This window comes from Cupressus sempervirens, chromosome 11, assembly GCF_028749045.1.
Source record: "Cupressus sempervirens isolate cs-2001-9-10 chromosome 11, ASM2874904v1, whole genome shotgun sequence".
NCBI classification, from domain to species: domain Eukaryota; kingdom Viridiplantae; phylum Streptophyta; class Pinopsida; order Cupressales; family Cupressaceae; genus Cupressus; species Cupressus sempervirens.
In genome coordinates, this window is record NC_143128.1 from 392,904,268 (window position 1) to 392,976,356 (window position 72,089).

The 72,089-nt window shown below is 35.7% G+C and overlaps 1 protein-coding gene and 2 pseudogenes across 3 annotated transcripts; all 3 read right to left on the reverse strand.

Moving 5' to 3' along the window:
* Positions 1-12,390: 12,390 nt before the first annotated feature.
* On the reverse strand, positions 12,391-21,585 carry LOC149529674 (uncharacterized). Of its 2 annotated transcripts, none has more exons than XM_089811924.1 (2): positions 21,496-21,585; positions 12,391-14,587 (listed from the first exon to the last, which is right to left on the reverse strand). In XM_089811924.1, exon 2 carries the CDS (start codon positions 13,646-13,648, stop codon positions 13,289-13,291), a length of 360 nt encoding a protein of 119 aa, XP_089668050.1. In that variant the 5' UTR covers positions 13,649-14,587; positions 21,496-21,585; the 3' UTR covers positions 12,391-13,288. The 2 variants fall into 2 exon arrangements, with proteins under 2 accessions (XP_089668050.1, XP_089668049.1); XM_089811923.1 differs by lacking the exon at positions 21,496-21,585 and adding an exon at positions 14,702-15,416.
* LOC149529675 (pentatricopeptide repeat-containing protein At5g48910-like) lies at positions 15,932-23,063 on the reverse strand (annotated as a pseudogene). Its single transcript, XR_016358359.1, has 5 exons — positions 22,968-23,063; positions 22,632-22,743; positions 22,435-22,593; positions 20,854-22,023; positions 15,932-18,888 (listed from the first exon to the last, which is right to left on the reverse strand). The product of XR_016358359.1 is annotated as a pentatricopeptide repeat-containing protein At5g48910-like (transcript).
* Positions 23,064-29,785: 6,722 nt separating this feature from the next.
* Positions 29,786-42,819, reverse strand: LOC149529676 (uncharacterized; annotated as a pseudogene).
* Between the last annotated feature and the right edge of the window lie 29,270 nt (positions 42,820-72,089).

Genomic DNA, 72,089 nt, shown 5'->3' on the forward strand with positions numbered 1-72,089 from the left:
ATGTAGGAGCAATATATAAAATGCTCCAATTACATTATACATGAAGAGTCTCATAAAATCAAGAGACACACAATTGGAGGGAAAAAATATTATAACTATTGACCTTCACACATCAACAAACTCCCACCTAAAGGACAACCAATGCTACAAGTGATCACCCAATACCCTGCTAATAGTTGCTTTCCCTTTTCTTCACAAGCCCAAGAGAAGTCCTAGTGCATTCAAACTTCTCTTTAGCTACAACCTTTGTGAAAATATCTGTTGGATTGATCTTGGTGTCAATCTTCACAAATTTCAGCTTGCCTTCTTCAACTGCATGATGAACAAAGTAAGCATGCGCGTCAGTGTGCTTAGAGCAATGCTGTGATGAATGATTATGGGCTATGAAAATTGCACTGCAGCTATCACAAAACAAATTATATTCACTTTGTTGAACTTTCAAGTCACCAAGCAATTGTTGAAGCAAAATCATCTCTCTTGCACCTTCGAAAAGAGCCAAATATTCAACCTCAACTAAAGAACGAGCAATGCAATGTTGCAAACTTGAAGCCCAACTAATAGCAGGTCCAACAAACATGAAGGTATAACCAGTGGTAGACCTTCGTTTATCCAAATCTCCAGCAAGATCAGAATCAATGTAACCTTGCAGCTGAACCTTATTACCTCCAAAGCATAACACATAATCTAAAGTCCCTTTTAGATATCTTAGTATCCATTTAACAACTTTCCAATGAGCCTTTCTGGGATTGCTCATGAATCTGCTTACAACTCCCACAACATGAGCAATGTGGGGGCGTGCACAAAACATGACATTCATAATTCTTCCAACTGTAGATTTATAATAAATTTTATCCATGAATTCCTTTTCTTCTTGTGTTTTTGGGCACAATTCAAAAATTAAACAGAAATGACCAGCAAGAGGAAGAGGAGCAACTTTTGCATCAGTCATGCCAAACCAGTCAACAACTTTATTAGTATATTGTTTTTGAGAGAGTGTGATTTCCCTCTTTTTTCTCTCTTGTGATCATCATGCCAAGAATCTTCTTAACTACCCCTAAGCCTTTCATTGCAAACTTTCTTGCCAGTTTCTCCTTTTATCATTAACAATTCTTTTACTTGTGTCAGCTACTAACATGTCGTCAACATAAAGTAGAATGACGAACTCACAATTAAGAAGTTTCTTGAAGTAGACACATGGATCTTATTCGCATCTTGTGAACTTTTGTTTGGCCACGAAGTGATTGAATTTCAAGTACCATTATCTTGGGGCTTGCTTGAGGCCATGCAAGCTCTAATTTAATTTGCAATAAAGATGCCCTTATCCCTTCTTGATGAATCCTTGAGGCTACTCCATATATAATTTCTCTTCCACATCATCATGTAGGAATGTGGTCTTAACATCAAGCTACTCCAATTCAAGATCCCATGTTACTATTAATCCCAAAACAGTTTGGATAGTTGTTATCTTAACAACTGGTGAGAATATCTCATTGAAGTTTATCCCTTTTTCTTGATCAAACCTTGAAATGTTTTTTGCCTTCCTCTTCTTCTTTCAACCGGTATACCCACTTGTTCTTGAGTGGTCTTCGATTTGGCAGAAGAGTAACCAAATCCCAAGTTCGATTCTTGATTAAAGAATATATTTCATTATGCATCATTGCTTGCCATTTATCACTGTTTACATCTTTGAGTGCAGATTTATATGTTGTTGGTTTTGAGAATTTTGAAATCAGAATTGATGGCTTTGCCTCGTCGGCAAACAATAACTCATAATCTGAAAATTTTGTTGGAAGTCGTCTTTCTCTAGTGGACCTCCTCAAACCTTGAGTATTTTCTTCTTGTTACCCTGTTTTGTGAATAGCAGTCCTCTTAGAACTGGTATCAACTTATCATACCCTGATATGGTCATATCACATAACTCATGAGCACTTCCTTTTGTAAAAATGCACCGTGTCATGTGTGTAATGGAACTATGTATTATCACCAATACCATGGCCTGCGTTCTGATTTTGTCTATTGTTAGTTGTTTGTTCAAAAGGACTTGTTTGTGCATACATGCAATCAGGAGAGATTGCAATGTTAACACCAGTATTTGTTGTATGTGTGTGTTGCCATGATGGGGAACTATGAATGCCCTGTCTAATGGAGTCATTTGGAAATTCATGATAATGAGACCCGATCACCATTCTGCCTTGTGCATTTATATTGGAAGTGCCTTGTTTATCCTACGGTGCCCATACATTGATCGCAGGTGTATTGTGTCGGGAATATAATTTGGGCGAGGTAAGACTTTGGCAATTTGTCATGGATTTCTACATTCATCGTTTGCGAAGTCCACATCAGTATGTGGCGGAATGTCTGTAGGTAGATGAATGTCGGCACTATGAAATGGGATAGAAGCAGGGTCCCATGATGTGCCAAGTTTCTCATTGACATCAAAATCCATGTGAACGACTGTGTGAACAGTACATGCCACGCATGCCTTGGTGCTTGCTCACGAGTAGGAAGAGATCGATTGCTTTCGCCACCAATATCTGATGACTGAGATCCAAATGGGATGTGATCTGTCATCTGTGGAATGCAATTTCGATCCAAACACTTTATTGACATGTCTGAAGTATCGTATGCCTTATATTTATTAACAAAAAATTGCATATTGTAATCCTCCAAATCTGTGGGCCGATAAGGTAATGACATACTTTGATCATTTTCATTATGTTTATTGCTTCGTTCTGTCTAATTAAATATGGGGGTATTTACACTGTCATTGCTATCATCAAAGAGTAAAGTGTCTATAGATGAAGAGGAGGCAAGTGCATGTCCTAATACTGACGTAGGTGAAAGATGATTTGTGAATTGAATAGTATACCGCTGGTGTGAGTATTTTCAAATAGTGAAATAGATGCATATTCTTTTACTTCTTCCTGAACTTGAAAAGTTGGACAAACCAGTTCATTAAAGATGGCATCCCTGCTGCAAATAATCTTTTTATCAATTTGATTCTAAAGTCTGAAACCAAATTGATCTTCTCCATATCCGAGAAATATGCAAGACTGAGTTTTGGATCCAACTTCCTTTTCTTTTTAAGAACATGAACGAATGCTTGACATCCAAATACTCGAAGATGAGAGCATAAAACTCTTCTTCCTTGTCATTCCTCTTCCGGAATTCTAAAATTCAGCCCTGAAGAAGGACTTCAATTGATTAAATATACCATTGTATTACAAGCTTCAGCCCAAAACTCTTTTCCCAAACCTGTATTTGAAAGCATACACCGAGGTGATGGATGCTTTTGGAGGCTGGATTTTTTCCCCAGTGAGGGTTTTCCAAGGTATATCTTGTGTCACAATTATTTTGTGAGTATGTTGTCTATTCTCTTGCATATGGATTTAAGACATTAATGAACTTATTTACAACTCTTACCACAACCAAATAGCTCACTAATGTTAACCATTGTCATTTCAAATGACAATCATAAAATTGCAACAACAATTTGTTTCTCAACTGACTATACCCTAATTTTTATGGTAATAACAAATGAATATGGTATTACACCTTGCTTTAGGTCGTCATTCAAATTTTCACAAAGATTTTTAAATAATGCATAAAGCAACTTAAAAATGTTGTGAAAATATTCATCATCACATTTAACTTGAAAAATGTAGTGCTTCCGCCAATGTAAAGAGCGCAGCTTGACATACCACTCACCCTAAATTCTTCCTTTCCATTGAAAAACAAATAAATTGTTTCCAATAATCTCACATTCTATCTCAAAATTGATTGCATGAAGGACTATTTCCATGTCATCTGATTCCATTGTTGCCAATTGTACCATTTTAGAGAAATCTCCTCTACGTTTCTTACAATTGTTTTGTATAATTTATGAATTCTGAGTTTCATTCCAAATTTGTAATGACAATTGGATAAACATTTGATGCAACAACAAGAAGAAATTTCATTTTTTTGGTTGAATTTGAATCATTATGCAATATTGAACTCTACTCTGCCAAAAAAAATTACCAAAAAAAAATGTTTTTAAGACTTAAAAAATAACATTAAAAAATGGTAAGAAATACAATTATGATATAAACACAGAAAAGAAAAAACAGATCAGAAAAGAATAGCTCCAAATGTTATATATCAACATAGAATCTAGGGCAGGGGTCCTAGCTCGGTTGGCTAAATATTCCCTGTTGCAGGGGGTTGGTCACGGGTTCTAGTCTCCCCCGTCCCCGTGGTATCGGTGGGCGTGTCGCGCCAGCGCTACCGGTCACGTTAAAAAGTTTACCTGGTGCACTGCAGTTTATAAGGGCGGTCGTGCTGCACCCGATTCCTGCAGTCTAATTTTATTTTATTTTTTTTTAAAAACATAAAATCATAAATCATAATTAACCAAAAACATAGCCAAAATGAAAGCAAGTTTTTTCGCCTCCCATGCCATTTAAGGTGTGACTTCTTGCCAAATTAGCCATGCTACTTATACTTTGTCAAATTTATATGTATGAACAAGTCTGATCTAAGTCTGATAAGCACTAAAGATAGCTACATAAATAAGGCATCTAACTATACTTCCTGAGATGCTTAATAAAATTGCACATGCCAATTGGCTCCGAAATTATAATAAGGAATTGGACTCTATGTAACTAAGAAGAAAATCATGATTTTGATAAGTAGGAGATAGCAATATCACAACTTATGATTTATCACTGTAGTTCCTATTTGCAAATCAAATTTAATGCTTTTAGAGCTATGACTGTATTGGTTTCGAATTTAATGTTTTTAGAGGTATGACTGTATTGGTTTCAGATTTAATACTTTTAGTGCTATGACTGCACTAGTTTCAGATTTAATGCTTTTAGAGCTATGACTATTTTACAATTCTTGGAATTCCCAACTCCATTCAAGAAAGAATTTAACTAACAATAAAACTTTCTTTGATTTTATTTCAAATGACCAAAGCAAATACACAATAGACCTCTACAATTAAAAAGAAAATTACTTTATTTTCTCAGCATTAAATTTCTCCTCATATATGAACACTTCCATAATTTCATTTACGGGTATAAAAACAATATAAAACATCACTTAATAGAGAAGCTTTCAAAAAGATGATACCAAAGATCCCAATGTAGAAGAGCTACTAGCAGATTGCACTCCACACAAGAACCATGTAAATAGAATGTAAAATTTTGAACTCTATATTCAAATGAAAATCAAGCACAAGTGTTTCATGAAACTAGTGCACAAGACAAGCAAGTGCAATGATTTCAAATGTCAAACAAAATATTATTTAAATGTCATACAAAATTGTAACCTTTATAAGTACTAACATTAAGTTGAATAATTTTTCATTTGAAAATGATTCATAAATCTTAACCATTGTTTGACCTATAGAATTAAGTACAACAACTAGGCTCATCTGCAGATTGAGTTTTTGTTCTTGCAATTTGATCAATTTTTCATCATTTCCTTCTTCCTTACTCAACTGCCTTTCCATCAAAGCATAGCCTTTTTCATGACACCTTTCCATCAAAGCATAGCCTTCTTCATGACATTTCATGCAGCCCTCTTCAGCAAGTTGTAATGTAGAAACAACTAGTTTATTGTTTTCAAGAATTGTATCTTTCATGCCAATTGTTTCTAGAGTTGCCTTTCATTTTTTCCCTATGTATCCCTTTTCACTTTCATTGCCAGTGTGTATTTACCCTTGACATGCTCCATTCATTATATCAAATTCATCCATTAGAGAGTTTTCATTTGGAATAGAGTTTGTCACTGGATGTATTAGTGTACTAAGGAATGTCAATAGTAATATTTCTAGGATCAATAACTCTATCAGTTCCAAAATTTGTCTCAATTGCATCCATAAGCTCCTTTGGGAAGTTTGATGGAAGTATTTTTTTGTTCTTTCTCTGTTTGTCATATTCTAATAACTATCATGGCGAGAGGGAATATGTAACTCATAATCTCTGACTCTCTTGTAGTCTGGCAAAACATGCTCCTAGCGGTCTTGATATTGATTTGTTGTCTGAAAGACTCCATGATGAGAACAATATTCCACTTTTCAATAAATGTTGTAGCTTTCTTCATTGGCCCTCCGTTTGAAAGTGTGTCTTTCTCATTGCGCTTTGCTTCTATGAGGACTATGGTGTCCAAAATGATCCATTGTATCCTTCCTTTTTGTGTAGAAGAAACCATAGGTGTTTTGTCTTGAAATTTTTATTGTTGTTCAAATGGAGTACATGGTATTGTTTATTCATTTTCCCTCTATATTTTGAGAAATATCAAAGCTGAATGTTTTATTCATTGTCTGAGTACTTGGGACAAAACCAATGAACTCTTCATTTATGGAATATATATCATCATCTTGTATGTCATAACTCTTCATTTATGGAATATATATCATCATCTTGTATGTCATTTTGTGACAGCATTAATGTAAACCTCCTAAAACCACTCTTTGTTGGTATTGGATGATGTAGATTTTTATCCATAGCAATTCCAACAAATATATCTTGCTCCACACTGCAAATAAATGATGAAACTTTGAATTTTGTATAACTGGCAAGGTTGTCATCACACTTTATATACAAAAGAAAAAAGCTCAAAGTGACAAACTTTCATTGAATATCCTAGCAGGTTTAAACGTTTAGAGAATGCTAAAGATAAAGAGGACAAAAATAAAACCGCATAAAAGATGCTACAACTGCAAGAAGACAAATGGACTTTTAACTCTACTTCTACTTTGATCGTCACCGATCCCTACTTCATACTAACTTCTAGTGAAAAGTGGCCTTCCAGCACACAAGCATACAAACAAACCTAAGCCATTTCTAATAAATGGTTTACTTCATTTTTTTGCCCTTTGTGGAAGTATCCAATTAATTGTATCCTTTTCTATGTCAGCCTAGTTGATTTTTTTCTATAAATAGCCACTTTGATTTCTTGGATTTTGCTCTTTTGCCATGAAGTAGCTTGGGCATCTATGAATCCTAAAAATAGAAATGGAATAAGAATGAATAAACAAGCCAGTAGGTTTTTCCTTGTGGGCTTTCAAGTTCAAGAAATTTAGTCTTAAGAGTTAAAAATGTAGTCTACATCCGTATAATGTTGATGGCATTGTACAAGTGTTTGTTATTGTTGATGGTTAACTCATTTTTCTTTATTGAAACCCCAAATAAGTGTGAACAGTTGATTTTGGGTTTTACTGTGTTTGTTTTACAATGGAAGGTCCATCATCAAATCAACCTTAAAAAAGAATTGGAGCACAACACCAAAGGTACCCAAACTATGACAACTTCACCACTCTTTGTATCCAAGTTCAAAAGTGCTAACCTTGGTCGAAGGCCCCAAGGTCACTCTTCAATACCGTCCATCAACATTTGAAACTACTCCTCTACAATAATCACCATTTATCATTTGAACTTAATAGGTCCAAATGATTATTATTCTTAACATTTGGAACTACTCCTCTACAATAATCACCATTCATCATTTGAATTTAATAGGTCCAAATGATTATTATTCTTAACATTTGGAACTACTCCTCTACAATAATCATCATTTAGCAGTTATGAGATGATCAAACGACGAATGATGCAGGAACAGCATATATAAAGGCTCCAATTACATCACAAATGAAGAGTCTGGTAAAATCAAGAGAGACACAATTAGAGGGAAAAAATGTTATGACTGTTGGCCTTCACACATTAACACAGATAAGCATTTTATCCAAGCATATACACTAGATTGCAGTTACTCTATAATCCGTAATCCAGATAGAAATTATTGTCATAAAAATGCCCTGCGGATGGTGACCTTCAATTTCCATCCGTACTGGCCAGTAGTGAATAAACTCAAGGCAGAGTTATAGACAACAAAGCACTGAGAAAAGCAAGCGAAGTAGCTATGTACACAAAAAGTATCTGAAAGAATCTGAAGAGAAGCCATGTCACTGTTGCTTGAAAAGAAGCCATTTTTGCAGTGGCTAATGTACACTCGAAAGTGTCCCACTCTAAACCCTTCTATCCAAACGATTCCATGAGATGGGAATGCTTGGATGCCGGCTTAGAGCTCCCTATCCACGGAGTGCAAGAGAGTATATTTCAAGAATAAGAAGGCTCTCAGATGAGCCTTAGAGATACTCTTCTTGCTAGTAAACCATGCAATGGGAGGTTCCAAAGACAAGATGCAAGAATGCAAATGTCCCAAGGAGTTCCTCAAGAACGCAATGCAACTAAAGATTAAATTAGAATGAATATGAAAAATGCAGCTATTCTAAGCATGGATGAGAGTGTTACAATACTATTATTAAGCTATGTGAGATTAAGCTACATGTAAAAATGAAAGCTAAGCTAAGATGCTATGGTATGAGAGAATGTAGACAAGAAATAGAAGTTCTCCACAAAGCTCCAAAGAAACCTGTTAGAAAACCTACAGCATAACAATATTCAAAAGATGGATGGATTGAGGGGGAAAGCTCTCTCCCTTTTAAAGATGTATGGACGGTGGAGATCAAGATGAAGATGGTGGATGATCAACGGTGGAATTCGAAAATAGGAGTGATCCATGTGCACACACAAATCAACCAATAGAATATAAGTTGACTTGTCATATAAGACAAAAGTCACAAAGCCTTTTCTTTTAATTGCAAAATAGAAAAAGGACTTTATGTGTGCACTTTAAGTGGGTTATAAGAATGGGGTCTTTTATTTAATTAAAAGGGGACATGTTCTTTTAATCAAATAATGAACTTAGGATAGCATTGTCAAACTATAGGTTATAATCAAATAAATTGATTATTAGCAATTTGGTCTAGGTAAATGATTAAATTAATTTAGCCAAAATGCTGAGAAGGGGGCTAATAGTCTAGATGACCATTTTTAGATGATTACAGCTAACAGCACACTGTTCACAGCATGCTCCAGAACCTCAACACACCTACTTGCAATCTTGGTCATCAATCTTGGTCATAGAAAGCATGGTCAATATGCGTTTCAGCAACCACTGGAATCTGAAGTAATCAAATAATCAAACGGCGAGGAAAATGCCATTGACTGAGATAGAACATTCAAAATGCCACAACACCTGAGGCACATTCGCTTATAAACTCATCAAGAACACCATTTTGTGCATATCCTGTAATCATAGTCCATGAGACTGCATTTTTTTGGGGTACTTTTTTGAACATTTCATTTATCTTATCTATTCTTCCACATATTGCATGTAGATATGTCAATCCACTTGCAACTATAGCATCTGAGAAAAAGCACTTTTGTTTTACTTCGGTGTAAGTCAACACCCTCATGTAAATCTCTCATGTAGCGCACTAGGGACAGGCTAGAAGAATGCTGGCAAAGTTGTGGAGACTGGCTTTATGCATGTCAAGTACATTTTCTTTAAAGTTTCCAAACCTCTTTTAACAAATCCATTCCATGCAAATCCTATAATCGTTCCATTTCCATGAGACTAACTCGCTGTCATTTTGTGAAACAGTTGATGTGCCTTGTATGCACTTCCACATTTTATATACATTTGTCTGAAGGCACTGGTAACTATAACATCCAACAAAAAGCCCTTTTCCATAATGCTTTCACGAATTCTCATTCTCTATTCAAAAGCTCTTGTTTTGGCACAGAGTTCTGAAGGGTGATAAAAGTGAACTCATTGGATTGAACACTAATTTGTTGCATTTAGTGAAACACTGCAGCGACTGTAAAAAGTTGCAACACTTGCTTCTGACAATTTGTAGACAGGAATGGAACCCCAATCATAGAGCTGAAAAAAATGTTCCATGAAATCCCTGCAGCTTAACCCACTGAACTAATAAGCAGAAAACAAATTTTAGATAAATTGAATTGTAATTGGCTAGAAGAGTATGGATTGTTTAGTGTATAAAAACAACAGCCACTGAACTAATAAGCAGAAAACAAAATTTAGATAAATTGAATTGTAATTGGCTAGAAGAGTATGGATTATTCAGTGTATAAAAACACCATGGCTGTTGTACTTTCATGGCAGGAACTAAAAATTTAGTGACACACTCATGCAAATAGTTGGATGTTTGAATTGTGTCCAGAATTACAAAACTTTGCCCACAAACAATTACCGAAGTCAAGAAATTTGATATATTTTTTGTTCAAGGCTTGTAACAACATTTCATGAAGTATCACGAGGACTTGTTTGTAATGTATTAATGTTTTCTCTCAATGCAATTCAAGAAAAAAGTATGTTCAATTTGGAGTTCGAAACTTGAGATTTTGCATTTACTAATGTAAAATCGGTTATATGCTATCAGGTTTTATTATTTTTTATAAATGCAATTATCTCTCAATATTTAGTACGCTTCATCAAAGTTCAACATGTTTCAGATATGTAATGACCACGGTACTTTCCTTTTCTATTAAATTTACTCTGCAGCTTAATTGCATCAATATTTAGCAACCAGGTAAACCTACAAACCCAAACAAATACCACCGCTCCTTTAAAAATCATAGTTCAATTAAGTTTAAAACTATTTAACTGTCGCCTATCAATTTACTCCTCTCCTTTATACCATTTTACAGGCCTCGTGGTGCGTATTATTCTAATATCAAATATAATATGAAAAACCTGTAACTTTACCCTACATGTTAATTGCTAAAACTTACTTTCATTTTAAAAGTATGTAAACCTTAATGGCTCAAAATAGTTTATTGTAATGAAACTTGAAAACAATAGAATTCTACAAACATATTATCCCTCAAACTATTAATGAAAACAATCAAATTCCACAAACATATGATCCCTCAAATCAACAAGAGATGCAAAGCGTTGAGTTCCTGGCTAAAGCATATTTTCATTTTGTTTGAAGAGGTGTAAGGGTAAGTTGAAAGTTTTGAACATTCTAGTTTAAAGTATCACAAAGTATGATTTATATAATATAGTATAGTTATATGAAATATTAAAATGCATCGAGAAGGAAATAAATGCATCTGGTTAGGAAAGAGAACTGAATATCATGGAAAGCAGGCGAAGCATTGATTTGATGTCCTGAAAAGGCCACTTTTATATTCAAACAGTACACATACAATAGTGTTCAGAATAGTCCATATACAGCATTATATAGAATTGTTTGCAAAGATAAAGAATCTAAGAGCCAAACCAAGCAACAAGTGTAACCGAGATTTGAGCAATTCATTTATATTTATGTTGCAAAGACTTTTTTGTAGATTTCTTAAATGTTGCAGAGCTTAACATCCATTGACAGTGAGAACATAATATGGTGTTTAGCATGTACACGTAGCAAATGGCACGGACATGCATTGTATCAGACTATTACCTTCAATCTTAATCTATTGTCTTACATAATTAACATTTATCTACTTCAATTGCAGCTGAAAAAAAACTCTACAAAATAGTCTGCTTGTGAATCAGTGAACATGTTCTTTTGTATGAACGAATATTTATAATATAATATAAAAATAGTACAAATTTGAAATGGTTGTAAATATGAAGAGTGCTTAAGTTGTCAGGTCATTGCAAAGTTGCCAACACAACAATACTTCTGAGGGAAATTGTGGTTATAGGAGTACATGCAAACCACATATAGCTGGAAATCTGGAACACGTTATACCCAGATTGAGGGAAGTGTCATCAACAATAGTCCTGCCAAAAAAGCATAAGAGATGCTTTTCCAGGCTGGAGGAGAATGAGATGGAGAATGAAATTGGGAATTGGATTGAGAATGAGAATGAAAGTTTGGAGACTGATATTACTGATGAGGAGCACCATCTCTTGACTGCTGAGCCAGAGAAACAGCTGCCCATTAGCTTCCACAAGCGCCCTCTTCCCAATGAAGCAGCAAGAACTCCTTTTCCTGTCACTATTCATAAATCAGTTGCTGTCCCACTGGTAAGAACAAGTTACCTACCAAGGTCCATGAATGCTCAACCTATCACAGAGTTTTTAACACAGGGAAGGCTCTGGGTAGGCATTAGAGATGTCACTAGGGAACTGGTAGGGTCTTGGAGACTAGGTGCTAAACATGGCAATGGAGCTTTAGAAAGTACATGTCAAATTGCAGTGAATCTCCAATAAAATATCATAATGCATAACCTATATAGTTATATCCAATTAGCATCACATTGGCATTTCCAAATTGTAAGTAGAAGAGAAACGCAGATGGTGGAGTGATCCAGTTTCTCCTACATTTGGAGAACCCCTAGTGTGTAAAGTCACATCTAGCTATATACTACTATTGTGTAAGTATGCAGTAGAGGTAGCAAACCAATTGACATGTGAGCTGGAGGAGCTTTCATCGTTGTTCAAGAAATAACCTTGACAAATGTTAGTGATGCAGAGATAAACTCAACGGAAGCAAAAACAAAAGGAACCAGCACCAGAAAGAGATAGATAACAATATTCTTCTAATTGATTTATCAAATGAACAGTATATACACTTGCTCTCCTAAAGATTTCTTCTCTCTGTAACTTTGTATCCAAAAACTTGACCTAAACCTAAACACTTCGTATCCAAAAACTTTTATCTAGAGCAACTTCACTCAAAAAACCTGTCCAACTCTAAACCCAAAGACTCCATTTATACAAGCTAAAACGGTCTAGGGAACATTCTAGATTATTACATAGGAAAACTGACCCTACGAGACCAAAACAGCTTACAGAAAGATCTAGATCCTTATCTCTTGCCAAAATGGCTTATAGACTATTCCAGAACAATATAGAATAGGGTAAACCGACCCCACAAGGACTTGTACAAATCCCAAGATAAACTCTCCTAGTCGGCTCGCGCAAAACTGATGCTTGGTAGTGACTGATTGGCATATGTACATTCTTTATTTGGGTGCTTCTACACCATACTCCTCGGGACAATAGAATCCAAGTCCCTTGGATTGGCCTTCCTTTTTCGTGCCTTCCAATTTTTTGGTATTTGCTGTTTGTACTCTTGACCAGTATCCAAATCAACTGTCATATGTGCGTAAACTTTTGCCATATTCAAATAGAACACCTACAAACCTACAATGAATGGATTAGATGGAACCTCATTAAATATGACTTCACCAATTTGGGTTACTGTAGGAACTGCTGCATCCTTTGCTGTGATGTCTTTATGCTGCAATATCTCCATGCGTGTAGACAAATTCATCACTATTGGAGCCTCCTCTATCCTCTTAGCTTCATCACAAGTCTTTTTCCTTGCTGCTAGTATCCTTTTGATAGGCCAAACCACCTTCTTTCTTAACTTCAAATGCCATTTCTTGGCTGCACTAAGGACCAGTACATCCAGCCCTTAATGAACCGTTTCATCACAATGCTCATCAACCATTTCAACCTCTTTTCTATCTTCAAAAACTTCTATATCATAAGTTTCATCAAAAACATGTCGTTGCTCACCTTGTATATCTGCATCCCTGTGTTCCTTTGGTATGTCAGCATCGATCTGTTCATCTGGTATATCAGCATCAATGTGATCAGGTTGTTCTTTCAACGGACAACTCTTCTCTTCCAATGTCTTAGTACAGGCTTCTATAATTTGAATTGGTTGATGCTCTAGATCTGTATTTTCTTTTTCCATATTTTTCTGCAATTCCTCTTTTAGTTGCACTAAATTTTCTTCATGCTTTCTCAATTCTTGTGTTAGGAATTCCATTCGTTCTTTTATCTCTTATCTATTCTGGCTTCCTCTTCTCTTTTCTTCCTTTTCTCTTCCGCTCTTTTCCTTGCTTCTTCCTTCTTCTTGTTCTGAAAACCCCAATATGAAACCCATGCATCGAATAGTATCTTTTGATCATGAGATAAATCTCCTCTTGTGACCATTGTCTCCTATCTAGGTTCTCTCCACTCAACCTAGTCTTTTGGCCACACTTACAAGTTCTTTCCTCAACCTGTCACAAAATCCAATTTGCCTTAGAAGCTGAAAGCTTTCCCCAAGCTTTTCCCAAGCGCCTTAGGAGCTTTCCCCAAGCTCTGAGACCAAAAATGATGCAGAGATAAACTCAATGAAAGCAAAAACAAAAGGAACCAGCACCAAAAAGAGAAAGATAACAATATTCTTCTAATTGATTTATCAAATGAACAGTATATACACTTGCTCTCCTAAAGATTTCTTCTCCCCGTAACTTCATATCCAAAAACTTGATCTAAACCTAAACACTTCGTATCCAAAAACTTTTATCCAGAGCAACTTCACTTTAAAAAATCTATCCAACTCTAAACCCGAAGATTCCATTTATACAAGCTAAAACGGTCTAGGGAACATTCTAGATTATTACATAGGAAAACTGACCCTACAAGACCAAAATGGCTTACAGAAAGATCTAGATCCTTATCTCTTGCCAAAAAGGCTTATAGACTGTTCCAAAACAATATAGAATAGGGTAAACCAACCCCACAAGGACCTATACAAATCCCAACATAAACTCCCCTAGTCGGCTTTCGCAGAATTGACACTCGGTAGTGACTGATTGGCATATGTACATTCTTTATTTGGGTGCTTTTGCACCAGTTAGAAATTTATTTTCCTCAAAGAGACGATACCTTTTGCCTCAGTCCCGTACAATGAAAATGAAGTCGCCTTGGACTTTTCAGCCTGAAAACAATTCGGAAATCAGGAATAGGCAAAAAATCAGATGTCAAATTGGACTAAACCAAATAAGATGCACTGAAAAATCAAATGAACATAGAAGAAAGCTATGGATTGTACTTGTCAGATAAAAGAACTTAGATCTTTTGCAACTACATCATTAGTGTGAACAAAGTATTGCCTGAAAATGGCAAATTAAAAATCTTACATCAGAATAAGTTTAGACTTAAAAGAAACCCAACTGTGGGTTCTTTCAAACCAAAATTTTCATAGATTTATATAAACTAAAATATATTGCAAAGAAAATCCACAAAGATAATAACGTAAAACTTAAAATGCAAACAAGTTTTTTGTTCAGACTTACATGACATCAGCAAAGCAAGGTTGTCTTGCAAGGGATCTGTTTAAGTCAGCAGTATACATATAATCCATCAAAACCCCCCGAAATCAGTGACAGTTATGGTTAATCTTGTCCATATTGTTAATTCATTGACATTTAACAGCCTCTAGGAATTCATTTACAAAATTAAGATATATTTTGAGTGGGACATTTTGACAACAATAGGAGAGTAGAGTATACAACACCAACAATGCACTGTGCTTTGTAGATAATTGGCTCAGATTCAGAATTACTTGACATCAGCAGAGCATTATGGTCTTGCAAGGGATTTGTTTAAGTCAGCAGCATACATATAATCCATCAAAACCCCCCTAAATCAGTGACGGTTATGGCTAATCTTGTCCATATTGTTAATCCATTGACAGTTAACAGTCTCTGCAAATTCATTTACAAAATTAAGATATATTTTGAGTGGAACATTTTGACGACAAAAAATAGAGCAGACTATACAGGACTAACAATGCACTAACTTCCAATCTCACATTCACTACTAAAGAAACTGTAAAACTAAATTTATTATTTACCCTGATGTGTGCATTCTAGCCGAGATGCTTCACAAGCTCAAAATCATATCAAACATAATCACGTTGCAATTAACACCAGATCTGAGTACTAGATCTGGATCTGCAACTAACTTGTTTTATAATCCTAAATGAAGGGCACTTTAGCAACAAATCAACATCAAGGTCTGCCAGTATCAAAATCAGGAGACATTCAACTTTTTACAATTTAGTTTCTTCAAAGAAATTGCAGTAAGATCTGCCAGGCACTACTATTCTAGCTTATACCTCGTCTAAGTCCCCTTCCTTAACATTCATTGATATTTTCCCAGACCATTTCACTTAACGGAGTTATTAAAAAACATTTACAATAAGAATTTGCAGCAAGCAGACCTAGTGCTAAATTTTAGCCTAGTTTCTCCTGAAGGCAAATCAAAATCAGAGCACATATCCGCTGCAATATTGCTCAATTTAAATTTTATACAGATCCATAAAAATCCACAAAGAAAGACATTTTGACTTGGAATAGTCAAGAGCATTTCTAGACCGAGAAGAGATAGGAGGAGGAGATTCAATTCCATTTTCCATTCGCAATGACATATGCTCATCTCTCATGCAAACTGCTATTTTTTCCAAAAGCTATGCCGAGTTGAAGTGGTGTTTGGACAAGCTTGTTCTTATGTTAGCAGAAATTGATGTCCTGTTTATTTCTGTCCTCTATGAAGTGAAATCTTGGGAGCTTTGGCACATGGAAGGAGGAGTGTATGCAGCAGCATTTTCTGATTATCCTATCTCGACAAGCTTGATGAATGGAAAATGCCCTTGAATTTTCTGCAGTCATATCTGGTTAGGAAATTAGTCAGCATAAAGAGTAAGTCTACCGCTATTTTCTTTTTATTCATTGTGATGCATTATGTTTCCCCTTTTCCTCCATTACATGACCTTCATTTAAATCCTAGTTGAATGACTTTTTAAAGAGATTCTCGGTTTGGCACACAAAATATTATGAAATACCTGTTCCATTAGCTTGAGAACTGACAACCGTACCTTAATGGAGGAGGGATTGAATCGTTGAGTTTGATCATGAGCACCACTACATTCCAGAAACAGTAAAATGCGAATAAAAAACATTGCTGGAGAGAAAGCTCATTTGCATCTTACTACAAAACAAGCACTTCTACCCAAGTTGAGATAGTACATCTGCAAAAGAAATAAATAAGAATGCAATAACACAGTTGTTGATTCTATAATCTATGGAGATCTGAAATGTCCCAAAATCCAGGCTGATGTGAAATTGCAAAATATTAAGGCTCATCCAGAAAAACTGTAAGATCCATCCTCAAATGCTGACAATTGCCCTAAACCTAGAGTGCTACCACTTTAAAGTATCCAAACTCTAATCAAACAGTGGGTGAAACTTGAAAGTACCAATTTGATAAACAAAAAAACGAGAAACTCAAAATGTGAATAGATCTAAGGGTACCAAATTCACTAACTTCAAAGTTCAAACAAATGTCCAACATTTCATCCAGGAGGCACTCAGCTGCAGACTGCGTTCAAGTACAAGAACAAAAAACACTCAAATCTGCTCCAAACCGACACCTAACAAGGGCTATGAATACTCATCTGATACACCCACAAGATAAAAAAGCCACTCACTGAGAAGCTGTAAGCAAATAGAGATCAGATGTAAATCATAACCAGCCCGACTGATACCCTTCAGCTATGCCCTATATTCACCAAATAAGCTACAAAAATTGCATCGACAACTCACCGTCAGAACCTCCTTCATGATGGTGCTAACTGCAGCCATGACTTCTCGAGACAATATAAAGATCCTTTCCTAGATATTTAGCCAGTCACAAAACCCTAATTCTGATCTGTCGAGGGCAATTACAGATTTATGTAGGGAAAACCATCGATTTGCCCCGTCACCCCTCAAATCAGAGAAGACAATTAAGCAACAAACCCCCAAGATATGATGCCTGAGAACCCAAAGCTATGTTCCTGTGATTCACTCTCATGAAATTCACAGGTAGGAAGTACGGCTTTCATTTCGCTACATTGTTGGCTGACAGAGACACCGTGACAATGGTGACGGTGGAGAGAAAATGCAAGAAGCTTCCAGAATTGGCATTAATGAACCTTCTAAATATTTTCATGGTTATGATTTAAGAAATTTTGTATTTTTCCAAAGAAAAAATGGTTTTTCTGCTTGCTCTGACCGATGAGAAATCAGAAAAAACATATTTTCAGATCATTCAAAAATAATATTAAAGATCAATTATAATGTTTTTGTCCTCGAAAGGTCGATTGACTAAGTCGAATAAAAAATTTTGCGGATGCATAAGTATTCTACCATAGGCAGCAACTATAATGAAAACAGTCGAACTCTACTAACATTTTATCCCTCAAAGTAATAACTGGCATGTGAAGCTTCTTCACAGACTTCTAAACCATAAGTCTAGAGGTTATGAGCATCTATCTTTTACAAATATTATGATTTTTATGAAGAGAACTTATCTGTATTATGTGATAGGTGGTGAATCAGATTTATAAGCAAATAAAAAGGTTCTTCAGAGAAATCCCAGAGGCCAATCTTATGATTGTGATGTTTACTCCTCAACTAATGAAATCCAACAATTAGATTTGAAGAATTCAGGGCAACTGACCCTGATTCTTGGTAAACTGTTAATAGCATGTCCTGATCGTAGAGCTGATAAAATGTACCTGGAAACATGTGATTTGGGTTCAAATTGGCAGAACTGACGAAGGTATAACACAATATAATTAATCGAGACAAAAAGACAACAAAAAATGGAGAATGAATGTGAAAACTAGGATGAAGAATGGTCTGTTAATCATATGTACATCCCGGAAAAGAATTGATCATAGCCTTCCACCACGTTTCCTGCTACCACTGCAGCTTTAATTTCCTTCAAGCCTTCACATATTCCACACTTCACACGTTCCCATTCCTCGACCTCGTCCTCCAGCTTTTCAGTCTGAAAACTCATTCAACATCGTGATCCTTAGTGGTAATCTAAAATATAAATTAACAAAAAATCGTCAGTATCTCTAGTAGAGATGCATGGTATACAATTTCATTTCATTAAGTCAAAGGCGATTCTTCCGATATATCATATATTCACTATGTGATGTCAGTGCCACTGCAAGTGTGACCATATATCTTGTTACAGTGCAACTGTAAGTTTATAGCTTGCTACTCTCAGCATCACCAATAATCTCCACAAGAACAATGGTTATGCTTGAAATGATGGAAACGGTTGGAATCTCTAACAATAATTTCTCTTGCAACAATCCTGGAGATAAAACTTGGTTGCAGTGTGGCAGTCGCTGCATACTTGAAGGTTCTTGACAACTCTAATAGTTGTTCCAGCGGATATGTGTGATGTGGAGCACACAGCAGAAGGGAAATGTAAATGATAAAGCTTTCTAATATACTCTATTCATAACAATACAGAGAATTATAACTGTGAAAATGAAGAAACCACAAGATATGAACCGGAAACTTAATTCTTCTTTTCATTATTCCATTTCAGATTACATTCTCCATTCATCGATTCTCATTCATTCCTCTTACTCTGCCCTATTCTACCCTCCTACTGCTTCCTTTCATCGAATGACAGAATATAATAAAGATTTCCCCAAAACTAATTTCCAACTACCCACAACTGACTCACTCTAATTCCTCTAACGGTTCTTCATGACCAAAGAGTAAACATATTACTAATGCATTTATTAAATCAAAATACTAATGTCTCCCCAACCAATTACATCCATATTGACTTTGAAAAAATTATAATGCATGTAATGTCCGGAGTCTATGAATTGTTTTGAATCTTGTGATGCTCCTGCATCATACTCCTAGGGACAGAAAAATTCAAGTCCCGTTGAATTGTTGTGATCTTCTTCCGAGTCTTCCAATTGTATGGTATCACAATGATGACTGAATTAATGCTGCTTGCCATAACATGCTGATTCCAAACTATAGAATGAATACCCTTTATGGTATCTTCGTTGAATTTTGGAAGAAATACCTTAGTCAGCCTCATATCACGTGCATACCAATCAACTGGATCCACAATATGATCTTCTCCCTGTTTGTAAATCTCTAGAGCATCACATTCATCAACAAATACTTCATCCCTGTCATCAATAGTCTTCTCTTCAGCCTGTAATCCTTGGACTATGTCCATTCCGTCTTGATCATTTTTGTCAACATCTCCATCATCCAGGCAATTTATTTCTTCAACCATACCTATCACCAACTCTCCCTCATCCGCAAGAACCTTTTCCTCACAAGGTTCAACAACAACCTCTTGTTGTTCACTCTCACTCTCACTCTCTACACCAGCATTCATCTGCTGTTCGTGCCCTTCCAATGGAATGTGTACCACTTCTTGATCCTTGTCTTCATCAACAACTTCATCTTCATCTACTGCTTGCTCCAAAAGCAATGCTATCCTCTCCCATTTTGCAATACTCTTATCTAACTCTTCTCTAAGATTCTTGTAACTTTTTTTTTCTAGTTCTTCCAAAACCCTTCTTAGGCTTCTCAACTCCTCTTGTTTCATCCATTCTATTTCTTTCTTTCTTGCTTCTTCTTCCTTCTTCTTTCTTTCTCTTTCTTCTCTCTCCTTTTTATCGCCATACAAGTACTCTTTTAATGCCTTAATTATTTCTCTTTCACTCCTTGTCAAAACCATCTTCTCAAATCAATCTAGGGTTCATTAGATATCCAGCCACCACCTTGGAACACTCTTAGAGGATAATTCAACTCCAAGCATCAACAAGGGACCTTCAACCTGCCAAATCCTAGATCTTCTTCCCAGACCTTTTGCTGTGCTCTGATACCAATCTGATGTGGAGCACACAGCAGAAAGGAAATGTAAATGATAAAGCTTTCTAATATATTCTGTTCATAACAATACAGAGAATCACAAACAAAGAATTATAACTGTGAAAATGAAGAAACCACAAGATATGAACCGGAAACTTAATTCTTCTTTTCATTATTCCATTTCAGATTACATTCTCCATTCATCGATTCTCATTCATTCCTCTTACTCTGCCCTATTCTACCCTCCTACTGCTTCCTTTCATCGAATGACAAAATATAATAAAGATTTCCCCAAAACTAATTTCCAACTACCCACAACTGACTCAGTCTAATTCCTCTAACGGTTCTTCATGACCGAAGAGTAAACATATTACTAATGCATTTATTAAATTAAAATACTAATGTCTCCCCAACCAATTACATCCATATTGACTTTGAAAAAATTATAATGCATGTAATGTCCGGAGTGTATGAATTGTTTTGAATCTTGTGATGCTCCTGCATCAATGTGTAACAACCCGAATGCAATTGCAAATTTCTCACTATGGTAGCCGAACATCATTTAGCAGAGGTTTTGAATCTGGAGCATACCCTGCTGCCTTCAGCTCCGAAGACAGTTTCTCCAATTTTGCATAGATCTCGTGTTTCTGGGTGTGATTTGTCACCTACACAAAAAACATGAACTGTTTTATGACCTTCAATCCAACTGCATCCAGGTATCTTCCTTATCCGTCTATCTTTCATCAATTTACTTACAATCTGAACATCGTTCCATCTGCCTATTTCGGCATACATTTTTGACAGAAGAACATAAGGTGCGGTATTCGTATGATCCAACTCAAAAAGAAGTGTTGCTACAAATTCTCCTAGATGAAAATTCTTGTGTGATCTGCAAGAACCAAGCAAACTCATCCACACAACTGAATCAGGTTTTATTGTTATTTTGATGATAAAATTTAAGGCTCCCTCAAAGCAGCCAACAAGTCCAAGAATATCAACCATGCATACATAATGCTCAACTGTAGGTATAATGCAATAAGAATGAGTCATCTGATTGAAGTATTTACAGCTATCATCCAATAGACCTGCATGGCTGCATGCAAATAAAACACAAACAAAGCTTATATAGTTGGGTTTGGTTTCACGGGACCTCATAAGCTCAAAGAGTTTAAGGGCGTCCTGGCTATGGCCATGCATCGCATAACCTGATATCATTGTGTTCCATGAAGCCACGTCCGCATGTTTCAGTTTGTCAAACAGGTTACGAACCTTCTTTATGCTGCAACATTTTGCATATATGTCTACCTGGGAAGTCGCAACTACATCAGATAAAAACCCCATTTCAATTTTTTTTGATGGAACTCCATACCTTGTTTCAAAGCTCCAATTTTGGAACATGCCGGCAGGATACTGGCAAATGTCAATTTGTCGGGGTTTATATCTGTCGATTGCATTTTCTCAAAGATCTCCACAGCTTTTTCAACTTGGCCATTTTGTGCATATCCAGCAATTATTGCATTCGATGAGAATGCATTGCGGTCGGGCATTTCTTTGAAAAGAGTTAACGCCTCATCAAGAAAACCATTCTGTGCGTATCCTGTGATCATTGCGGTCCATGTAAAAACATTTGCCTTACGCACTTTGTCGAACATATCACGCGCCTTGCCCTGGGTCCCATGGGGGTTTGGGCTCTATATTTAAGGCGCTGGACGTTAATATTTTGGGGGGCTAAAGCTTAATTTAGAATCTTTTCCTATTAACTAGGAGCCCCTACTTTTTAGTTGAGCGGATGCAAAAGGCGGGAGGGGTTGGAAATAGCCCTTACTGTTTAGGGAAGAATTCTGCCACTTGGCAAAAACCTACCTTTCATTTTCTCTCCAAATTGAAATCATCTTACCAAAAATTCTAAAAACAACAGTTTATAATTTTAATATTTCCTTCAATTTAGGAGCTAATTTTTTTAAGCAGATTTATATGTAATGCCCATGAGACAGCTCCCCTTTAAATGTTCTTAAAAAAGCTCAACGGCACCCGTTCTATTTTTAAGCAAGCGGGTGCCCATGGGACCTCAACTTACTAATGCTAGCACACTTTGCATACAGGTTTATTAGAGAAGTCGCAACTACTTTATTTGACAAAAGCCCACTTTCAATTATTTTGGCATGGACACTCATACCCTGTTCTAAAGCTCCCATTTTGGCACAAGCTAGGAGGATACTCACAAAGGTGGACGAGTTTGTCTTTTCCCCTGTCAATTGTATTTGGTTGAAAAGTTCGAATTTTCACTTGCGAATTGTATTTGGTTGAAAAGTTCGAAGGCATTTTGTGCATACCCAGTAATGATAGTTGTTCATGATACTACATTTCATTGAGGCATTTTGTCGATCAATCTGTGTACCTTGAATGAATGAAGGAAGATATTTTAATGATGTCCCCCAGACCAGCTAGCCTATGGGATCCTTTTTATGTTCTTTTAAATGTCAACGTTCTGTTATGAATCTCGTTGTTTTATGTAGTCTTGTGTACTCAAAAATCTAATGTAATTGGCCCTCCTTCAAATTGTCCTCAAATTGCTTCCGGATATCATGGTATGTTGCACTCTCAAAGATGAAGTGTCATTACGTTTCTACACATCCCACTAGATGCATTTTCTTTCTTCCCAATCCTCCTTGGGCACCGTCCACCTTTTCGTCTCACACCGTAAATGATGGATTCCATTCGTAACTACGCCACTAATAGCCTATTTTTACCTTTCATATCTACGCGAAGGTAATCTTTAATCTCATGGCACCACGTGGGGTTGAACTATTTCACATAGTGGACCTTTTTCTTCCTTAAGGGTGTGTTTGGTTGCAGGAATTGTTGAATGTGACATTCATCAATGCTAAAATAAACTCTTTTTTGGAATTTGTGCATTCTTAAAATAACTTTTGGAATATCATTTGAACATGTTTGTTTGTTCTAGAAGAGGAGTCGAAAGATATATATTCTGTGTTTGGTTGCAACAATTAAAATAGGAATTGGAATTTGTTTTTTTTTTTTAATTAATTTAATTTTTTGAGATCTAGTTATATTTTAAATATAATCAAAATTATTTTTAAAAAGCTTTTTTTTTGGGTTAATTATATTAAAAGCAAGTATCCTATTTTTTTTAAAAACTGACTTTATAGTTAATGTATAACACAACATTTGAAAGTATTCAAAATTAAATAAAATTATTTTAAATTATATTCAATGTATTATATAACTACTTATAATTTATTTTTGTATATTTTTGTTTATTATTTTAAAAAATCAAAAAGTTATTATTCTAAAATGTGTAGTTTTGATAGCATTAACATGACATTTCAACTTAGTTTAAATTAAAATATTTAAATCAAAACCTAAATATTTAAAAAAATACAAATAAGTCATATTTAAATGATCTTTCAACATGTTTTAATTAAAAACTAGAGACAAGATTTATTTGTAAAGATAATTTTATAAAGTTGATAAAAGATCTCAAATCTGATATGAGTCTTTTTTGTCATTTTAGAAAAATCCTATACAAGTTCTACTTATGGATTTTTTCGCATATGGTCCCAACAAATAAATGCAATTATGAAGCAAAGAAAACATCTTTAAAAGTAAATTTCAGCCCTCTGAGCCTTGCAACACTTACACTCTATTCCTTCGTCACGCACTGTACTTGTTGTTCCTTCATCACACACCATACTTGTTTGTGCATCACTGACCCAACCATAGAATCTGCACCCATCATGTCCCTACAATAGAAAATCTTGATTAGTTCTTAGCATAATAATTAATTATTCATTGCACTAATTTTTAAGAAAAATAATTATAATAACCACCTTTTTCCTGTTTGAGCAACACCAAAATTTACGCTCGAGATTTTTTTGTGTATTAGAGGTCTTTAACAAACATGGGCCAACACCACATCGACATGTTGGCACATTCATTAAAGCCATCAACCCTACAAGGTCAAAAGTAAATTTGTTATATGTAAATACACCCTACAATACATCAAATATATTAGCATAAAACAATGTTTATAAATCTTATTTTCTCTTTACTTCATAGAATCTATATTGATAATACTCAAATCCAGTAACAACGCAAAGCAATTATTCAAGAGTTTTGGATGCCCAAAAATACCTGTAGTAATGATTGAGTGAGCTTCCCACTATTATATATTGTTTATGATGAAAGCAATTATTAAAACACTACCATCAAGAGATTGTTTGTTTATATTATGATACTTGCTAAAATTTCTCTGATTTGTAGAAAGCTTTGGAAATTCTTATTTTTTTTAAGTGGAATCATGGATAACCCAATTGTTTGACAATATGCCTCCTTGTGGTCAAGCAGCATTGTGAAGGTATAGTGCACAACAATCATTTGACAAAATGCAAGTCCCAATCCATAAAGACAAATTCATATTAGTATCCTTCTTGATATGAACATTGTGGGTTTAATTGAAAAGTCTTTGAGAACTCTCAACAAAATATAGTTGACATGTATAATGTCAAATTCAATAACCTTTGTCAACATTTATATTGTCTGTACTAAAATAGAAGTAATTTAAGTCATGCTAGCCTACACTTGAGGGAAAAAAACTATATTTGACACCAATGCCAGATTCTGTTCTAAAATTTGTGTAACATGAATCCACTTGCCTTGTAGAAGACATAGACCTTTGTTTTCCCCCATTTGAAACCCCTGGTAATCTGATATTTGTTTTGAGTTTAGTCCAAGCTTCAATTTGACAAAAATAGCAGATTTTAGAAACTGATTTAGGCATGTACCTATTTGAATAAGGTTGAGAAACATTTCTAAATGGATGTTCTAAACAGAGAATAATTTCAGAGCTAGATTATTTCAAAATCTTAAATCTTTATAACAACTTCCTTCATTGTAAGGGTGATGCAATTTTGGCTACTGAACACAACCATATATAGAGGAGAATGTGTTTGTTCCTACAGGTTAGAGAAATTTATTCTATCTTTCTATTTAAAAACATGATATCAAATATAGGAGGAATAAGTAGTTCTAGGAGACTCAAGATTATCCTATCAGTAAAATTGTAGAATCAAACAAGTTTGCATGGGTTATATGTAATTTCTTTAGGTATGAGACAATAACTTGAAAAGATACAATTAAAATTGTGTCATTCAAATTTAAGTGGTGACATTCAAAGACGTTTTTCCTGATAACATATTCTAATAAGGAAACAATAACAAAATTCAAATGTCACGAACCATGTGATGTGTTGTTGTCTCAAAGTTCTAATGGAATAGTGTGTTGAGTGGCCTTGGCATTGCTTTTGGGACTATTTAGTTAAATTCCTCAATCCAATGCCATTTCATTAACCACCACGATTGCTAGTAATGCACCATCTTGGAAGGTGTTCTTATAAATTTAAAAACCTTTTCTATCATATGTTTTGATCAGCATCAAGAAAGTGATTCAAGGTGAATAATCTCAGGAAATGTGATGCCTGTGTGTGATCCATGCCCTTTCAAAGAATTTTATTTATTTCTCTGTACCTTCAAAAATAAGAATTTCCAGAACTTCAAATATCCTATTTTTCTATTTCTTATGAAATATCATAGGCTGGTAGGATGTACAGATTACTATACGAAGAATAGAAAGTTTGAGTCACAGCTCCCTAGAGCATTTTATTCAGATTTAAAATCCTTTTTGCAATTGACATTACTTGAACAGGCCCCTGTATAGGACACACACTGCTTTCAAGAAAGCTAATCTTATCAAGTTCAAATTGATACAAATTTGTTGTCAAAACAAACATACCTTATAAGTTGATGGTTTAAAAAAGATGCATTTATGGAAAGGAAAGCAATTACAGAAAAGACATTATTTATGATCATTTGGCTTTGGCATAGCTGCTACTGGTTGTGTCAAGGTAAGGTATAGTTGAAGGAGTCTACCCTGATATTTTAATCCAAAAAACTAATTTGCAAAAAGTCTTTTCTAAAATTTGTAATGCTAGAATTGAAGCTCCTCCCCTTTCCATCCATTATGCCCTCTACCCATGCACTTAAACATGATTAAACTACAACCATAATAGGAGTTGCATCAACATAGATTCTAGTAGGAGCTACTACAGCCATAGTAGGAGCTACAACCATAGTAGGAGCCACTTGTTCAACTCATAATACCACCAATGACATAACATAACAATATACAAAATTTTCATATAACATAGCAAAATGTAAGGCAACATGTTCATATAACATAGAAAATATACAACATAGTTCAATCAGCCATATTTTGAAGGAAAACCATATTCGAAGTTTATTCATAATGTATATAGTCGCGGAGTAAGAAAGGAAGATGTATTTAAAGATAATTAAAATTATATAAAAATATCATAAGGCATGCTATCAAGCGGCCATAATTAAAGGTTACTGTAATATAAAAATGTCGTGAGACATGCTATCAAGTAGCCATATTTAAAGGTGATTGTAATATAATCAACCATTACAAAATTGGTTGTTATGGTATCTAATAGAAATAGTTTTAACAAAAATCATAGATATGTTGTGTTGTTTCTAGAATCTAGAGTCTCATACTTAAGTAATATGTATTTGATTCTCTCTGGGATAGTCATTCTCAGAAATATTTTTGCTCTTATTGTTTCAACTAAAAATGCATCATATGCCCTTATCATTGTATCTTCAATAAGTTCAGGAATGACTTTGAGGGGATCATACATTTTCTCTCAACTAAATTAGAATCTTCTTGATCCACTTTGGTAATGTAAGGCTTTGACATGCTCTCATGGATCTTATTCAAGGCGTCATAAGTGTTATCCATGGAACCGACCATGCTTGCCTTCTTCCTCTTTCCCATGGTGATATTCTTTGTGTGGTAGTAGTATTTGATTGGTAGGATTGAGAAAAATCATCATCCAAGTTATCATCAACTGGTAAACAAAAATCACCATCATCATCTGGATAGATGGCCTCGTCCATCATGTGCCCGTCTTCTATTTCTTACGATGTGGAAGTTGTATTACCTTCTGTCATGTCATTTTCCACAATAAAGGCTAACTCGTTGTAGTATTGGAATGGTTGCCTTTTACAAACTTTTGCATTTTTGAATTCTTTCCTCTAAAATGTTGGCAACATGAAAGAAATGGTTAATTCACTTTCAATATTAACTTTACAAGATAAAATTTAACTTAAACTCAAAAAAAAACTTCAAATAGCATTTTAGCTTCAAAAGGTCATTCCAAACACTATATTCGGCATCCATAGATTGTGTGGCTTCATTCCAAGCAAACCCGCTAGTGTTTCTTAAATATTTCATGATTCTAAATCCCGCCTTCCACGTTTTTAGTTTATTCTTCAAATTATCTTTGCTCAAATTTTGCTTCAAATCGTCATTGAAGCATCACTCAATGGCGGTCCAAGCTTCTTTTTTGAATCTGCCTTCACCTTTTCAACCAAGTTTGACTTTCTCCTGTAGTAAGTCAAGGAACTTTTGTTCCATCTCTCTTGATCACAACACCCTATTTGAAGATGAAGGTACATTGTTGATTTGTATATCATCAGCCATGCTGTTGAGCAAAACATACAGTTATAAATTGCAGGTCTCAATAGTAACATACATACAAGAAAATAAAAAAACAACATATAATTTATGGGCATGTAATATACAGTCTATACACTATGTTACAACTAAGATATTTATGAATGAAGTATCGGTTAATGGCATGGGTTCTATTTAAACTAATGCTACAAAGTTGGATAGATAAATGATTCTCTTTTTTCTTAGGCAGATTCCAATTGAAATTGAATTTTATAAATGGACAAATACTAATTTGAGAAAATAGGGGCTAGAAGATACAAATCTCGAGGAGGCTAGGAATGTTAGATTAGGTGAAAAACTAATCTCCCAAGAACACCTACATGCATAATCCTGTCACATGGATGAAGCAAAGAACAGAGGCAAGGAAAAATCAAGGAGGCCAAAAAGCCAGATCCATCTTATGGACATGCAAAGAGCAATATCTCATATAATCTAATAAGTGAATGAATAAAATACAAAGAGGTGAATCCTTATAAAGGAATCACGAAACTCGAAAAGGGAAACTAAAGCTTAAAAAAGCTAGGGTTGCACAATATAATTAATAAAATATTAATTATATGCACCTACAAGATAGCTTAAGAAAACTAGAGTAATAGGCAACTTAATTAATTAATCAAAGTGATTTAATTAATAAGTTAGAACAAATAATTACTCTAACACCCCCCCTTAAGCGAAGCTTGGGAGGAAGCTAACCTAGCACAACTATGAAAGAGAATTGGGTCCCGGCAACAAGGCCAGATCAGGTACCCAATCACAACAAAATCTCTATAAAGAGGAGAAATAGAGAAAACCACATGGGAAAAACCCTACTCCAAAAAGAGATAGAAAAGAATGTTCCAGAAGAAGGAACAAAGAGATCAGAACAGAATCATTGAAGCATGAAGAACCACAAAACTCTGTCAAAATGCTGATCTGTAGAACCTCCATGGAAATAGAAGGCACGAACCATCAACCAAAGAAGCATAGAACAACAATATAACCTCCCCTTAAGGCAGGTGAGGTGACAGGCAGCTGAAAAGATAGGCCAAGAATCTCCTACAACACAGGAGCCAAACACATCGAGAGTGAGGTACAAAACACCAATAAAGGCATGTTTCATCAACACTACATGAGGAATTAGAGAAAGAGGGCTTATAAGCAGCAAACAACTATCCCCCCCATGGCACTTTATAAAATAGTGCGAGTACAACGAATCACAATGATGAAAAGGATCTTGAAACGCAAGAGTGGCACTTTATCTCAATGTGTTGCATAAAGATGCTTACAATGAATATCAATAATGATTAGAAAAACATAAGGCTGAAACAACAGAAGGTAAAGCCCAAAATGAAGCAACTAAAGCAACAAAATCGATCTTCGGACCTAAAACAAACAGAATATCCACCAGAATGCTAAAACGCAAAAGACTGAATAGGATGTGCCTGGAACAGAATCTGGAACAATAACTAGCATCACTGGAAAGAGCACAGAAAGAGATTTCCAGCGATATAAAGAAGTCCAAAATCGGAGATCGAAAGCTCAAGATATACCTCCCGGAGTGCAAAATAGAATATCTAGCTTTGACTGCCAAAACAGGCAACCAAACTGCATCAAAATCCAAAAACACCTGTACCAGCATCTTCGTCTCGGAACCAACTTTTCGGCGCATTATTCGGATTGAAAAAATACGTCCGTATGCTCAAGTTACGGAGAAAAAACCTCCAAGGCTTCTGAAAATGCAAAAAATTATATTTTTTATAATAAAAAAACAAAAAACTTTAAAAAAATCCCTCCACCGCTGGCGGACTGCCAGCGGTGATCGCAGCGGTTAATCGCTAGCGGTTCCGCTACGGCTTATTAACCGCCGCGGCTAAAACTGCCGCAAAAACAATTTTTTTTGCAATTTTTTTTATTTTCGCCTCAAACTGCATGTAGAGGTCGTCCGACCCTGTATGGCAAAAAAAAATTTGCGTCCCAGACCAACGGTGTCCAAAATGGACAAATTTTATATGGATTCTAGGGTTTTTGGGCGCTCTGAGCGCAACGGTGATGTTCGTTTGAGCCCAAAGTGACCAGAAAATAAGGTCCCCCCTAAATCCACATAAAAAGCTTCTGAAACCCTTGAAAAATGCAACTTCTGAAATGCTTCAACAAACCACAAATAGCGAGCGGTAAGCTTGCTCTGATACCATGTTAGATTAGGTGAAAAACTAATCTCCCAAGAACACCTACATGCATAATCCTGTCACATGGATGAAGCAAAGAATAGAGGCAAGGAAAAATCAAGGAGGCCAAAAAGCCAGATCCATCTTATGGACATGCAAAGAGCAATATCTCATATAATCCAATAAGTGAATGAATAAAATACAAAGAGGTGAATCCTTATAAAGGAATCACGAAACCCGAAAAGGGAAACTAAAGCCTAAAAAAGCTAGGGTTGCACAATATAATTAATAATATATTAATTATATGCACCTACAAGATAGCTTAAGAAAACTAGAGTAATAGGAAACTTAATTAATTAAATCAAAGTGATTTAATTAATAAGTTAGAACAAATAATTACTCTAACAAGGAAAAGGTAATGTGGCTAGTACATTTAGATCCACAAACCATGTTCAAGATGTTCAACTAATTAGCTAGATGAAGAGATTAAATTAATAGGGCCAAGCTTTAAGTTTTTATGGCCTCTTGTGTACTTGAAGAAGCCAAATGCATATTTCTTTTGGTATCAATACCTTATTAGAGATTTTCATATAAGGAGGAATAAATTTTCTTAGGCCACAATGGTTGTTGCCACTAGTATGACAGTTGTAAAAATAATTTCTATGCTTTCTTTTATGCGTATAGAGCCTCAAGTACAACAAGCTTTTGTAGATGAGAATTTTCATATTGAAAAAACTTTATGATAGAGGGATGCCATTATGACTAATGGTTGGAGAATGGCCTCTACTCCTGCTGCAAGAAACCATTATTCTGAGTCTCAAACATCTCAAATGAGACATAGGTCTTATCTTTTGTCTTTTGAAAGAGGAAGCTAACAAATTGGATTACATGTTTCCCTTTTGAGCTTAGCACTTTCCATTTGAAGATTCATTCAAATGTGTCTACTTTGGTTGGTATTCAAAATGCCATTCCAAAACTAGAAAGACAGTCTTACATAGATTGGTGACAAGATGATATTTCTCAATATGCTTTATTTTTAAGGTATGCTTCAGTTGGTATTCAAAATTCCATTCCATAACCAAAAGGAGAGTCTTACATAGATTGGTGGCAAGCTAATATTTCTCAAAGTGATTTATGTTAGAGAAAAAGGTTAATTTAATTTCATTAATTAAATTACCTTTTCTCCCTTCTTAAGATTTCACTTTATGTGGTTTTGTATTCTCTATTTAATAATTAATTAATAATTATTAAATAGCTTTTACCTTTTAGGTTATCCTTTTCAGGTTTCGATCTCCTTTTGTAAGGATTGATCTCTTTGTAATTCTTAATCTTTTCTTTATCTAAGAATACAATTCTCATGTTTTCAGAGCAAACCCTTGCCTCTTCTTGTCTTTTTCTTCTTTGTGACAGGTTTTCTACATGCAAGTATTCAAGGGCTTCATAGATTTGATTTGCATATTTGTTCAAATCCTTCGTGTCAGAGCCATATCTATTGTAGCTTGTTTTTTATTTGGAGAAAAAGGGAGAACGAGGGTTTGACAGATCAGATCTGGATTTTTTTGGAATTTTTTTTTTTTTTTTTTTGTGAAAAAGGAGGGTATCTGAAATTTTGAGCATTTTGAGGCCAAACAGACATGACAGTTGGATCCAAAAGGTCTCAGAACCCCTATTTTCATATAAAGTTTGTCCAATTTGGACAACATTGATCTGGGAGGCAAAAAAATTGCCCAACAAGGTCATACGGCCTCTACACGCACTCCAATGCAAGATTTTTCTCAAAAATCACAAAAAATTAAGCTTTGTTGTTTTTGGGCCACCGCGATCACCACTTAATAGCTCCACTAGAGGCTCTAGCCCACCTCTCGCCCGTCACCACAGTCGCGACTCCTCTGCTCCATCGTTGCTCTTTTTTTTTAATGCATTTCTAGGGGCCCTGTTGGTTTTTTCATCGTAACATGAGCATATGAATGTCTTTTTTTTTATCTAAAAGAAGCACCAAAAAGATGATTCCAAGGCAGAGACAGTGGTGTAGGAGTTTTTTTTGTTTTGATGCAGTTTGGTTGCCTTTTTGGGCAGTCAAAGCTGGATGTTCAATTTTTCACTCCAGAGGGCATATCTTGAGTGTTCCATCTTTGTTTTTCAAAAATGTTATATTTTTGAAAAGCTAGTTTAGTTCTCTTTTCAAAAATGCTATTTTTTCTTCTAGATTTTGCTCCATGCTCTTTCTATCATATTTTTTGCTTTATTGCACTATGGTGGATATCTTGGATATTTCAGTTTTAGGGATCAATTTCATGGCATGGAATCTCTTCTTTTGGGCTATTTATCTGTTGTATCAACTTTTTTCCCTTTTTGATCATTGTTGATATCATTTGTAAGCATATTTATGCAATCACACTAAGATAAAGTGCCTCTCCTTGCATTTTTGGGATCTTTTTCATCATTGTGATTTATTGTACTTGCACTACATCATAAAGTGTCATGGGGGGATAGTTGTTTTCCTTTTAGTGCCCTCTTCCTTTGTCAAGTGAGTGTCCCTTCCATGACATTAGCATCATGATGTGTTGATGACACATGCCTTTATAAATGTCTATACCTCTTTCTCACTCTCAATGTTCTTGGTTCTTCTATTTTGCAGGAGATATTTGATGTAGGAGCATCCTGGGTTACACTACTATCCTGCATGTTTTTAGTTTTTTATTTTGTTGTTGAAACTATGTTTTGTGGTTTATGGGTTCTTGTTGTAGACCATGTAACTAATTATTCTTAATGAATGAGAGGATGCACTTTTTAGGGATTGAAGAGGGCCTAGAGTACTTCCTTGTATCAAAGGTGCAAGTTCTAATTCCTCATTAGTTGGGAGATATGGCAATTCTACCTAAGTATCTATTTCTGGTAGTTTTGTGCAACAATTTTATGTGCTTGACTTTTGGGATGGATGCACACTTATCCTTGATGAATCAGCCTTTGTGCGCTTAAGGGGTTGTAGAGGACCTAAATTACTACCCATAGTTTGAAGTGCGAGTTCTAATTCAATCGAAGCTGGGAGATATCGTGATTTTGCTCAGATATCAATTTTCAGACATTTAATTGCTGATGTAGGTCGACTTGTGGCTCTTTAAGTATTTAATTTTAGTTTTTAGCATTCTAGGCTGACTTTGGCTTAGACTAGTATAAGTAGAGGTCTTGGGTAGAGTCTTAATCATATTTTTTGGTAGAATGGAGGATATATAATTGATGGAAATCCGAACTTGAAGTTGGATCTCGAATTTGAATGTATCTTGTATCTAGCAGTAACCTAAAAGGCCTTATAGCTAGGCATGTATGATGATATTTTCATCAATAAAGAATATTGTTCTCTCTCTCTCTCTCTCTCTCTCTCTCTCTCTCTCTCTCTCTCTCTCTCTCTCTCTCTCTCTCTCTCTCTCTCTCTCTCTCTGGTGTTGTTCTCTTTTGTGTTTGCTTTCATTTTGTTAACTCTCACGTGGTGGTTTGGGTAGTTGAGTGTGCTAATTGGCCTTAGTTACTCCCATCCTCCCTGCATCAATATTGACCCACTTTCTCAATTGCCTGTCACCTCACCCTTGTTTGCATTAGGGGGGGTTCTTCTGTTGTTTCTCATGCTTCCTTGGTTCGATTGATTAGCTCTTCAGGCTTTGGTGTTTCATACCATCTATATTTTACAGTTCAGCTATTTGTCTTTGTTTGCCTCCTGATTTGATGTAGATCACAGTCTTCTCTACCTGGTCAGGTTCTATTTCAGAGGAGGTTCTACAAATCAGCAGCTTCTTTTTTATAGATTTTTCAGCTTCTACATGCTTCACTAGTTCTCTTCATGATTCCTCTTGTTCCTATCTGGAACAATTCCTCTAGTTGGAGGCTTCTACAGTCCTTCATAAGGTTTTAAGCTATCTCTTTTTGGAGTAGAGTTTTTCCCACTGGGTTTTCTCTATTTCTCCATTTCGTAGAGATTTTGTTGTGATTGGGTACCTCATCAGGCCTTGTTGTCAGAACCCAAGTTTGCTTTTGGCATTGCAATGTAGTTTCCTTGTTCTTTCTACATTGTTTGTAATTGCATTGTTGCTCATCTTGAGGGGGGGTGTTAGAGAAAAAGGTTAATTTAATTTCATTAATTAAATAATCTTTTTTCCCTTCTTAAGATTTTGCTCTATGCGCTTTTTGCATTCTCTATTTAATAATTAAGTAGTAATTATTAAATAGCTTTTACCTTTTAGGTTAACCTTAATAACTTATTAGGTTACCCTTTTCGAGTTTCGATATCCTTTTATAAGGATTGGTCTCTTTGTAATTCTTAATCTTTTCTTTATCTAAGAATACAATTTTCATGTTTTCAGAGCAAACCCTTGCCTCTTCTTGTTTTTTTCTTCTTCGTGACAAGTTTTCTACGTGTAGGTATTTGAGGGCTTCATGGATTTGATTTGCATATTTTCTCAAATCCTTCACTTTATTTTTGTGCTTCTTTGGTAGGAGAATGGTGAATAAGATGTGATTTAAGAACACTCACTATCACCTAGTATGAATACCACAAACAAATATATGGTTGTGAAGAAGCAAAAAAAAAAGTCAACTAGTTAACAGAATTATTTAGGGGTTGTGCATCACATTATACAGTTATAAAGTTAATTTTCGTAGCAATGAACTCCATTATACAAGTATAAATTGTAGGTCTCAACAGTAACATACATACAAGAAAATAACAAACAACAACATAAAAGATATTTATATGAACTCCATGATCATATCATAGTTAGAATTTATGGGCATGGAATAGACAGTCTATACACTGTGTTGCAACTAAGATATTTCCTCAAGATATTCAAAAACCACATTATTATGTAGGAAAACAAACATAAACAAGATTATAATTAAAATAAATTTTTCCATTCATTGAAATACTTTTACATGAATATCATGCATCATTCAAAGACCATCCAAATGTATAAAATGTCATAAATATGTGATAGCATGTATAATATGTCTCAAGTACAACTAATCTCAAGATCTATAGTCTTCCCACATCCTCCTTGCTATTTCATCTTGAACCTCCCCCAATCATCTCTATCTCACTGAATCATTCCACGTGTCTCAAGTATTGGTACATTTACCCCCTCATACTCATCATCCTCTTCAATCTGAACTTCAAATGAAATGTCATCTTCTATCATAATGAAGTTGTGCAGAATGCAACATGCTAAAACAATCTTTGTTTATGTCATGATTGTATACGATATTGCATACCTCAAGATAGGAAAACATTGCTTCAAAATGCCAAATGTACGCTCTATTGTATTCCTAAGTGAGGAGTGTTAGTGGTTAAATAACTCTTGTGGAGTATTTATTAGATTCAATCTACAAAACTCCTTAATGAGGTAGTGTGTACATTGATAAGGGACAAGGAATTATGGTACATTTGGATATCCCACATCAACCAAAAAGAATTTTCCTATACAAATACACGTAAAGTATATTGTTATAAGCTTGAAGCATTTCTTGTAAACTTAACTTATAATTAAATAAAAGATGGTTCCACATACCATGGGGGACTACTAGTGGATCCAATCTCGAGAGAGCGGAAGCAAGAACACAACTATTTCCAGTAGACCCCTCCTAACCAGCAACAATGTATTGGAACTTATAATCAAAGGAACACACACCCATAACATTTTTTGATAGATTACCTTTCCTGTCACAATATTTAGCTTGTATGTCTACATTGATAGTCATAGGTATATGAGATCCATCAATTGCTCCAATACAATCCTACAAATTGTGAATTTATAATTAAATTTCAACTTATAGAATTTCAAGTGAAGAAAAGAAATATGTGCGAATAAGAGAGTTACCTTGAAGTAGGGATCAAAACGGTCCTTCCCAAGAATTTTAGGAGGAGTATTTGGAGCAACAAGTATCGAGTAATCAACATGGAGAGCTAATATAGCCCTTAATACCTTTTGGAAGTGTCGGCTTATTGTCTCTCCTGAGTGACTGAAGTTATGGGCAATCTTACGAGTCCTCAAATTGTGGCCAAGGGTATGGAGTAACATCACTAATTGTTCTTCTAATGATATGTTTATCGTATCTTTAATGCTTCCATTTCTCCTAAGATTTTTTTCTAGGCAAAAAAAGGCTCTCCTACTCATGCGAATTTGATCATGACAATTTGTCTCATTTGAATGGATAATATGCTTATAAAATGGAATTCCATCTCTTCTACGCTTATGTCTCTCTCCTCTGGCTTCTTTTGCAGATGCTGTAATAGATATTGCAAAGGTGACAAGAGCAGTTACAACTGCAAGAATTACTCTATTCTTCCTAGCAATGAGCCCATGAATCCTTGGATCATTAGCAAGATCCATCAAACACCTAATACACACCATAAACAAATATATTAAGATTCATTCATTTCCACACAACATTGATCATTGTCTAAGTTGATAGAGTAAATTATTGATGCCAATTAAACATTGGTGTGTGTTGCCCATTTTGGTGTCTAAGTTGTTTAGATCTGTCTGAGAAACTCTAGATACATCTTGCAGGAAGGAAGAAAGAGGGAGAAAATTTCATCCTTTCATTTTTCTCTCATGTTCCATATTCTAGATGCTTTTAGATTCCAATTTTTAGTTGCTAGCATCTTAATATAGAGATCTCTCGCTTATAACAGCAGATTGTTATTAGAAACACAATATTTTGTTCCTAAAATTACATGTTTAAATTACTATTTTATTGAAGAACTTGTTAATTATAGAAGAGGACAAACAATATTTCTTCAAAATGTCTAAATAAATTGCTCACAATATAGAAAGCACAAGAAGGAAAATTGTGGCTATTATTATTTGTAACATCCACTTACCTTTTCCATTTGTAGACAATTACTTTTAGTGGCCTAATAGTGAACTAAATCCATTCTAGTTGGGTCTACTGCTTAAATATCACATTAAACTTTCAACCTAAAAATCTCTATTTTTTACTTGGTTGATCCAACAAAATTCTCAGGCTCTAAAATGCTTCACAAATTTGGTAATTTTGTGAAGGAATGATGAGAAGTGCAACTTAAATTTGACATCCTATATTGTGGGTGAGGGTAAATAATTTAGCATTTTTTAATTTTATCTTAATGGAATCTTAAGAAACATTAGCTATGCCTGGTTTTTTTATATAGATGCCCTTTCTTTCTCATATTATGTTCTTCACAGTAGTTAATTGGTTATACACAAATGTGTTTGTCTCAGCAAAATGCAGTCATTGGATGGGATGCAAAATTTTGCTATTTTTTGGAGAACTTCAATGATTTTTTTCAAAGGAATGATTGCACCTTCTTCGTGACAAATATCTCAAACTAACTATGTACAGAAAGCAATAACTGTGCTCACTGATGAAGTTCAACTTTCAATAGGATGTGATTTCTTTTAATATTTTCAAAATTGTATTTCATTCTTGGAAGCATCTTCCTTTAGATTGGGAACCTTTTTCTTAAAGCTAACTAAAGTAAAAAAAAATACTTCTTAACTCCTTACCATCCTCACTCTTCATAGCTATATATAAAGACTATCTTCATGGAGTGGTGAACAAGATTACTGTCATGTCTCTAAAGAATAGGGGTACAAATTACATCTCTTAAAGTTTACAAAATGCATTTATATGGGGCTTACTTTGGTAGTTAGTCACTGTTTTCTTCATCTTGGTTGCCATGCTTCTTTACCCATATCCATAACACTTCCTTGTGGCTGCAATCAATTTTAATCTCTTTTAGGAACTTAAAAAACCCTTACCCTTAGTGTGACTATCCTCTATTTTATACCCCTAGTTTGAGGAGATATCCTTTATGCTCTACCCATGCAAATGCTTTTCCTTATGAAGCTCTTGATATAACTATACAAGCCTTCCTTTAAAACTGGCTACAATCTCTATATTTTTGTAGCGAATCTTTTCTAGCCTGGGTATAAAACCCAACAACCCTAATGATAAATTTGCAATACACCATGACCTTCCACACAAACAAGGATTTCAGCTTGTGTAATTCTAGCTCCTTCCCATGTCAACAAGAGAAAGCATACCATTAAAATGTTATGGATTTCTACTCTACTAAATCTTCAGAAGATGATTTTGGTAACCCTAGTTCAAGCAATCATTGGAAGAAGGCAGGTCTCCTAAGAAAAACAATGACATTGGTCTCCTAAGGTGAGAAGTTCAAGGAGCACATTTTTGACTCTAGAAGAGAAAGGTTTCAATGCATGAACATAAGAAAGGTTTCAATGCCCAGCAAAGAACCCAAAAAGCCCATTTCAAACCCCAACAAAGAACCAAAAAAAAACCCAAAACCAGTAAAAACAAAATGTTATTCATCTACTTCCGGTTGTGAAAATGAATCAAAGGTGAGCTTCTCATACTTGGCACATGGATGAAAGTTGAATTTCTTGGCAGCACCCTATGAGCTCAATTTTTTGGCAACTTAAAATGATGGATGCACTTTGCACACGATGAATGATTAAGATGACTTTCACAAACCCCTTTTTTTCCCAAAAAAATTGTCAAACCCGACCACATAAAATAAGGTTTACAAAATAGTGGAGTAGGAAGAGGTTATTCCTATTCCACCTATTTAGTGGGAATTCCACCATGCCCATTTTGGGCTAAAATTAGAATTACTAAATTCTAATTCTAATTTTCATTTGCCTAACCAAACATTGAATTGTCAAATTCAAGCTATCAAATTTTCCTATTCCCCTCTAATTCTGACAACCAAACGGGCCCTAATTGTTTTATCCATATTATCGCTTTAAATTTTTCCAACACGAAATTTTTTCTCTTTATTGGTGTTGGGGTGTTCTAGTATGTTAATGTCCAACTTAATTAACCATTTTACATTTTGCTTCATCCATATTTTCTTTCTTTGGGCTAGCCCCTCTTCAACCACCAGTTTGGGTCATTGTTGCTTGTCCATATTTCCCACCTTGTTTAAATAGCTTAAGAGACATATAATTGCAGAGGTTTTCATCAGGAACATCCTTGCTTCAGCCAAGAGGAACTCATATGATATGGTTGATTTGACTTTAAGGTTACTAGTGATGAGGTTCTTTTGTATTCTTTCTATTTGCTTCCATTTGTAGTTGAATAGGTTGCTCCCCAAAACTTCGCACCCATATAACATAATAGGGGTGACCAACAGTCCAAAAAGAATCCTTTTGGTTTTCCAATCCTAAAGCTCCACCTATCTACACCTATTTTGTAGCAAAAAGGAAGTCCTCCAATCCCTTGTATCCACTTAGCTCGCTTTTTGTTAAAGTTTATGCCCAAGTATTTATACTCTTCCACAATTTCAATAGTATTTCCTTCAAATTGAAAGTCAACTTCTTGTTTTTTTCTTAGAGAGAGCACCATAAATTTAGTCTTGCATCCCAACTCTGTGGCAAAACCTCTCCAAAGTTTTATAGTGTTCTCTTAGATCCTTGGTTTTTTGCACAAATGGAATAAGATCATCCACATAGAGAAGCAACTTCACCAAATATTTGGCAAGTTGGACTCCTCCCTTTGAAGTTTTATTTAACCATTCCTCCAACTTATCAATATATAAGCCAAATAAGGTAGGTGAGAGAGGGCAACCCTGCTTAACCCCAATATCACTACCAAAACATTCTGACATGCCATATTTTGTTCCGATTCTAGCTCTAACATTCTCATAAAGACTATGAATGGCCACTCTAAGCTCATTTGGAATTTTAAGTTCCTCCATCCATTTCCAAAGTTTGTCTCTAGGGATAGTGTCAAAAGCTTTTTTGAAATCCACAAAACAATAAAAAGCCTCTTTGCCTTGGATATCCCAACCTTCTCAACAAGGTGTCTAAGAGTGATGCAATGGTGAATCATAGAATATTTAGGTTAAAACCCAACCTACCCTTTTGCTCTCTTTTCTTCTTTCTCAGCCCAACAATTAATTTTGTGCTTTATCATGCCCCAAATAATTTTCCAAGGAGGAGATTAACCATAATCATATGGTAGTTAGATTGATTGTTGATATCTCTACTCTTGTGTGAAGGTATGACCACACCGGTGGTCCAATTTGTTAGAAAGTCATTTTGATTAACTTTGTTGAAAATATCTAGAATGTGCGAAGTGAGAAGTTCCATGCCCCACTTTAAAATTTCAGCTTGCAACCCATCAATATCCTTTGCTTTATTACTTGCTAGATTCTTTATTTCTAGCTTAATATCCTCTACCGAGAAAAGTTCAATAGAGGTGTTAATTCTGGGAGGTATATTTCTATCTTGGATTTTCTCATAAAGGAGTTTTGCATACTCAAACCACTGGTTGTCGATAATATTGTTTCTAATTTCCTACTTCTTGTTTCTAATTTGTTGTAGTTCTTTCCAAAACCTCCTAGGGTTGTGCTTTCCCAAAGAGATTAGCTCTTCTCTTCTTGATGTGTCATATCTCTCCTTTTTAACTCTAATAAGCTTCTCATATGATATTTTCTTTTGCTTGTTTGATTCATCCTTTTTGGGTGCTTTTTTGGTCTCCTTGCACTCTTTCTCATACCAAGGGTTGGAAGGGAAAGTGTTGTTGTCCCTCTTTTTAGACCAAGATCTTCTACACATTTCTAAAGCTTTATGGATTACAGGGATGAGCTAGCTGCTGCAAATATGCTCCCTATTCACTTGTGAGATTCGAAGATGCTGCTCCAATGCAGTTATAAATAGCTCCTAATTATCTTGGTTCAAGCTAATTTTCCCTTGAGAATTATTGTTCTTGTGCAAGATGTTATCTGCTTCCTGCAACCTCTGATTTTGAATATCTAATTTCACTAAGAGTGGCATGTGATCAAACTTCAACTTAATAGGACATGCTCCAACATTAAATTATAGCAGTCTAGAAATAGAACTTTGAGAACAAAGGATGCAGTCCACCATGTTGTGAGCATTGTAGGTCTAACATGTGATACCTCTCGAGCTCGGCCACTTTTTCATCCCATTACAAATGATTAACCCATACAAGTTGCAAACTCCTAGTAGTTCAACCCCAAAGTGGGACACAATACCTTGCCCATCTTCTGATATTCTTTCCGATGTATGATCTCCATTTTCCTCTAACCAAATAGGGTTATCCTCTGCTAATGGTCTGATTGTTTGCAATTCTTACATTAAAATCACCCATTAGAACTATCTCTCCTAAAGAGCTGTAATTCAAGATGTCCTTTTTAAAAGTGGCATAAGGGTCTTTATTGTCAAGACCATTCTTCTTATAAAACTTAGAACTTTTTGAAGAAAAATAGAAAGTAGCCATCCATATTATAGTACTTTTTTCTACTAGTTTGAGCCATATATATTGCTTTTTTGGGTTTTTTTATTTCTAATTTTATGGTGCTCTCCCAATCTTTCTTGATTAACATTGCAATCCCCCATGTCCATTCCTTGTTTCCAATCCTTTGTTACATAATAAGATTTTATTGTAGCCTTCAAATTCTGGTATTTTGCAACCCTCATGTTCATGTGTCTATGTGAGAATAATGATGGTTTCCCTTCTACTATGGACCCCAAACCCGGTCCTTTCCTCCATGGGAAACCTCTACAATTCCATCTCACCATATGTAGAAGATTTTGGGGGGCCTGCATCCCTATTTAGTGAAAGTAGATTTGTCATTGATTTGAGCTTTGTCATTTCTCAGCCTAGCCCAAAGTCCCTTTTCTCTTGTGGCCTTGACCTTCTCCATGCTTTTACATTTTGTACATACATGTATATGATAGTAGTCATAACTACAACATGTGGTAAAAAAAATCTCTCCATTATTTGGTGATGAATTTCCATACCCTGTTCTAAATCTCTTACCTTGGCACACATTGGGAGGATGTTGGAAAAGTTGGACGAGTCTGCTTCTATACCCACCAATTGCATTTGCTTAAAATTCTCTAATGTTTTTTCAACAAACCCATTCTATGCACATCTAGCGATGACTACAATCCGTGAAACAATGGTCTTTTGTGACATCTCTTCAAAAAGTCTTAAAACCTTGTCGAGAATGCCATTTTGTGTGTACCCTACAATCATTGCATTCGATGACACCACGTTTGCATTAGGCATTCTATCAAACAATGATCGGGCCTTCTCTATTCTTCTAGAGTTTGCATACATATCTATCAGGGCATTCATTACAATGTCATGAAATTGAAATCCACGTCTAATGAGCTTTCTATGGATTTGAAAACCATACTTAGAGTTCCAACATTGGTTTGTATAGGGAGAATGATGGAGAAGGTGAAGTGATCGGGTTTTACAGTTGTTTTTGTATTTGGTAAAATAGTGTGTATGCTTGATGAGGAAGTTCATGCCTTTTATAAGTTGAAATGATCATATTCCATGAGAAGACATTTGGTTCAACCATATTGTTCAAGACATTGTGGGTGTCCACCAAACTTCTGCACTTGTCATACATGTTGATGAGTTTATTTTGTAAAAAATGTGGGTGACAAATGTAAAACCCCTCTCACTGATGTGAAAGTGAACTTTCCTAAACTCTAAAAGGGCTTTCTTTTTAATGCATACCTGTAGCAAATAAATATATGTAGAAGAGTGAACATAAGGTTGTGGGCTGTAAGAAGAATATGCATAGCCTCCTTCAAATGACCCTTAATACGTAGTGTTTTGATGCTTTGATTGAGATGAGCTATTGGACGACATTGTAATGAGTGTGGACTGGTACTCATCGGGATATAATAAGGCTAGCGATGTTGTTGAGATTTTTTAGGAATATTCATAGGATGATCTCATGAATTTTAGATCTAAATCTACTCTAAAAAAATTAGTTCTTAACTTCACCAAAGTGGGTGGTCCCATGAACTTTAAATTGAATTTAGCTTAAATATGATAATAATACTTTATTACAATCATAATTAAATTTTTACTTTTATAATATGCTACTTTTCATATATATGAACTTTTTAGAATCATGATACTTCATTAAAAAAAAATCGTACAATCTATATTGTAGTTTGTTTAAATATATAATTTTTTTTTAATCTTTATATGATTTGAAAGTTATATGACATTTTATTTTTATCAATTTTTGTGTATTTATTTTCAAATATTTTTATTATATTAAAAAACATGAAATAAAACTATATCAATTTGCAACACATTCAACTAGTTTTGTTGATTTATGGGTGGGAAGCTCATTAACACATTATCATAACCTACAGTAATAGGTGCTCATGAAAGCTATATGCAAATTGATTTGAATTCTATAAATGAAAATTCTAGTATTCAAAAAATAACTAAAACTTAACAAAAATAATATAAACTTTTTCAAAACATTAACCTTTTATTTTTTAACAATTATGCATGCTTCCATCATTCATATTAGTATTTACAAAAGTCATTAATGCTTCTTGAACAATTGTTGTAGTTGGGTCCACTGACTCATTAGTTGGTGTATTTGTTCCACTTTTGTCAAAAACATCATTGCATGTATCATTTTCATCTTGCACATTTAATGTCGTATTATGCAATATAGAACAACAAAATATAGTTTTTAGAAGTACTTCCAAATTTGGATGCCACATTTTTTATTCCAAAATGTGCCGCATTCTTTTTAGCCCCCTAAATGCGCATTCTTCCACAATACATGTTGATGACAACTTAAAAATTGAATTCTCTTTGACTAGTTGTTAGACCTCCACTAAAAGGTGTAATTAACCATGGAAACAATGGATATCCTCCATCACCAATAATGTACTCTCTCATATTCAATGATCCGATTGACACCAGATGCCCATTTATTCTCTCCCCACCTGCACACATTCTATAGAAACCTAAGTTTTGTAGAAGTCTAGAATCATTTATAGAGCCATACCCTCCTATTAAAATATCCATGAAATACATATTGTTGTCAAAAATAGCTTGTAACGACATGTTATAATTATGGTCGTGATCAAACCAATTAGAAGAGCACTCATTAGGTGGAAGATGAATTTGAATATGAGTTACATCTATTTCTCACATTAATTTGGAAATCCTCACTTGTGATGAAAGCCTTCTTTCAAATGCTCAAGTGACATCTGGTTACTAGGCCATTGGATATGATTTCAATATTGAGTATTAAAGACATTAATGAACTTATTTGCAACTCTTACCATAGTGGACTTACCACAACCAAATAGCTCACTAATGTTAAACATTGTCATTCCAGATGACAATCATAAAACTACAAGAACAACTTGTTTCTCAATTGACAGTGCCCTACTTTTTATGCTAGTAACAAATGAATATGGTATTACACATTGTTTCAAGTCATTATTCATTTTTTCACAAATAATTTTAAATAATGCATAAGGCAACCTAAAAATGTTGCGAAAACATTCTTTGTCACATCTAACTTAAAAAATTTAGCGGTTCCACCAATGTAAAGAGTGCAGCTTGACATACCACTCACCCTGAATTCTTCATTCCTATTGATAAACAGATAAATCATTTCCAATAATATCACGTTCTATCTCAAAATTGATTGCATGAAGGACTATTTCCATGTCATATGATTCCATTGTTGCCAATTGTGCCATTTTAGAGAAATTTGCTTTATGTTTCTTACAATTTTTTTGTATAATTTTTTAATTATGAGTTTCATTCCAAATTTGTAATGCCAACTAGATAACATTTGATGCAACATCAAGTGGAAATTTCATTTTTTTGGTTGAAGTGGAATTCATTATGCAGTATTGAACTCCACCTTGACAAAAAAAAATACAAAAAAATAAAATTAAGTTTTTAAGACTTAAAAATTAACATTGAAAAATGGTAAGAAATACAATTCTAATATGAATATAGAAAAGAAAAAATAGATTAGAAAAGAATAGCTCCAAATGTTATATATCAACATAGGATCATAAATCATAATTAACCAAAAACATAGCCAAAATAAAAGCAAGTATTTTCCCTTTCCATACCATTTAAGGTTGTGACTTCTTGCCAGATTATCCATGCTATTAATACTTTAAAATTTATATGTATGACCAATTCTGATCTAAATATGATAAGCACTAAATAGAGCTACATAAATAAGGCATCTAACTGTACTTCTTGAGATACTTAATAAAAATGCACATGCCAGTTGGTTCCGAAATAATAACAAGTAATCAAACTCTATGTAACTAGGAAGAAACTTATGATTTATCACTACAGTTCCTATTTGCAAAATCAGATTTAATCCTTTTAGAGCTATGACTGTATTGGTTTCAAATTTAATGTTTTTAAAGGTATGACTATATTGGTTTCAGATCTAATGCTTTTAATGCTCTGACTGTATTGGTTTCATATTTAATGTTTTTAGAGCTATGACTATTTTACAACTCTTAGAATTGCCAACTCCATTCAAGAAATAATTTAACTAATAATAAAACTATCTCTGATTTTATTTCAGATGACTAGAGCAAATACGCAGATAGACCTCTATAGTTAAAAAGAAAACTACTTTATTTTCTCAACATTAAACTTCTCCTTGTATATGAACACTGTCGAAATTTCATTTACAGGTATAAAAATAATATAAACATACCACTTATTAAGAAGCTTTAAAAAAAAGATGACACCAAAGATCTCAATGTATAAGAACTACTAGCAGATTGTAATGCACACACGAACCATGTGAATAGAATGTAAAATTTTGAACTCTATATTCAAATGAAAATCAAGCATAAGTGTTCCATGAAACTAGTGCACAAGGTATGCAAGTGCAATAGTTTCAAATTTCAAACAAAATATAATTAAATGTCATACAAAATTCTAACCTATATAAGTACTAACATTAATCTAAATCATTTTCCATTTGAAAATTATTCATAAATCTTAACCATTGCTTGACCTATAGAATTAAGTGCAACAACTAGGTTCATCAGCACATTGGGTTTTTGTTCTTCCAATTTGATCAATTATTCATCATTTCCTTCTTCCTTTCTCAACCACCTTTCCATCAGAGCATAGCCTTTTTCATGACACCTTTCCATCCAAGCATAGTCTTTTTCATGATATTTCGTGTGGCCCTCTTCAACAAGTTGTAATGTAGGAACAACTAGTTTATTGTTTTCAAGAATTGTATCTTTCATGTTGATTATTTTCGGAGTTACCTTTCATTTTTTCCCTATGTATCCCTTTTCACTTTCATTGTTAGTGTGTATTGACCCTTGATATGCTCCATTCATTCTATCAAATTCATCCTTTGGATAATTTTCATTTGGAATGGAATTTTTTTCACTGGATGTATTAGTGTAGTAAGAAGTGTCAATAGTAATATTTCTAGGATCAATAACTTTATCAGTCTCAATTTGTCTCCATTCCATCCATAAGCTCCTTTGGGGAGTTTGATGGAAATCTTCTTTTTGCTCTTTCTTTGGTTCTTATTCCAATAACTATCATGGCCAGAGGGAATATGTAACTCATAATCTTTGACTTTCTTGTAGTCTGGGAAAACATGCTCCTAGTGGTCTTGACATTGATTTGTTGTCCAAAAGACTCCATGATGAGAACAATATTCCACTATTTAGTAGATGTTGTAGCTTTCTTCATTGGCCCACCATTTAAAATTATGTCTTTCTCATTACACTTTTCTTCTATGAGGACTATGGTTTCTAAAATGGTCCATCGTGTGCTTCCTTTTTGTGTAGAAGAAGCCATACGTCTCTTGTCTTGAACTTTTGATTGTTGTTCAAATGGAGTACATGGTATTGTTTCTTCAATTTCCCTCTATATTTTGAGAAATATCAAAGCTAAATGTTTCATTCGTTATTTGATTACTTGGGACAAAACTAATGAACTCTTCATTTATGGAATAAATATCATCATCTTGTATGTCATTTTGTGACAACATTATTGTAAACCTCCTAAAACCACTCTTTGTTGCTATTAGATGATGTAGATTTTTATCCATAATAATTCCAAAAAATATATCTTGTTCCACGCTACAAATAAATGATGAAAATTTTATAACTTCATAGTAAGAAGATTTGAGCGAGACACATAAGTTACATAAAGAAAAACTAGTGCGATCAAAGACTTTGAATTTTATATAACTAGAAAGGTTGTCATCAAAATTTATATACAAAAGAAAAAATCTCAAAGTAACAAACTTTCATTGAATATCCTAGCAGGTTTAATCATTCAAATAATGTTAAAGATGAAGAGGACAAAAATAAAAACCCATAAAAGATGCTACAACTTCAAGAAGACAAAGGAACTTTTAACTCTAGTTCAACTTTAATCCTCATCGAACCCCACTTCATATTAACTTCTAGCTAAAAGTGGTCTTCTAGCACACAAGCATACAAACAAACCTAAGCCATTTCTAATAAATGGTTAACTTCATTTTTTTTCCCTTTATGGAAGTATTCAATTAATGTTATCCTTTTCTATATTAACCTAGCTACTTTTTTCTATAAATAGCCAGTTTGATTTCTTATATTTTGTTCTTTTGTCATGAAGTATCTTGGACATTTATGAATCCTAAAAATAGAAATGGAATAAGAATGAGTAAACAAGTCACTAGATTTTTCCTTATGGGCTTCAAGTTCAAGAAATTCAGTCCTAAGAGTTTAAAAAGTAGTCTACATCTATATAATGTTGATGGCATTGTACAAGTGTTCATTATTGTTGATGATTAACTCATCTTTCTTCATTAAAACCCAAAATAAGTGTGAATGGTTGATTTTGGTTTTTACTATGTTTATTTTACAAAGGAAGGTACATCATTGAATCAACCTTAAAAAAATAATTAGAGTACAACACCAAAGGTACCTAAACTATGACAACTTCACCACTCTTCTTATGCAAGTTCAAAAGTGTTAACCTTGGTTAAAGGCCCCAAGGTCACTCTTCAATAACATCCATCAACATTTGGAACTACTCCTCTACAATAATCACCACACATCATTTAAACTTAATAGGTTAAAATGAATATTATTCTTAACATTTGGAACTACTTATCTACAATAATCATTATTTAGCAATTATGAGATGATCAAATGAGAGGAAACAATTGAGAGCTTAGATTGACACAATCTTTGGACAATCATATGAAATGAAATGAGTGTGTGAGTAGAAAGAAACTAGAAAGACATTGTGTACTGATGAAGGTATGAAATTGATGATTTTGGAGTACTTAGTACAAACATTCATCATTCAGTATGCACATATCATCATTTAAGATCATACGGATGTGAAGGATTATATACACAATGAACAATAAATGAGGGAATTAAACATACTGGGGAGATCCCAAGGTTGATACTTGTCAAGGTCCACTTCAACAATAGCCCTTCCTATGAAACTACTATCTAAAACCTTTCTCATGAGATAATGTGTTATGAGCTCTTCATTAGTGGGATGGAACCTGAAGCTAGGAGGCAATTGTGCATCACCACTATCATGATTGTAACCAAAATTAACACCCTCTATCATTGAATTATCTTCCCAATCTTTGCACTTAGCCTTTTGCAAATTTGATATGTGGGTTGTGGGGATATGTTATGTTGACTTCTTGTATGGGTGTGTTAGGAGAGGAGGGAAAAAATGGCATAATAGGATGTGTGGAGAGGCACAGCTCAAACATGAATATGGATGAATCCTATTTCACATCCATAATGGATTCCCCTAGCTTGGTGTATACATGTATAAGAAAAGTATCACCATAAACATGTTTGTTTGGTGTTAGAAGAGTATGTGTATATATCATTATCATAAAGGAAGGGAAGGGGAGGTTTTGGTTTTGTAGGGTGGGGAGCTATTAAAAGCTCCTCCTTTGATATTAATTTAGGAGCATATTGGGTTGCATTTCTATCCTACATATTTTCCTTCTTTCTTGTTGCTATCGAGTTGCAATGTCTTGCATTGTCGAGTTTCTTAGTTGTTGCCAAGTTTGCAGTTGGTGCCAAGTTCGTAGTGGTTGTTGAGTTCTCTATGTTTGTCAAGTTCACAGTTGTTGCCGAGTTATTCTTTGGTTGTCAATTTCCTTTGGTTGCCAAGCATTCCTAAGTCTCTTTGGTTTTTGAGTATTGGTGAGTTCACCAAGTTGCAACATTTTGTTGGATTCTTCATTTGTCGAGTTGTCTGTGTGTAGTTTCTTATTGGAGCCGACCTTTGCATTTAATTTAATGATAGGTATCTATTGTGAGCCAAATTGAGGCTTATTCTAGCATTTAATATGAGTGTTTATTTTGTTGTAATTGTAATAGGATGACTTGTGGTCGTGGATGTATTTAAAGAGGTCATTGGTAGAGTCTTAGGTATGGAATTGAGAAGGTAGAAGCATAGTAGGAGTAGAAACAAGATGAGATGCAAAGTTTGATCATTGAAGATTGAATTGAATTGTAATGTTGGTCGTAACCTAGAAGGTCTTATAGTTGGTCATGTATATGATATCTTATATGAATATATGAAATCATATATTCCTCTATCTTTTGAGTTTTTTGTTATTTGGTATTTGTTTTCCCCTACGTTAACTTTTGTAGGTGGTTTGAATAGCTGGGTATGCCTTTGGCCCTGGTTATCTCACCCTCTCTGCATCAAGTGGTATAGAGCTCGAGGTTCATCCTTGTGGAGATTGGATCATGTAGAACCCTAAATGAATTTGGGTTGTAGGGTTGTAGATCTACAAATTTTATCTATAACTTGCAAAGGGTTACGATCTTGCAGGAACTTGATTGTAAAGATGATTTGAGTTTGTAATGGGCACCCCTGGATGTCCCAAAAAACTAAACCAAATTGCTGAAAGGAATTATGTCAAACAGTTTGCATTCAACTTCTTATTTCTCCGTTTAATGTTTTAAACCCCTTATAACTCCAAAAATCAAACGTTTATTGTTTGTTGTGTTTCGTGCATGGAATTGGTATCATACAACATAAACAAGAAAGAAACTACAATGATATGCAAAGTGGAAATGAACTGTTGCTAATAAAATGTTATTTTCAGAATTCATAAAACCAAATACATGGCAGATTTATTAACTCACTAATTACTTCAGCAGTATTGACATAATACTCCAGCCCATGCTTACGAACTTGCTGCTACAATACTTTGTCCTTCAATCAGTCCACTCCCTTCATAATACCATTCCCTCCAAGCGGCATAAGCGTCGAACAAGTAGTAAAGAAGATATGAGCAAAATACCAAATCTGCTTGTAGCCGGAAATGCAACTAAATTGCCTGATAATGAAGCCGATAACAAAGAATTCCAAAGGCCAAACCCCAAGGGAATGACGTCTAGAATGTTACGAGAGAGGATAAACGTCCTCAAATGCCAAGAACAGAGCTGCAACTCACACACCAATTTCTTCTCATATTCAACCTGCCTAATGAAGCCACAAATGCTTCCTTTTATTCTATTTCCAAGGGTCCGCTCAACTCATATGGGCAATGTGGGATAAAAGATGTGTAATATATAAAACATATATTAAAATACCCCCCATGTCTCCCTTGGGTACACATCACCATAAAATAAATATTAAAGTAACACTTTAATATTTTCCAATTAAATTAGACGTTACTTTAATAAAACTTCAGGCATTAAAATGTATTAGCAATCGGACTCCGAATAATGCGAGTGATAGCTCATCGAAAAGCTCTCACCAAGGAGTATCGAATGCACTGTGTCCTGCCGACTTACTAAAAATAGTAAGTATGCCTGAAACTGAGTAAATCAACTTCGTTTTGGCCCAAACTGGAAATGACTAGGCCAAAATATTCCAGGATCCCATTAAACCCTTCGTTAGCCCTCGAGACCATGTAGAACAAGGCTAACGCACACACACTTGGTCAAATGCTAAAATGAGGACATTACAGTCTGCCCCCCTTGAAATTGCTTGTCCTCAAGCAATCTCAGTCCAGCTTGCTGAATAACCTGCTCACTCTCCCATGTAGAATCTTCCTCTGGCAGGTCTTTCCATCTAACCAAATACTCCTTCACTATCCTGTTTCTAAGCTTCCTCTCTTTGGTGTCCAGAATAGCCTCGGGTACTAACACAAGCTTCCCCTCCTCATCCAAAGGGGGTAAATCTGCAGAAGGCATTACACTCTGACCAATGGTTTTCTTAAGCCTAGACACATGAAACACATTGTGCACTCGATTGCCTTCTGGAAGCTCAAGCTCATAGGCGACTTTGCCCACTTTGCGAATCACCTTGTAGGGACCATAAAATCTAGGTTTCAACTTTTTAGCTCCGCTCTTCTTGAGCGATGACTGTCTATATGGTTGTAGCCTCAAGTAAACCATATCCCCTACCTCGAAGCTATGCTCTATTCGGTGCTGATCAGCATACAATTTCTGTTGATTCTGGGCCTGTTGTATATTCTCTTTGAGCACTTTCAGGATGTCCTGACTATCCTGCAATAAGTTTTTGGCTTTGGGCACTCTACTGTCCCCCAAAACTAAATCCATGAAGCTAGGTGCTTCATAACCATAGAGTTCCATAAAAGGAGTCATCTTGATAGACATATGATAAGTGGTGTTATAACAATACTCTCCCATATGCAACCATCTGATCCAAGTCTTTTGTTGTGTAGTTACATAGTTCCTCAAATATCCTTCCACCCATTTATTCACAATCTCTATTTGCCCATCTGTTTGCGGATGATAACTAGTGCTAGGTGTAAGATCTGTACTATACAACCTAAACAACTCTTGCCAAAAAACACTCATAAACTTACTATCTCGGTCACTGACAATGAATCTGGGCAGCCCATGTAACCTGAATATCTCTCTAAAGAAAAGATATGCCACCTGTGCTGCTGTGTAAGTGGACGGAATAGCAAAGAAGTGAGCAAACTTCGTCAAGCGGTCCACCACCACATAGATGTAATCCCTTCCCTGTACTCGTGGTAAACCAGTGATGAAGTCCATCGAAATACTTTCCCATTTCCTATCAAGAATGGGCAAGGGTTGTAATAAACCTGTAGGAAATGTGTGATCTCCCTTATTCTATTGACAAACCACACACTCCCTGACATACCTCTGAACATCATCCTTGAGCCCTTTCCATGAGAACCGCTCTCGGATCTACTTGTAGGTCTTGAAGACCCCTGGATTTCCAGCTGTGGGTGCATCATGAAATGCCTTCAGTATCACCTCTCTCAAATGTGATGATGAAATCAAATAAACCCTGTCCTGAACTCTGATCAATCCATCTATCACCTCATAGCGATCATCCTGTATGGTACCTGAAATCAATCCAGAAGCCCAAGCATCTCTAACATACTCTGCTATAATCCGATCTCTCCAATCTCCTGAAATCTCTGCCAGAGCACATAAGTGAGGTCTCCGAGATAAGGCATCAGCCACCACATTTTTCTTACCTTTGACAAACTCTATGTCAAAGTCATAAGCCTGCAATTTAGTCACCCATTTTTGTTGCCGGTCATTAAGATCACGCTGGCTCATGAAGTATTTAATACTGTTGTGATCAATCTTCATCACAAAACGTCCACCTACCAAATATGATCGAAATTTGGCCAATGCATGCACTATGGCCAACATCTCCCAATCATAGATAGAATAACTTTTCTCAACTCCCCAGAGCTTCCTACTCTTGAATGCAATGGGATGCTTCTCCTGCATCAATACTGCTCCAATCACATCACCTGATGCATCACAATGAAGCTCAAAAGGCTTCGTGAAATCCAGTAGAGCTAGAACTGGACAAGAAGACATTACCTGCTTGAAATGCTCAAAACACCTCTGTGTTGCCCCTGTCCACACGAAGGCTCCTTTCTTGGTAAGATCTATCAAGGGTGTAGCAATCTGTGAGAATCCCTTAACAAACCTCCTATAAAAACCACATAAACCAAAGAATCCCTTGAGCTGTGTAAGGTTTGTGGGAGTAGGCCACTCTACAATAGCTCTAATCTTTTCAGGACCAACCCGAACACCATCTGCACTAATGACATGCCCAAGGTAAAGGAGCTCAGTCATACCAAACTCACATTTAGATTCCTTGGCATACAATGACTCTCTCTCCAGAATATATAACACCTCCTCTAGATGATGTAAGTGCTCCTCCCAGGTCTTACTGAAGACCAAGATGTCATCAAAGAAGATCAAGACAAATCTCCTCAGCTGCTTCCTGAATACCTGGTTCATACAACTGTGAAATGTAGCGGGTGCATTGGTTAGACCAAATGGCATAACCATGAACTCAAAATGGCCATAGTGACATCGGAAGGCTATTTTCTCAATGTCCTTTGCTCTCATCCTAATCTGATGTTATCCAAATGGCAAATCAATTTTGGTGAAGAAGCATGCCCCATGCAACTCATCAATCAGCTCATCAATCCTAGGAATAGGATACCTATTTTTAATTGTTTTCTTATTCAGTGCCCTGTAATCGATGCACATGTGCATCGTCCCATCCTTCTTCTTCACCAATACTACTGCTGAAGCAAAGGGGCTCTTACTGGGCCTAATATGCCCCATCTCCAACAAATCCTTAATCGCTTTCTCTATCTCATCCTTGTGTTTCTTAGGATGACGATAGGGAGTAATCATAACTGGTTTGGCTCCCTCCTCGAGCTCAATAACATGTTCCATCCCTCTGTCAAGAGGAACCCCATGAGGAATATCGCTAAATACTTTAGAGTGTCTATCAAGTATCTTCTGGACATCTGGTGGATGACTCTTTTCTTGTAGCTCTGGTGAAGTTGGCATAATGTGGCACTCTGCTGCCCACTCTATGTCATCATGACGAAAAAGTATCTACATCCTCCTCATGGACACTACTCTGCAACCTCCATCTGAAAGTCCTCTAAGTACCACAGTTCTGCCCTCATGCTGGAATCTCATCTCCAATTTCGCTAGGTTGAGTGTGAACTCAACTAGTGAAGCCATCCATGTCATGCCGAGGATGACATCATAATCTCCCATGTCCACAACATAGAACTCATCCTCCAACTCATAGCCATCTCCAAACCTGATGCAAAGATTAGATATCTTCTGAGTGCATAATAATTTATCACCGTTAGCCACCATGACTCTAAACCCATCATGCTCCTTTGTCTATAACCCTCTCCTGGCTACCAATTGTGCATCTATGAAGTTATGTGTAGCCCCAGTGTTAATAAGAGATATCACTTTCTGCCCCTGGATAGTACCCCTGACCTTAAATGTGATTGCCTTTTGGGCCCCTATCAAGCGTGCCAACGATCTACCATCCTTAGGAATGTTGCTCTCCTCTATAGTGTTACCCTCATCTGAATCGGAGTGTTGATCCTCCCCTTCTGACTCTGACTCTTCTGCTGAAAAATACTCCATTTGATTTGCCTTAGCCTTGAGAGAACATTTATGAGATAAGTCCCAAGGCTCTCTACAATGGAAGCACAGCTTCTTCTTTCGAAGTTCATTCAAGGTTTCATTGTCTAGTCCTTTTGATCCTTCTTTGGGTTTGCTATACTCTTTCTGAAATGATTTTTTGTCTTTGTCCTTGCGGTAGGAAGAATTTGTTGAATGGTTTTTTCCTTTGTATACTGAAGGGGCTAAATCTCGTTCCTTTTTAGTTGCTTCAGCTAACGTGAGTGGATCATGTCCCTTCACCCAACCTCGTAATGGATCAGCAAGACCATCATAAAATAACACCACCAATCTCCTAGGAGAGATATCAGTAACAAGTACAGACAAGCGTTGAAACTCGACAATGTAAGCATCCACAGAATTTGATTGTTTTAACTATGCTAGTTCCTTGAAATGTAACTCGGGATCCTTAGTGTCAAATCTCCCAATCAATGTTTTGGTGAATTCCTCATAGGATGTAATCTGATTATGCCCCAAAGTCACCATGCCATGATGCCACCATTCATGTGCAACGCCATCCAAGTGCATAGCCGCATACTTGATAGCCTCCTCCTTAGGCATAGGATTTAGCTGCAAGTATGTATCTACCTTGTGCACCCAAGCTCGTGCAGTCATCTTCCCTGAAGCGTCATAATAAGGTAAAGAAAGTTTTCCAACTTTCTTCCTCAGCTCAAAGTTTTGATTCTTCCCTCCTGCTTTAGGCATGCATCTCATCCTCAAGTCCATATAATCTCTAAGAGAAATATCCGCCTAAAACTCTGGTCCACTAGCCTCCTAGTCCCTCCTGAACTGATCCTGTAACTCGGTAATCTGCGATTCATTTATTGGTTGAACTGGATCTCTGGGTGGGAAATTGGGTAGAAGAGGTCTCGAGCTCGCAGTCTGTGTTGGGCGTGTAATGTGTCTAAAGTTATCAGCCTCATTCCCATTGTTGCCGTGTCCATTATTACCATTAATGTTATTCTCAGGACCATTGTTGTTGCCTTGGCCTCCATGGTTATTGTTTCCCCCGTTGTTATTGTTTCCCTCATTGTTGTTGTTTCTGTTGTTGGCATCACCTAGATTAATATTGACACCCATCTGTCTAGCCATGAGCTACAACATCATGTCCATTCGCCTATTCTGCTCCTGCTGCATACGCTACCCCTGATCTAATGTATCCAGTAACTGTCGAAACAGTACCTCCCCCTGATCTGGACCAGCATTTATGCCTCTGCCTAATCCTGTATTCCTGTCATCTCGATCACCCATATTATTGTCCTGATCAAAGAATATCTCCTCTGTGTCTGTATGGTTGGGTTCAATGTCCACCTACACGGATGTACTAGACTGTTTGCTTTGCAAGTCTGAAATCCTATTTTTTCTTGCTCTGGTATCGCGAAAATTATAAGACCCCTGTCGCATGCTCAAAGATAAATGCTTAGCCTGTATTAATTTTATTTCTGATTTTAGTCTTTTGACATTTCGTCAAACACTTTTTCCCTCTATCCAGCTGTTCCGAATTCCCTATAAGACCTCCACAGGATGGCAGGACTTATAGCTCTGATACCACTGTAATGGGCACCACTGGATGTCCCAAAAAACTAAACCAAATTGCTGAAAGGAATTATGTCAAACAGTTTGCATTCAACTTCTTATTTCTCTGTTTAATGTTTTAAACCCCTTATAACTTTGGAAATGAAACGTTTATTGTTTGTTGTGTTTTGTGCATGGAATTGGTACCATACAACATAAACAAGAAAGAAAATACAATGATATGCAAAGTGGAAATGAACTGCTGCTAATAAAATGTTATTTTCAGAATTCATAAAACCAAATACATGGTAGATTTATCAACTCACTAATTACTTCAGCAGTATTGACATAATACTCCAGCCCATGCTTACGAACTTGCTGCTACAATACTTTGTCCTTCAATCAGTCCACTCCCTTCATAATACCATTCCCTCCAAGCGGCATAAGCGTCGAACAAGTAGTGAAGAAGATATAAGCAAAATACCAAATCTGCCTATAGCCAAAAATGCAACTAAACTGCCTGATAATGAAGCCGATAAGAAAGAATTCCAAAGGCCAAACCCCAAGGGAATGACGTCTAAAATGTTACAAGAGAGGATAAACGTCCTCAAATGCCAAGAACAGAGCTGCAACTCACACACCAATTTCTTCTCATATTCAACCTGCCTAATGAAGCCACAAATGCTTCCTTTTATTCTATTTCCAAGGGTCCTCTCAACTCATATGGGCAATGTGGGATAAAAGATGTGTAATATATAAAACATTTATTAAAATACCCCTTATGTCTCCCTTGGGTGCACATCACCATAAAATAAATATTAAAGTAACACTTTAATATTTTACAATTAAATTAGACGTTACTTTAATAAAACTTCAGGCATTAAAATGTATTAGCAATCAGACTCTGAATAATGCGAGTGATAGCTCATCGAAAAGCTCTCACCGAGGAGTATCGAATCCAATCACCAAAATTGACCTGCACTGTGTCCTGCCAACTTACTAAAAATAGTAAGTATGCCTGAAATTGAGTAAATCAACTTCCTTTTGGCTCAAACTGGAAATGACTGGGCCAAAATATTCCAGGATCCCATTAAACCCTTCGTTAGCCCTCGGGACCATGTAGAACAAGGCTAACACACACACACTTGGCTAAAATGGGGACATTACAGAGGTAGAGGAAATGTTGACAATGTGGTGTTGGATACATTGAGATAGATTCCAGCTAGATTAGATGCTATAGAGACAACCCAAAGAAGAGGAGTGCATCTTGATGATGTGAGTGATGATGAAGCAATAACACCAAACCCTAATACAGAGCCTGAAGAAGATCAAGATGAGGCAAGGTTGTTGAGAGTGTTGTCTAGGGAAAATTCAAAGCCTATTGTTGAAGTTGTTCCTTATGATGGAAAATTGGATACCAATGTTGTGTTGGATTGGGTCTCTGAAATGGAGAAGTTATTTGAGTATGAAAATATTCCTGATAATAGGATGGTGAAGATTGTAGTTACAAGGTTAAAAGGACATGTATCACTATGGTGGGAGTATTTGCAAACTGATAGACAAAGGAGAGGAAAGGAGAAGATCGGGACTTGGGAAAAGATGATGAATAAGGTAAAGAATAAGTTTGTTGAGAAAGATGCAAAATTTGAGACAAAGAGACACGAATTTAAATGAGTATACTAAGGAATTCTATAGATTGGACATCAAATCTGGACATGTGGATGACGATGTTGCAAAAATTGCAAGATACATAAATGGATTGAGATCTAGAATTCAACATGAGATAAGTTTTGTGAAATTGGAAAGTGTGGAAGAAGCATATCAATATACCTTGAAAGCTGACGAGATCTTGACAAAGAAGTGCGAACAAAGACAAAGAGGTAGAGATGGCAGATTCCAAAGATGCAGAGGTAAATCTTATGGAGAAGGTGGCAGATATGACAGTTCTGTACAAGATAAGGGAAAAGCTAAATGGAAAAATGATGATAAAGTTAAAACCGAGTGGAAAGGTGGTGATTCCTACCTAGGAGGTACTAGTTCTTACCGAAGAAGAGGTAATTCTTATTCTAGGGTTGGTTTTCATGGTAATTATTTCAGATGTGGTAAAGAAGGACATAGATCTTTTGAGTGTAGATCTTCTGAAAGTGGGCAAGTTAACCAAAATATTGTGGTACAAGGAGACATTGAAAGTTCATCGAGTGGACCTGAGGCTAGAGAAAATCTGATGGTGAGAAGAACTTTATGTAATAAGGGAAGTGATGAGGAACCTATCCTAAGAAGAAGTCTTTTCAAGACCAGATGTAAAATGGTTGAAAATTATTGTAAAGTAATCATTGATAGTGGAAGTTCTACAAATTTAACATCAAAAGAATTGGTTACAAAGTTGCAATTGCAGAGGTTGGAGCATCATAAACCCTATCATGTTTCATGGATCAAAGATGAGCATAACATATTGGTAAGTGAACAATGTATTGTGAAGTTCAAGATTGGACATTACATTGATGAATTTTGTGTGATATTATGCCTATGGATTATTGTCATATTTTCTTTGGAAGACCTTGGCAATATGATAGATATGCTATACATGATGGAAGATTAAATCAATATACTCTTTGGGTGAATGGAAAAAAGCAAATATTGTTGCCTTTGATTGAAAGTCCAGATGAGGTTAAGTGTACTACTATGAGGATTTGCATGGTTAATGGAAAGAAATTTGAAAAGGAAATGAAGAAGAATCAAATCTATTTTGCTAGAATCCTTAGGAGACCGACTTGTGCCAGTACTAGGCAAGTATTAGAAAATAGTGCCAATCAGTAGTGATAGCAGATACTGGCAGTATTGATTGAGTGCCACTAGAAATTATAGACTTGTTGAAAGAGTATAAAGATATTATTGTAGAGGACATACCTAATGGTTTACCACCAGTAAGAAGTATAAGTCATTGTATGGATCTGATTCCTGGAACTAAGGTATTGCGAACAATAAGAAAGAAGGAAAATATGCAGGATATCAATGCAACCCAGGATGCTCCTGCATCAAACAACCAGGGTTGAAATAAATGATTCTCTTGAATCATTGAGATGTCACAACTTGAGATAAATCCAACTCAGATTGAGAAATCCATGAAGCATCTTACCCAAAACCTTTTACAAAGAAGTAGAAAGATAAAAACTAAGAAACCCAAAATAATCGTGCATTAGCACCAAGAGCAGAACAAGCTAAAACAAGTAACTAAAGACAACAAGCTGGAAAAGACAACAAAAAGAAAGCTAAAAGACAACACAAAACTAGCTATAGAGTCTTTAGTAGATATGTTTCTTGGTCTACAAGGATATTCATATTTTTTCCAGAGCCCTTCAGATCATCCATTTATTTGGCTTCTACACCCTTTGTCTTTTTTTGAGTTGGCCCTGGTGTGCTTGCTAGGTCCTTGATCATCTTTCACTTCCTTGGAACCTTGACCTTTCCCTTGTTCAAATTTGTTCAGAAGAGTGTTAACGTTGTTAGCCACTGTCTTCATAATAAAGCAATTCTGATCCACTAGTTTCTTAACATTTTCTCCATATTAACCACTCAATTATCCAGACCATCCAACTTTTTTTTGGAATTTTTTTATCAGTTGATCTAGTGCTCTATTTTTGGCTTTGAGGGGTGGAACACATTTCATTAAATTTTTAACCTCTTTAGCATTACCAAGCACCTCAGAGAGTTTATAAATATGTTGTCCCAAAGTTTTCTTCCCTCTAGTAGTTTTGTTGTGCTGGTCAAATTCTCTAACAATGTCCTGCATCTGTTGCTGCAAACTACTAGTCCCCTTCTTCATTAGCCTCAAATTTCCAAAAATCCCTTTCAAAAACCCTTGGTCATAATTTCCCTTGGTATGGGTAAGGTCATCCTCATCCCCACCAAGATTGTCTCTTTCATATTCAATCTCCTCTTGTCCTTTAGCATCCATCTTCCCATGATGAAGTGCATATTTTCCTTTTCACTCCATCCTCTTAATTAGATATTCATCATCAAAAGGTATGCTTGGGGCCCTATCCATATTCCTCCCATTTTTTTTAGAGACCTTACCAACATTACCACTTTTCATGTTCCCCTCTTCCAACTCCTCTTCAAAATTTGTTTCCACATCAGAATTAGTCTCCTTAATCTTTCTTTTCTTCCCCGACGAGCTACTTGGCTCTAGTTTTTTCCTCTTCTTAACCTCAATCTCCTCAATCTCATCCTCCATGTCTTCATCAAAGCCCTCATCTAGTTCACTCCCCTCTATCTCACATTCCATAGTTTTCTTACTAAAACGGGGTCTATCCACTTTTTTGATTTAAGGAGGTTCATAACTAGCACCATTAAACCCTTGTGACAAGCATGGTCACCCTCAAGATCGTTCTAAATAGGTAAAATTGTAGTAACCAATGACTTCTTGATGTAAAAGGGAAGATTAAGCCTAACCCTATGCCTAAAATGGTTCACTGGCATAAAGTGGTACCCATATATCTTAGTGAAGTGGCCATCCCATCCAAAGTTAAGTATTCAATAACAACAAACATGACAAACCTCTAAGTGCGAGATATAGAACCAAGGCTAAAATAAGAATTACCAATTTTAACTAGTCTATTATATTCCTTTACCATATTCTCAAATTCCTCCATAGCTCGATCTAAAAGCTTCCTGTCTCTGTGAAAGTTGATCCCCTCTATGTCAAGGCCCGTAGATCCTATTTTTTGTTGTGTTAACTCTCACAAGTGGTTTGAATAGTTGGGTGTGCCTTTGGCCCTGGTTATCTCATCCCTCTCTACATTAGATATATCTAAAAATCGTAAGAGAGATAATGTGTGTTGAATATGCATGTTGTCAACAATGGTAGAAAGTAAGTGAATGCAAAACTAGGTCAAAAGGGAACATAAAGGAGTTTGTGAGGTTGTAGCTAAGATCAATAAAAGGATTATTTGGATTGTGTAATGCATGATCATATAATGGTCATGAACAATCCTAGGCCTAGTTATTATTTATGATCATAGTCAGAAACTGTACTATTCATTGCTTGTCCATTCATGACTATTTATATTCTTAATCACCTTGGAAAAATCCCAACTATTTCTCATCAAATCCCTCCTAGCTTTATAAATCAAAACCCCACAAACCATTAAAAAAACCATAATTGAGGTCAGTGAATATTCTAAATTGATACATGAATTCCATGAGAATGGGTGTGTTGTACAGTTGGACCAAGGGGTTGTGTTTGTGTTGCAACTTAGTGTTGATGGGAAGCCATCCTGAAAATATTGGTGCCATAAATTGTGTTGCTCAAATGCGACAAGAGTTACAATGTTCTTAGGCTGTAATTGGTGGTGTTTTTGCACAAATTTCTAGTGGTTTCAAAAAGTTTGATTTTCAAATAAAATTAGGTTTTAGGCTAGGCAATTTCATTTTCAAATCATAGAAATCAAGTTTCAAACAATTTTACTTTCAAATCACATAAATCAGGTTTCAAGTAATTTCATTTTAAAATCACATAAACTTGAAGTAATGCATGTCCTTACCTAGGTAATGTCGATGATATATGAGCTTGCAATGTTGAGTGACTCACATGGGAATTTTGCACTGAAACATCACGTTGGCCAAATCGTGCCTTTCACACATAGTCAATTGTGAAAATAATTTTTTCTTTATCCTTTTAAAAAAAATATTTGTGTGTGATCATCAAAATTCCAATGACCTCAAAATAGGTAGTCAAAATTTTGATGATTTTTGAGGAGCAAGTGAAAAAAGCACTAATTTCACAAAATGTGCCCCCTCCATCAAAAATTTACGTAAAAAATTAGGGCCAATTGTAGTAGTTGGTAAACAACATGACAGATCCCCATTTTCTTCCAAAGGAAAATATGACAAAATTAACAAGAGGGTCACTTTTCCCATTAAAACTAATCCCAAGCCTAGAAATAAAGTTTAAATGAAAATTAACTCTAATGTTGAGATAACTGACAAGACCAGTAACCCTAGGAGGTCTCTACTTGCATCAAGGGAAAACCTACAAAATATTGTGAAGGAGATCTCACACCTTGATGATGGGGAGTATAGAGACATTGGTGGGGATGATGCATTTAATACTACCTCAAATAGTAACTCAACTCATTTGCCAACCAATATCAATTGTAAACATGAGGAGGCCACCCATGTTAAGCAGTTCCTATGACTAATAAGAAAGTTAAGGACTTACTTTAAGATGACAATACCAATGTTGGATCCAAGGAGGTTGATGTCTTGAAGAATAGATTAGCAGAGGTGGAGAATAAGATCATAAAGGTAGATGAGAAGTTGGTAGGGGTTGATGTGAAGCTGTAAGATGTCTATCATTTTGCATTGAAGGTGGTGCATAACTCGATTAGAACAAAAAGCATGACAAAGGATGACTATGACAATGACACCAAAGATGTTGGAGAATGAAAAGACCTCTCCAAATTCTTTACAAAATATTGGGCATACATGATACAATTAACTAAAGAGGAAAAAGGAAAAGGGTGTGACCTTTCTTTCAAATTATGCATTTTGGCTAGTTTTGACATTCTTGGCTCTATGCTTGGTTATTTATGTTTTACTAGTTTTATCAGGACTTATACTCTCTTTAATGGTGGTACGACCCTAATGTTAGAGTAATAAGATATTTAAATAATTTTGATTTAAGTACTAAGTCACTTATTATCTCTAGTTTACTTAAGCTAAACTTTAGACATATAATATTAATTCTTTTATTAATTATTATCATGCAACCTAGGTTTTACCCTGTTAGCGTTTTGATCTCTTTTTATAAGGATCGATGTCTTTGTAATTTATTCTTTCACTTTTGATATAGCAATTTCTCTTTTTGATCATCAAGAATGTCTCATCTATGGATGTGGGAAATCCAACCTCCATAGCTTTTGCTTCTCTCTTTCTATGACAAGTGTTTGCATGCAGGTGATTCTTGGGATCTATGGGGTTGATCTTTCATCAACTCCAACACCAAAGAGTTATATGTTTAAAAAATATTTTAATGTTGTGATGAACACTATGAACTATGATAACATTTTGATTGATACTTTTATTACGAGCATGTTTCCACAATCCATGGTAGTATTTTTTTGCTTTTTGATTTAGATTGTATATTCCTTTTGAGCCAATATTTTGGGTCAAACTCTATCAACTTACATACTTTTGATCTCCTTTCTTCTCTCTTTCCCTAATGATCTCTCATAGAGTGTGATCCAAAATATTGGCTCAAAAGGAATGCACAATCTAAATTTAAAAGCAAAGAAAAATGATACTTTAATGGTTAGTATTACTATTTTGGTTATTATGCATTACACCAATTATAGTTTAGTTTCTCTTCCTTTGATCTTCCTATTGGCATTTGATAATGATGAGATGATGCTTTCTTATGTTTACTCTTGTGTAATTACTATGTTAATCATACTCTACTTTTGAGTTTATCCTTGTGGTCACAATGAAACTATGTTGGTAGTCTATTTTTATTGTTTCTCACCTTTATGGTTGGTTTTATAGGGTTAGCACCCTTGTTTTGTTGCATCACATATAAAAATAATAATTCATATATCAAGAAGTTGAGGTGCAATTTTTTATACACATTATAGTAGATAAATCCCATATATTTTAAAATAATTGTGCCTCTTAGATCAATTTCATAATGTGTGTGATCAAATATAAAATGCTTTGATATAAACCATAATATCATCTAAGACAAGATATTTTAAGATAATCATTAAGCTAAAGATACACATTTTTAGAATATGGTAAAATAACTTAACATATCAATAACATCATTCTTCCATGATTGATGAATTTATTAGAGCACCTTATCCATTAAAATTAATCTTTGTGTGTACTATTATTATTAATCCAAACTATTTAATCTATATTTTACTTTACTTGTTATTTTTAATTTTTAGTGGGTCCATTGTTAGATAGTGTTGTGTCAAACCATTTGCTTGCATAGATTTATGTTGAGTGGTTTAAGTCACAATGTCCACAGCAAATACAATTCTATGTCAAATCAACATGTCATTACTAAGTCATAAACCCATGTCAACTTGTAGTGCCTCTCGTGGTTGCAGTTTATACCTTGTTATATTTTGATCTGAGAGATACTTGTTACTCATGTTATTTTTACATTTGAGATGACCTTATGGTTAGATGTTATACTTTGATTTACAATATCATAGATGATAGATTATTATGTTGTTTAGTTGATCATATATACATGATTATGTCCTTTGAGATTATAGTATGTTTTGTGATGATATCTAGTTATCTAGTATTCAGACATATCCTCTAATTACATTTATGTGTTGGATTTAATGCTATGGTTATTTACTTCATTCTTGCTTTGTGATGCTTTATGCAAAAGTGAGTGATATAAATGGATTACTCCAATATAATTAAATAAATGGTTCAATTAGGTTATTTAATGCATTTATTGCTTTTACTATGTTATTATATGCAATTGCACTTGATCTTGTGTTGTAGTGTGTAGGAATTATATCCTTGGCAGTGGCACATGGAGTTAGTGATTCCCAATATCGTCCTTGTATGGTTAACGTATCTTATTTAATTGTTTAAATTAAAACTTCTAGTGGTTTATTAAATATGGACTTGTTTGCATTATGTGATTAGACCTGTGAGCGTGTCTATGCATTTAGAGGTTCGCATTATCGTGAAAGTTATTAAGAAATTCTATGATTTTGGTTTAAGGGATTTCTGGGCTTTATTTTATTTAATTTTAATTTCTAACAACTTTGTCATAGATGAATTCCAATTACTTGGAATAGCCTATTTTTGTTTGGGTCGATTTAAGGTTTAACTAGATTACTCGGTTATTTAACCTAATCCATTGTTCACTCGAAAAATGAATAAGTATCCAAAAAGGAATTTCATTTTTTCACTTCTCACTTTTTGAATTAAGAAAATTGAGAGCTTTTCCCAAATCATCTTTTATAGGATTGTGTTTTTGTTTGTTGTAGGAGCTACAGGCATGGGCTCTTCGCGAGATCAGTCTCATTGGATCCAGCTCGAGGAGACCTTCGATTGTAGTGACTTTTGGTAACTTTTGTAGGATATTTATTTTATTATGTTGATTCCCATTTATGCCCTTTTGGCCGTCAAGGAAGGCTCTCCCATTTTGTTGTTTCAGCTCCATTTCTACTTCCATTTCTAGTAGTTGTATGTTAGGAGGTTGAGAACTAGTGTTCCCCTCCATTTTTTATTGTTGGTTCTACCTAATTGGTCAGGTATGAACATTTCCATGATTTTTGGGATGGGGGTTTGGGGTTTCACACCATTATGTTGGTTGTTTTAGCATATGATGTTCAAACCTAATTTTTATTATATTTTTATGGCTTATTCATTCTTGGGGTGAATGGGTTTTATTTTCATTAATTTTTGTCAATGTTGGGTTTTTTGAGGTTTTCACCTCGATTTGCATATCACTCAATTTTCTTGGGTTTTCTTGGCACGATGTTGGTCATTGACTTGGATTATCCATAGGATGCCAATCCAACCACTATTGTATTGGGATGAGTGTTGCATCCGTACTCCCAAGCTTGTATTTGATTGAGTTTTATTTTGCTTGTGTTCTCATCTAACCCTTATTTTATGATCTTTGTATTGTTGGTGTGCCATACACAAGCACGTGTGCATGCATTTGTCGGGTGCTTGCAAGGCTCAAACTCCCTATTGTATTCAATGTAGTTATGTTCATTGGGGTTAGGTTGGGAATATGCATGCTTATGGGCATTCATCATGTGATGAGCATGGGTATGTAGGGTAGCATGGTGGGGCTTCTCTCACAACCTTGGTGACTATTTCCTAGAGGGTTGGCACGAAGAAGTTCTAACAAACAATAACTATATAAATTATTGGGTAATAAATTTAAGATAATAAAATGTAAAGTGAGCACCCGGTTAAGTCTAAGGACACAATGCATGCACCTCCCTAGGGAGTTGATATTGCACTATACTAGTTTGGGCTACTCGATGCCAAGATACTTACCCTCCAATGAACCCCTACATAGTTGACCCATAAAGTGTCTAACCAAGATCTATTCCACTTGCATTGTCTCATGACCTTGGTTGCAATCCTCTTTACTATTTGGCATGAGTGTTAGCCATGGATGTTTGCTTTATGTGTGTTTGTGGTTGGATCATTATCTCCATCAGCACGGTGGGAGTGAACCTATGGGTTCCACGTGGTTGGAAGGCATAGCTACCTTCACCATGGTTGGGGACTGGTGTACAAAGATAGTCTAATTCGATTACAGTTGATGCTTGATGTGTCACTTGGTATATTTGATTTTTCGGAGTATGTTTCCTTGTGATTTATGCTTTAATTGGAATGCTTGGATATCATGTTCAAATGATGTTATTTTTTTTCATGCATTCCTATATTATGATGTTTAGCATATGGTTAGATGATGTGATTCTTGTAGTTGGAGTATCTCTTGCTTTATTATATTAGCATGTTAGACCTTCCTATTCTTATGATGTTATTACATTGTAGTAATGACGCACTCATAAGATAACTCTGACTATCAAGTTGGCAATGTGGGATGTTACGCATGGGGGATGGCTAGTGCCTTTGAGGTCTCATGATGTTATTATGGTCGGGAGGAACCATACAAGAGTTTAGTTGTTTATGTACATTGTGATGTTTTTTTCACATGCTTTTCATTTACTATTATTGTTTAGACAGTTAGCTATGTTTCTGTCATGATATTCTTGAGTTTGAGTGTCCAAGCCTCAATTTGTGAATCTGGTACTCCCCAATGTGGAAGTTCTAACCCTATTTCTTCCTTCTAAATGTTCATCAGGATGTTCTTGCATGCCTGGGCAACAATGCTTCAACATTGGACAATACTAGAAAGTATCACATGCCCAAAGGAGATCTATCATACAATACTAGAAAGTATCACATGCCCTTTGGAGTTTTGTTGTAAGATACTGGAAGATTATCACATGATCATCATCAACTCTATTTCCCAAACCTTGAAAGATTTCACAACAATGGGATAAATTATGTCGTACAATACTAGTGAAGTATCGCATGGTTGTTTGGAAATATTGCATGGGTTTATGAGAAAACCTGCTCAGGTGACCAACGGACACTTTTCAACTTGACCAAAAGGTTTTGAGAGGTGATTTGGATACCCTCTACAAAGTTCTTGAACCCTAGTATTGGACCTTTTGAATTTAGGATGTTTCATATTCGAACATGTGTTTTATGAATTTCATGGCTTTGTCATTTTTGGTTAGTAGTGGCGCTTGGAGATTTGTTGGTGTTTGAATTTTTGTTTAGTCCTCTGTTGTGATCTTTTTTATCCTTGTATGCTTATTTTTTAACAAGGATGAATAAAAGCTAGGATTTCTTTTTTTAAACAAGTATGTTGATCCATACTTGTTTTAAAAAAAAAAAATCTTGGCTTTTTTCATCCTTATTCTATGGATCTTTGAGCGGGGCATTATATCTGGTATCAGTGCCAAGTTGCAACATTGGGATCTATGTGTTATGCTTCCACTATGTTATTGTTTTCGGTGCATAAATTATTATCTTATGTTTTCTTATTTTTATATTTTTTGTGGTTCATTCTTATGAATCTTATGATTTTTATGTATGACTCTGACCCTTATCTTGTTGCTCCCTTAGTGATGCCTCCTGCATGTATACCTTGTGGTGGGGGTAACAAACAACATAATGTCAATGAAGAAGAACATCATGAGGAGGAACATCGGGATGGTGGGGAAGAACAGGGTAACAATGATCAAGGTGGCATTGGGCCATTGATGCCTTTTCTACAAGAGATTATTGCTCGATCAGGACCTCATGTAGAGGAACACCAACATGACTATGGTGAGGAAGAGGGATATCACCATGGAGATTCCCATATCTCAAATCATAGGGAGGAGGAGGAATAGGAGTGTGAGCATTCTCATTCACCACTTGGTGGCAGAGGGAACCATCAGAGAGGTCAAGACCATGATGGTGAGGATTCCATCCACATGGACATGATGAAATGCCTCCAATAGTCTAAATTTCCATATCATGATAGTAAGAGAGGTGGGCTCAGGGCTGAGACTTGGTTACTAGACATGGAACATTGCTTTTCCATGTTTTCATATGCAACCAACTTGAGAGCCTATTGTATCATCATGCAGTTGAGAGACCATGCATCCATCTAGTGGAAAATTAAGGGACAAAAGCTCCAAATCAATACAACGGATCTCACCTGGGAGATCTTTGAGGAGAGATTTAGAGAAAGGTTCCTATCCCCTCAGTTCAGGGAGGCTCATGTTGATGAGTTCCATGAGATTAAACAAGGGAACATGTGAGTGGATTAGTACGAGATTAGATTCTTTGAGCTTAGGTACTACTCATGCTATAACTATGATGAGATACTCCTAACTCAACATTTTATCCAATGTCTTAAAGACTCTATCATTGGAGATGTTCAGATGCATCAACCTAGGACACTTGCTTTTGCTACTGAGAAAGAAAGTATTATGGAGAGAAATGTGGCTAGGGGGTTTGGTGTAAAATTAAGCTCTTAGGACCATAGCACACAAACTTCAAGGCAAGATGCACAGGTTCCTTAGTCCTCAGGAAAGGACCAAATCCAGTCAACACCCTCTCATGGTGGTAATCATCATAGAAATCAACAACAAGTGTATTGGACTATGGGTGGAAAAAATTTAGAGGCCTTAGGGAAGAAAGGGAATGACTAGAGTCATGCCCTGAAGTCTCTATAGAATCACCCCACTTAGAGTACTCAACAGAACTCTAGCAAGGGAAGTGCACCATATTCTAGTGTTGCTCAAGGTGGGCATGGATCTAGATACAACTTTGTAGGAAAATGTTATTCTTGTGTCCAGCTTGGCCATAAATCAACAAAATATCCTATTAAGACATCTTCAGGACCTAGTAGAGGTGCAGCTAGATTGAAGCCTATTATGGGAGATGCAAGTAGAAACTATCAAGTCTTTGCGGTGGTTGATAACTGTCAAGCTGGGCACCAAGGTACTGTAGTTGAGGCTACAAGTACATTACATGGTATTTCATCTTCAACATTATTTGACTTAGGTACTTCATATTCTTTTATTTCACCATCTCTTGTTCAACGATGTGGGCTAGTGGTAGTACGTCAGGTTGATAGGTGGCAAGTTGAGTTAGCCACAGGATCCAAAGTGGCTTTCGACTCCTTGGTTAGTGGATGTGAATTAGATTTGGGTACCTTCACCACCACATTGGATCTACACATCCTACCTCTAGAATTGTTGGACATGGATTGGTTAGCCACCCATTAAGAGAACTTAGATTTTCAGTGTAAGTTGGTGCTTTGTGTTGATGACACAGGTGGGCAGGTGGAGCTTTTAGGGGTCCAAAGGCTAGTCTCACTTAGGATGATCTCATCTAATCAATAGAAGTGGAGTGTGTGAAAGGGATGTCAAATGATTTTAGTCTCTGTCAGTAAGCTTGAGGAGGCTGAGAGTCATGCGATGACACTTGATTATCACCCACTCCTTCGTGAGTATGCAGGCATGTTTCCTAATGAGATACTTGATATGCCACTATAGCATGACATTGATTTTTGGATTGATCTCATACCAGGAGTGGAGCCAATATCACAAGCTCCTTACCACATGACTACTTAGGAGTTGATTGAAGTCAAATTGCAATTGGAGGAATTGTTGGCCAAGGGTCATATTCATCCTAGTATATCGCCGTGGGGTGCACCAATTGTCTTTGTGAAGAAGAATTATGGATCATTGTATTTGTGCATTGACTGCCGATAGTTGAATGAGGTGATGGTGAAGAACCAATACCCTTTGCCAAGGATAGATGACTTGTTCATTTAGATGAAGGGAGCACGAATATTCTCAAAGATCGATCTTAAGTTGGGATACCATCAGTTTCGTATCCATGAGGCTAACATTCATCAAACAACTTTTCGTACGTGTTATGGGTATTATGAGTTTACAGTTGTACCCTTTGGGTTAACCAATGTGTCATTAGTGTTCATGAGTTTGATGAATGGAGTATTTTGTACGTACCTTGATTAGTGTGTCATTGTATTCTTAGATGATATATTGATCTATTCTAAGATTGTAAAGGAACATGAGGTCCATTTATGCCACGTGTTACAGTGCTTGCAATATAATCAGTTGTATGGAAACTTGGGTAAATGTGGATTCTTCTAATCTGAGGTGAAGTATTTGGGGCATATCATTATTGGTGAGGGTATTGTGGTGGATCTAGAGAAAATCTGAGCTATCATAGAATGGCTAGTACCCACTAATATTTTTGAGGTTTTTAGTTTCATTGAATCAGCGGGCTACTACCGTCAATTCATGAAAGACTTTTCTCGTGTGGCGCATCCCATCACTTCTCTTCAATGGAAAGGGAAGAAGTATGTTTGGGCAAAATAGTGTGAGGCAACATTTGATGCTTTTAAGGAGCATTTGGCCAATGCACCAGTCCTTGTAGTGCCTAATCCTGTAAGTGATTTTATGGTTTGCACATATGCTTTGTTGTAAGGTGTGGGTGTGATGTTGATGTAGGATGGTCATGTGATTGCATATGAGTCTAGAAAACTTAAGGACCATGAGCTTAACTACCCCACTCATGATTTAGACCTTATGGTCATGGTGCATGTGCTTGTGTATTGGAGAGATTTCCTTTTGGGACACAGGTTTGAGTTGCATAGTAGTCATAGGAGCTTGCAGTATATCTTTGCTCAGCCAAACTTGAATGCACGACAGTGTCACTAGATGGAGTTGTTGTGAGAGTATGACTTTGATGTTCACTACATTAAAGGGAAAGAAAATATCATCGCAAATGCCTTGAGTAGGAGGCAAGATGAGATATCAGTTTTGTCATTGGGAGCTAATCTATGTACTAGTGTATGGTGATCTTTGTACCTTGATTTTGTCAGAAGCACATTGTGCACCGTATTTTGGACATCCCAGTGTCAAGAAGATGCATGTTGATCTTAAATAGTTGTACTTTTCGAAAGGGATGAGGTGTGATGATGCTAATTTTGTTGCTTGATGTCTCGAGTGCCAGAGAATGAAGGTAGAGCATCAACACCAGGCAAGTCTTTTGCAACCACATACCATTCCAGAGTGAAAATGGGATACCATATCTATTGATTTCATGACAGGGTTGCCTATTCATGGTGACAGTGGACAAATTGTTCAAGGTAGCACATTTTTCACCCATAAGGACATCCTATGCAACTTCTTTTCTAGTACATGTTTTCTTGGAAGACATTGTTCGATTACATGGGATTCCTCATCAGATCATATCATACAAAGATCCTATGTTTACTTCAACATTGTGGATGCCTCTCCAACATGCTTTGGGTGCACAACTCAATTTTAGTTTGGCTTACCACCCGAAGATTGATGGTTAGACAGAGAGAGTGAACCAGGTTCTAGAAGATATGCTTTGCATGTATGTGATGGACATGCAGGTGAAGTGAGAGGATTATTTATACCTCATTGAGTTTTCTTATAACAATGGGTATCATAGTTCTCTTAGCATGTCACCTTTTCAGGCCTTCTATGACAGAGTGTGTCATACCCCTTTAAGTTGGGATCATTTGGAGGACCATGTACTTCTAGGTCCAGAGATGCTTTAGGATATGGAGCAACACGTTGTTCACATTAGAGAGAATTTAGTTACTACTTAGGATAGGCAACAGAACTATGCAGATGCCCATAGGTTGGATTGTCACTTTTCTGTTGGTGATAGGGTATTTTTGAGAGTGCTCTGAAGAAGCCCCATCCATTATGGGAAAGGCTCTAAGTTGGTACCACATTTTGTCAGACTGTTTGAGATCCTTAAGAGGATTGGTCATGTTGCTTATCGACTAGTGTTGTCACCTAGCCTATGGTGCATCCATAATGTTTCTATGTTTCTATTTTGAGGTAGTATATTCTCGATGTGACCCATGTTCTTGATTAGGATGCTTTGCAGGTGGAGGACAGGCAACTTCCTTTGGAGCCCATTCGTATTTTTTAGCATCAAAGACTGACTTTGAGAGGTTGATACATAGAGCAGGTAAGGGTCCAATGGGACTCGAGTGATGAGACCTC

Bases quoted from the DNA above. Each gene is read 5' to 3' on its own strand.
- LOC149529674 (XM_089811924.1), bottom strand. From the start codon at position 13,648: ATGGAATTCCTAACACAAGAATTGAGAAAGCATGAAGAAAATTTAGTG.